The 72,089-nt window shown below is 41.8% G+C and overlaps 1 pseudogene; it reads left to right on the plus strand.

Moving 5' to 3' along the window:
* Window positions 1–8,914: 8,914 nt before the first annotated feature.
* LOC142046264 (E3 SUMO-protein ligase KIAA1586-like) lies at window positions 8,915–42,305 on the plus strand (annotated as a pseudogene).
* Window positions 42,306–72,089: the final 29,784 nt, after the last annotated feature.

Consider the following 72,089-nt stretch of genomic DNA (forward strand, 5'->3'; position numbering starts at 1 on the left):
ATTACAAAGTTCTAGCCTATCTACCATGAAATGGCCCTAATTACCATTCACATACTTTTCTAACATGACTTTAAAGGTTGGCTTTGGGTCACTTAACCTGCAACCTGCTTAACCCTTTCTGGCCATGTGTCATACTTCGTATAAGATTTGTTGCAATTATATACAGTGGTAGCAACAATGGTTTGCATGGTCATACTTTAATCAGATAACGTCACACTGTCTAAAGTTTTATAGTATACAAACTTTGTATGATTTCATGGTAAAGATGTCTTATGTAAGATGCCTTTGTGTGACTCTGATGAACAAACCAAGACCATAAAAATCTTTGTATGGTATATTAAGTAAAGATTGTTCAAACACTCTGATACTTATGTTTTGTGTCAGCTTTGTCTAGTAATTAAAAGAGGGACTAGGTTTTAGGTGGCATGAATCCTACTAATATGTTTCTGGGTGTGAGGGACAGTAAAAAAGTTCTGGTTTTCCTTATCCATAGTCTATCTCATCTGCTCTCTGACTCTTCCTCACTATCCCTTTTATGTTTGCCTTTCAATTACCCCTTCTGCTATGTTCTCTTCCCCATGTCTATACTTTTCCTCCTTTTTATATCTGGTTTCCTTCCACCTTTTACTTTCTCCTTCTTTGCATATATTTTTCAAATATTTTACATTCATTCAGTCAGAGGGGAGGAATTGCGCTTAGAGCAGGTGCTTGGGAATTTTCAGACCTCTGTTCTGGGTCTGGCTCTGCCACTAACGTGCTATGTGACCTTAGGCAAATCACTTTGCCTTTCTGTACCTTGCTTTCCCCACCTGTAAAATGGAAACAGTAATATTCACCTTTCTGTGGTGCTTGGAATTCCCAGAATGGCAGGCACTATATAAGTGCAATGCATTATTAATTACTGTTAATGAATAGATGCACAAGAAAAATGGAAAAACACATTACTAGCTTGAGAGTCTTCCTCCCCCAAACTCATTCTTCTTGAAAATGAAGAAACTGATACTAGAGCTTTTCAGAGAGAAATGTGTGGTCTGGTGGTTGTGTGGTGCTAGGACTAGAAAAAAATGAGTTCTATTCCCAGCTGTGCCATTGACCACAGGCAAGTCATTTCACTTCTTTGTCTGTTTCAGCTATTATGTCTATGGATGGGTTGTTGGCAGCAACCTTGGGACTCTGGTATTTTACAGCAGAGATTCTCAGCCAGGGGTACATATACCCCTGGGTTACACAGATATCTTCCAGGGGGTACACCAACTCATTTAGATGTTTGCCTAAGTTTACAACAGACTGCATAAAAAGCACTAGCAAAGTCAGTACAAACTAAAATTTCATATAGACAATGACTTTTATATTTCTCTATATACTATACACTGAAATGTAAATACAATATTTAAATTCCAATTGACTTATAATTGTATGGTAAAAATGGGACAGGAAGCAATTTTTCAGTAAGTATGCTGAGACCCTTTTGCCATTTTTAGGTCTGATTTTGCAAGCAGTAGTTTAAGTGAAGTGGAACTTGGGGTATACTAGACAAATCAAACTCCTGAAAGGGACAGACTCCTACTGAGTCAGGAAATGTTGAGAGCCACTGTTTTATAGCACATGCCTGTACTATGCAAGCTAAAAGACTGTTAAGCCAAGGCTGTTTCATACTTATCTTCTGTATGTGGCCTAGCCACCATTAGAGGGGGACAGAGCAACACACTGAGTGGGTGTGGGTAGCATCTGCCTTGTGTATTTTAGAGTGTAAGATTTTTATGGGGCTGGGATTCTTTCTGTGTATTTGTACAGTGCTTCATGCAATGGTCTGTCTTAGTTGAGACCTGCAAAACAGGTAATGATGTGAGCTAGGGGAAGAGTTGCTGCTACCAGATCACTGCCCTAAGGAGAGCTTAAAGTAGGTTGACCAGATGTCCTGATTTTTATAGGGACAGTCCTGATTTTGGGGTCTTTTTCTTATAGGCTATCACCCCCCACCCTCATCCTGATTTTTCACATTTGCTGTCTGGTCACCCTAGATTAAGGATACCCTCAAAGGAGATGAAGAATGAAATGGTGGCCTCAGGGGGAAGTAGTGGGCCCAGAAAGAGAGCGCATTTGAAAACTTTTCAACTATTTTTTTCAAATGAAAGACACGTTTAATTGCATTGTCTCTAATACTAAATGAAAACAATACCTTCTTCCGATTTTAGAATTGTTTTTTGTTTTGAACCCCTCTACTAGGAAACTTAAATGCTTATAAAGCTCCCCCAACCCTATCATTCCTCTTAATGTTTCATCTGAATTTTTTTCTAAAAAGTTCATGGATAGAGCTTAATTTTCACTCCTCTTCCCTCTACTCCTTTTGGCACATAACAGTGCAAATGTATTAACTTTTGGCATGCCTTATGAGGTCTGCTTCCTTCTACCTTCATGAGGAAGAGTGTGATCAGTAGGATTAGGTTGCTATGGTGTGAGACTGATAGAGATTGCATAGATAAAGTAACTAACTTTTATTCTTGCTGGAGTATTTGATTTGATCTTAGGGGAACTGATAGGTATAACTTTTTTTGCATGTGTATATTTTTAAGAAATTGGCACGGGCACCTAGAGCACTGATGAGCAATTGCTTTATTGTAGTGTCCTAAAAATCCAAATATTAGACTGAACACAAACTTGAGTGGCCACTGCCCATGCTGCTGTAGCTTCACTGCTATTGTTACTTGAGCTAGCTTTCATCTAACTAGATAAAGCCTATCTCAGGTATGTCTATGCATGCTACAATCACACCGCCTGAGTGCACTGTAGACATAGTTAGGCCACTCCTTCCTTGCACAGAAAATCTGACAGTAAACTTGCATGTGCCTGGAACTGCATCAGAGGTCATGGCAGAGCAGGTAAATGGCAATTACCAGCCCATGCCAAAATGAGACTCTTAGGCTGTCTGTTCTGCTCTCCTGTGTGGAGTACAGGGTTGTGACATGCAGTGCACATGAAAGTGCTGCACTGTAACTGCCCTGTGTAGACACCATTAGCACAAACTAAACGTTAACAATCCTGTTTGAAGAGGACTATGTTAATGCAAACAAGGTGCCATTCTGTTCATGCCTGCAGGGTCCACAGCTAGTATGTTCAAACCCCCATAGTCTGAACTGCAGGGCTGTGTACACATGCCCTTACTCTGAATTATTCCCTTAATTATCATCATCCTATATTAATGTTATTCCCAGTGCCTGATAAGGTATCTATTCAGCAACAGGTAATGTTCCTAAGAGGCCGAAATGAGCCATTATGCCCTTTTTCTTTGCCTCGGTCTACAGATCTCCGAAAGGATTCATTTAGCTTCTCTGCAATGGCCTTATCCCCCCCTTGAGTGCTCCTTTAGCACCTCAGTTATCTAGTGGCCCCACTAGTGGTTTACAGCTGACATAGCTACTGTCGCTCTTTGGGGGTGGTTTAATTATGTCGACAGGAGAGGTCTCGTTTGTTGGCATAGAGCAGCTACACAGGAGATCTTAAAGCGGTGCAGCTGCATCAGTACAGCTGTACTGCTGTAAAGTCTCTAGTATAGCCATGGCTTAGTGGAATGAAGCAAGCTTTGGAGTAGCAAACTTGATGAGATTGAGTGGCTGAAGGGCTGGTAGTGTCAGGGAACTGATATTTAGCCACCACAAGACAGATTGTCCCTCACTAGAGGTGGAGTAAGAAAAGTGACTTATAGTCCCGGACGCACCAAGAAATGTCAGTGGTGTTCCTGATTGACTGAGGAGAAAACCTTAGTAATACCTATGTCCTAAAGCACTCTTCGTGAATTCCCTCACTCCATTTGTCCTTTCCGCTTGGCACCACATCTTCTCCCTGTTGTATTTGTGTACTTTGTTACTCATTAACATGGCTCTTATCGCACAATCTTATGTAAGTTAAACATGTCCCACTGTATGACATGAATCGTAATAAGGTTAATTTTTATCTGCACCATGTGACTTTGATAACCTGCCAAAATCCTAAGAAATTGTTCTTATAAAATGTATGACGGAACAGAACTTGCCTCACAGAGACAATTGGTTAAAAAAATCAGAATACATACACGTACGCAGCACACTGCTGCTGACTGCATGTAGGGTATGTGTAGCTACGTGCCACAGTGAATGGCAGGCTCTGTCCACACTGAGATGTATAACTATTTGGAGTACTGAAAGGCTCTGGCAGGGGAGAGGCTCTGGCAGTGGGGAGCTGCCAGTTTTACCCTACTGCCTCTCCCTGCCAGAGGCTTTCCCTACTATAGGGGGAAACACTATGGGAAGTGAGGAAAGGATCCAGCAGCAGAGAGGCAGTGAGACACTACACTGCTAAAACTATCAGGGTTGATGGGAGAGGTATAGCTTGGGTGAGTAGAGAGCTGTGTAGGGTACATACTGTAAGGGTTCAGGTGTGTCTTTACTCACCTAAGCAGTACCTAACTATCTACAAGGCTATTTATACTCATGCTAGGAGGCTGTGCAGTAAATGTACTCCACATGTCGCCATAAGGAGTGTGCAGTGTAGGCCTACTCTAAGTGTTTAGGGTACTGTGACTGGAGTCCCAGGGGGGCCAACTGAGGTCTCCCGGGCGGCCAACTGAGGTCACTCAGGGTGAACGGCACATAATGGGACAGGAAATCCCCAAAGCTGGTGGATATGCCAATACAAAACAGCTTCCATAATACCTCACTGGTAACCCAGAAGTCATCAACGCAGTTCCCTTAAAGTAATCCAGCCTCAGGCCTCCACCTAGCCACCCAAGTCTAATATGATGAGGATTAGTGAAAATCTTATTCATCATATAAAAGAGGTTCTACCAGTCCCCAAGGATCAGACACGTTACCTCCTAGGTTAGTGAATATTCCAGGTCTTACCCAAATACACACTTACAGCCAATTCTTATTAACTGAACATGGTGGGCACTCACCACCGCAGCGCCTTCTGATGGTCATCCGGGAACTAGCTCCCTTCCAGACTTGGAGTGCCTTCTGCTGGCCAGTGTCTTCCTACGGGTGCCTGCTTCCTCCTGATCTCTGCCACTTATAGCACTTCAGGCCCTATATCCCTCCCAGACCCTGCTGCCCCTTACCTTGGGATGCTGCCCAACAGCAGTGCCCCCACACTCTGGGTCTCCCCTCCCCAGGGAACCCCAATCCCCTAAGCCCACCTCATCTCAGTGACCCACTGCCAGTCCTCATTTAGCCCCTTCCCTCAGGGGCAAACTGCAGTCTGAAGTGGCCACTCATCATCAGCAAGGGGGGTTGTACCTACTGCTTTTCTAGCCCCAGCTGCCTCCCTGCAGCTCTGGTACCTTTAGCAAGGCCTCAGCCTGGGGACTCCTCAGCTCTGCCTGCCCTTCCCCAGCCCTGCTCTGCCTCAGATATCCTGCTTGCTTTCCCAGGCAGCCTGGTCCTTTGTGCTCCTCAGCAAGAGTCTCTCCTCCCACTGTCTCAGCCTGCCCTTTTATCAGGGTCAGATGTGGCCTAATTGGCTGCAACCACACCTGTGGCTAACTACCAAAGCAGGCTTCCTTGGCTGCTTTTAACCACTTTCTTAAGCGGGGTGACTGCCCCGCTACATTAACTAAACTAAAGTTTATTAAAACATAAGAGAGAATTGGTTAAAAGATCAGTATACATACAGTCTTGAGTACAGTTCTTGAGTCAGATTCATAGCAGAGATGGTGAGCTTTGTAGATGCAAATAGTTCTTTCAAAAATAATTCATAGATTATAGTCCAATGTTCGTATTCAGGGTGGTCCAGTCAAAACTGGGATCTCAGTCCTTGTGGCTTAGGCTTCCCCTGCATGAAGCCTCAACCAGATCTGAGATAAAGGATCAGGACCTAAGCCATTTTTAATACCATTTCAGGCCTTCTTGTGACAGCTCAGAGTCCCTCGGCAACAATAGACACTAATTTCCTAAGCATCGCCATTAATTATTCACGCAGATCCACATAAGGCAATTGGCTGTTTTTCTACCATTTGCAGATGATTTGCTATACATTTCAAAGAGAGATGAATACAGTGATATCTTATATTTACAGTTCATTTAAATGTTAAGATGTCCTTTTGGTCTCTAAATTAACAGAATACAGCATAGACAGGGACTGTTTGATTACATTGTTGACCACTACCAATATACATGTAAATACACAAAAACAAAAAGATTATCTCCCCATATGTCTTTAAGGGTTAAATTTGAGTCATTTATCCTGTAGGATGCTTAACCCTTTCTGGTCATGCATCATAGGTACATAAACACTGCAGCTGGGAGTGAGTCCCAGCTTGGGTAGATAGACACACTCATTAGCTCTACTTGAGCTGATGGGCTAAAAATAGCAGTTTAGCCAAGTGTTGCTGGGATGGCAGCTTAGCCTCACCACTGAAGTACAAACCCACCTTGATAGCTCTACGCTGCTATTTTTAGTGTACTAACTCGAGCAGAGATAGCATGTGTCTGTCTACCCAAGCTGGGAAGCCTGCTTCCAGCTGCAATGTAGACATAACCGTAGTGTGAACTTTAGCTTGTATTTTGGAAAGAAGTTTAGGTAGGAATAGATTGAAACTGAGCTATTTTTGCACCCTTCTGTCTCATTTAAAGCTAGAATTCTGCAGGAAGTTCAGTACTTGATAGACAGCTCTGGTGAGCAGGGTGGGTGGTAAAGGTTTGAGCTCCTTGCAAACACCTGTGCAGTGAGTAGTGTGAGCTGTTGTCTTGGATTTACAAATACTTTATTCAGCTATTTCTGTTGAAACAACCTGGTCTGAAGGTAACATATAGCTAAACTAAAAGGGAGTAATAGGATTAATTATTGCTATGGCACTCAAAGATCCCAGTTGGGATTGGGGCCCCATTATGCTCAGTATTTTATAAATCCTTAGGAAGATAGACCCTTCTCTGAAGACAGTACAGCATAATGATTCTTTATTGATATTTTGCCAATCTGTTTCAGTAGCTTTGTTCCTTATTGCATGTGATGTGAGTTGCTATCAAAGAGTCTCCTTGTGCACAGCCTGTGTTCTTCAGTTAATTAAAGTAGGCAACCAGGAAAGGTAAATCCTGAAAATCTCAGTTTAATCACTGATGCATTTTTTTGCCTAGTTTTCATTCCTCAGAAGAGAAAATGAGGAATAAATTAGATAATCTACAATGGTGAGCATTGACTCTCTTGCTTATCTTACAATAACACATGTTACCAGGTGGAGTCAGCAGCACAAGGGGCTGGGTTCAATATCTAGGGGTTCCTCTTAACACTATACAGAACTGGCTCGATCCCTCACCCAGTAAAATGGAAAATTAAACGCCATCCCTGGGTGCCTCTAAGAGGCAATAATTCCCCCACTTGCAAGCACAGAGTCTGTGAATAGCAAAGAAAACTTTGAATAGAAAGGGAAAAGGAACCCAGCATTCATTTGGGAAAACACAACAACCATGATTTGAAAACATATGACCATGAGCAAACACCCACCCAGGGTACACTGTGTGATGTCCTTTGCCTCAATTTCTCACCTTCCAGTGTGAAAGTCTGACGAGTGTAGGGTGACCAAATTTTCTAAATTAAAAATGGGATGGCCAGGGCTCCCCCGACCTACATCCTCTCTGCCCACGCAGGGCTCACCAGAACAACCCCTTGAGACTCATGCTGTTCTGGGCTGAGTGCCCGCCAATGTTTCTTTGTGCCCCCTGAGGGCACACTTGGCATTTCTGGTAAACTGGGCATTTGTGCATTTGCTTTTGCCAAATGATCAGTTGGCAAGAGCAAATGGGACAAAAGCCCATTTTTATATTTTAAAAAAAAAAGTCAGGATGTCCAGGACAAGGCTTGAAAAGTGAACTGTCCCGGCCGAAACAGGATGTGTGGCACCCTAGACAACTGTTTCTTAACACATCACTCCTCTCTCAATGCACTTCACCCCAGTCACAATTACTGTCTATGGTCAGTGTTCAGAGGTGCATTCATGTGAGTTCATCTCCCATCTCATGGTGAGGGGAGAGACTGGGCACTGAGCAATACCTTAGTGGCTGCACCACTGCTGCAACTGGCTTGCAGTCACCACCGTTAACTCTGCCATCACTGGCCACTGCTGTCATCATGCTGCTGACACCGCACTCTGCTACCGCCCTATGGCTGCTGCCACATTATGGTCTGAGGTTCCACCATTTAACCCAGCTCTCAGTGGTTTCAGAAGGTAGCAGAGATTCTTCTTCGAGTGCTTGCTCATATCCATTCCAGTTAGGTGTGCGCGCGTCGCTTGCACTTTCGTCGGAAGACTTTTACCTTAGCAACACTCGGTGGGCTGGCAGGGCGCCCCCTGGAGTGGCGCCGCTATGGCGCTTGATATATGCCCCCACCGGCCCATCCATCCCTCAGTTCCTTCTTACCGCCTGTGTCGGTCGTTGGAACAGTGGAGCGCGGCTTAGCTGATCTCCACCACCCTAGTTATTCGCTCGTTTATATAGTTATTGTGTATATATTTTGATTTTCTATAGTTCTAGTTAGTTCTGTTTTAGTAGTTCTTGTAGTAGTTATTGTATATAGTTAAAGAGGATCAGGGGTTAGCCCCTTCTCCTCACCTGGTACCAGGGCCCATGCCCGGTTCACCGGGCTTCAAACCATGCATGGCCTGTCATAGGCCAATGCCCTCAGGAGACCCTCACAACTCCTGTTTAAAGTGCTTGGGCGAATCCCACCTCGCAGACAAGTGCCAAATCTGCAAGGCTTTCAAGCCTCGGACAAAAAAGGATCGGGACATTCGCCTAAAGCAACTTTTGATAGAGGCAGCTCTAACTCCTCCATCTTCAGCACCGACTGCGGCACCGGGGACAAGTGCCTCCTCCGCACCGGAGCGCACAACTGCAGTGAAGGCTCCTTGGCACCAGCCTTCACTGGCCCAAGCTCCTGCCCGGCAATGCTCTCTCTCCCCAAGGAGCAAGAGGCACAAGACTCCTGCGGCCCCTGTATCTACGCCGCAGTCAGAGCGTACAACCAAGTTGGACCACCCGGCACCGCCAGCTGCCGCGGCACCGAAGACCTCTGCACCATTGATTCTGGTCTCACAAGAGCCGTCGAGTCCGGTGCCTATCAGCTTCCCGGCACACGCCGTGGTCGAGCTTGTCATGCACTCCACGCTGGAGATCTTCTCCACAGCACGAGAGCTGATTGCCTTGACGGAGCCCGAGCTGCCTCAACCCCCGGCACCACCGGTGCGGGTTGTTCAATCATTGGGCAAGCCCGCCATGATGAGGCCATCTTCACCTGGTACCATCGAACGTCGCCGGTCATGATCCAGGTCCCGCAGGCACTCTCGGTCCCACCATCGATCCCGATCCCGACGCCGCTCTCCATCTCGGTACCGGTCATACTCGCGGCACCACTTGAGATCCCGGTCGCCGTCCCGGTACTCTTGGCACCAGTCCAGGTCCCGGCACTGCCGTACCTCTCACAGCCGATCTCGGCATGGAGATTCAAGGCACCAGTCGGCCTCCCGGCACCGCACTGGTCGCAGGTCCCGGTCCCACTCTCGGCACTGATACAACTCCCGGTACCGTTCTCCGGTACCACGTAGAGAAGGATCGAATGGATGCAGAGACCTGGTCCAGTTGGCCTCAGCTCCTCCGTGGCCGCCTTGTCATCCATCCTTCTCATCCCATGAGGACAGTGCTTCCTATGGTGATTCGGATACGCATACCCATGGCCCGAACCACGGACCTCATCAGTGGTCCTTTTGGACACCTTGGGCTTATCACCAAGCCCAAGGGGAACTGGCTGGCCCATCACGCTCCAGTCACTCAGAACACTGCATGCCAGAGGCCACTGTGAGCAGACCTCCCCTGGCTGGTACAGAGGAAACCTGTACCCACGCACCGGAACCGCACGATCTTACAGCTCCAGAGGTCCCCCAGGATCAGGAGTCAGTGCAGGACCCACTTGTCCCTGGGCTGTCTTCCTCCTCTTCTCTGGATGAGGCAGTAGTGGGGATGTTAACATCGGGCCCACCTCCGATTGACCTCAGGTCACACCAGGACCTTCTGCGGCGTGTTGCCCAGAATATCAACCTACCGGTAGAGGAAATTCCAGAGGTGGAGGACCCGGTGATAAGCATTTTGTCTGCGGAGACACCAACTAGAGTGGCTCTCCCCTTCATCCGTTCAATCCAGGCTAGAGCAGACACCATCTGGCAATCCCCGGCATCCATCCTGCCCACAGCCAGAGGGGTCGAACGGAAGTACATGGTGCCTTCCAAAGGGTATGAGTACTTCTGTGTGCACCCCCCTCCCCGTTCATTGGTTGTACAGTGTGTCAATGAATGGGAGCGCCACGGCCAACAAGCCCCTGCACCTAAATCAAGGGAGGCCAGGCGTATGGATTTGTTGGGACGAAAAATCTATTCCGCGAGAGGCCTCCAACTCAGGGTAGCGAACCAACAAGCCCTCCTGAGTAGGTACAACTACAAGACCTGGGAGGCGGTAGGGAAGTTTACAGAGCTGGTCCCGCAGGACTCCCACCAGGAATTTACAGCATTTCTGGAGGAGGGGAAGAGAGTAGCGCGGACCTCCCTACAGGCCTCTCTGGATGCTGCCAATTCGGCGGCTAGAACGGTCGCCTCTGGAATAACCATGCGACGTATATCATGGCTGCAAGTGTCAGACCTGCCACCTGAACTTCAACATACCATACAAGACTTGCCATTTGATGGACAGGGCTTGTTCTCACAAAAGACGGACCCGAGGTTGCAGAGTCTAAAGGACAACCGCGTAATTATGCGTTCGCTGGGAATGCGTACGCCACAGACTCAAACACGGTCATTCTGCTCCCAACCTCAGCGCCCTTACCCCCCGCCTAGGCCAAGGCAAGACTTTGCCAGAAGACAAGGTCGTACCAACCGCAGACATCAGTCTGGACCTCAAGGGGGTAACAATTCTGGTCCCACCAAACCAACAGCAGGACCCAAATCAAACTTTTGAGGGTGTGCCCAAGAGCAGTGTACCAACTGCCTCCCAGGATCCCTTTCACTTCTACAACCACCTTTCCCAATTCCTCCCTGCGTGGTCCCAATTAACTTCAGATCGTTGGGTCCTACGCACGGTGGAGCTTGGATACCATCTTCAGTTTGTTCACCCCCTCCCTCCCACTCCCCCTCCTTGTCCCTCTTCAGGGACCCCTCTCACGAGCAACTCCTCCTCCAGGAGGTTCGGAGACTCCTTACAATCGGAGCTATAGAGGAGGTACCAGAGGAATTAAGGGGCAAGGGGTTTTATTCCCGATATTTCCTAATCCCCAAGGCAAAAGGGGGCCTCCGGCCTATCCTAGACCTGCAAGGACTGAACAAATTCATGAAAAAGTTCAAATTCCGTATGGTATCCTTGGGAACCATCATTCTTTCCCTGGATCCCAGAGATTGGTACGCTGCTTTCGACATGAAGGACACACATTTCCACATTGCAATTTACCCCCCGCACAGAGGGTATCTACGCTTTGTGGTAAATCATCAACATTATCAGTTTACTGTCCTTCCCTTTGGCCTCTTCTCAGCCCCTCGGATCTTCACGAAGTGTATGGCGGTCATCGCAGCTTCCCTACGGCGTTGTCGAATACATATCTTTCCTTACCTCGACGACTGGCTTATTCGAGGGGCCTCCAAGGCACAAGTCATCAGTCATGTGACCATCATCAAGGACCTGTTCACGCGTCTAGGCCTGATAATCAATTTAGAAAAGTCCACTCTGGTGCCTACGCAGAGGATAGAGTTTATCCGGGCCATGCTGGACTCCAACCTTGCGATGGCCAGTTTGCCCCCACATCGTTTTCAGGCTATAGTCTCCCTTGTACAAAGACTTCAGAGCTTCCCAACAACCTCTTCCCGCACTTGCCTTGGCCTCCTCGGTCACATGGCTGCATGCACATTCATCACAAAGCACGCCAGACTGCGAATGTGTCCTCTCCAAACTTGGATCACCTCAGCCTATTGTCCGGGCAGAGACGCCATAGACATTATACTCACAATTCCACCGAGTGTTCTGGGCTCCCTCGACTGGTGGCGAATGTCATCCCTGGTGTGTGCAGGTCTGCCGTTCCATCCACGTCCCTAACAATGGACGCGTTATCTCTGGGCTGGGGTGCTCACCTAGGGCACCTTCGCACTCAAGGCCTTTGGTCGTCCTGGGAGTTGACGTTACACATCAACGTCCGAGAGCTGAGAGCTGTCTGGCTGGCATGCCAAGCATTCCAACGCCATCTACAGGGCCGTTGTGTTGCAGTGTTCATGGACAACACAACGGCCATGTATTACATAAACAGGGAGGGACATGGATCGCCTCCCGACAAAGGGGGGAGGACCAACTGTGGGACTTCTGCATAGCCCATTCCATAGATCTAGTAGCCTCCTTTCTCCCAGGAGTCTGGAACACTCTCGCAGATCAACTGAGCAGATCCTTCCTGTCGCACGACTGGTCCACCCGTCCGGACATTCTCCATTCTGTTTTCCAGAGGTGGGGCTTTCCACACACAGACCTTTTTGCTTCCAGAGTGAACAGGAAATGCCAGGTGTTCTGCTCCCTACAAGGTCGCTCCCCGGACTCCCTCTCGGACGCGTTCCTAATTCCGTGGAAAGGTCACCTATTTTATGCCTTCCCACCATTTCCTCTCGTCCACCGAGTTCTACTCAAGCTCCGCAGGGACAGAGCCCGCCTAATACTGATCGCTCCGGCATGGCCGAGACAGCACTGGTACACCCTGCTGCTTGACCTTTTTCTGACAGACACGATTCCCCTGCCGCTCTGCCCGGACCTCATCATGCAGGACTTCAGCAGGCTTCACCACCCGGACCTGCAGTCCCTTCATCTGACAGTATGGCTGCTGTCTGGTTGAGCCAATCGGAATTGTGGTGTTCCACCTCAGTGCAGCAGGTGCTGCTGGGGAGCAGAAAGCCTTCCAGGCAAACAATGTATCTCGCTAAATGGAAGCGCTTCTCTCACTGGTGCACCCAGCATGACCTTACCCCACAGACTGTATCGGTCCCCATTATCTTGGACTATTTATGGTCCCTCAAAGAGCAGGGCCTGGCAATCTCTTCTGTAAGGGTGCATCTTGCAGCTATTTCCACCTTCCATCCTGGGGAAACTGGCAGTTCCATTTTTTCTCACCCCGTAGTTTCTAGATTCCTCAAAGGCTTGGAGCGACTCTATCCTCAAGTCAAACGCCCAACCCCTACCTGGGATCTAAACCTCGTATTAGCTAGGCTCATGGGTCCCCTCTTTGAGCCTCTAGCCACATGCTCGCTGTTTTACCTGTACTGTAAGACAGCCTTCCTCGTCGCTATCACCTTGGCTAGGTGAGTCTCGGAACTTGGAGCATTGACTGTGGATCCCCCGTATACGGTATTCCACAAGGACAAGGTACAGCTGCGACTGCACCCGGCATTCCTCCCTAAGGTGGTCTCTGCCTTCCACATTAATCAGGACATCTTTCTGCCAGTCTTTTTTCCAAAGCCGCATTCATCGCATCGGGAACAACAGCTGCATACTCTGGATGTCTGCAGGGCTCTCACCTTTTACGAGAGGACCAAACCCTTCTGACGTTCACCTCAGCTATTTGTAGCCGTGGAAGAGCGCATGAAGGGTATGCTAATCTCTTCCCAATGAATTTCATCTTGGGTGACATCCTGTATTCGGGCATGCTATGACTTGGCTCACGTTCCAACTGGCCATCTCACCGCCCTCTCTACTCGGGCTCAAGCCTCATCTGCCGCATTCTTGGCCCATGTTCCCATCCAGGAAATATGCTGCACGGCTACCTGGTCATCCATCCACACCTTTGCATCGCACTACGCATTGGTCCAGCAGTCCAGAGACGATGCCGCCTTTGGCTCAGCGGTCTTACATTCCGCAACGTCTTGCTCCGACCCCTCCGCCTCGGTAAGGCTTGGGAATCACTTAAGTGGAATGGATATGAGCAAGCACTCGAAGAAGAAAAGATGGTTACTCACCTTTGTAACTGTTGTTCTTTGAGATGTGTTGCTCATATCCATTCCAAACCCGCCCTCCTTCCCCACTCTTGGAGTAGCCAGCAAGAAGGAACTGAGGGACGGATGGGTCGGCAGGGGTATATATCAAGCGCCATAGCGGCGCCACTCCAGGGGGCGCCCTGCCAGCCCTCTGAGTGTTGCTAGGGTAAAAGTCTTCCGACAAACATGCACGTGGTGCGCGCACACCTAACTGGAATGGATATGAGCAACACATCTCGAAGAACAACAGTTACAAAGGTGAGTAACTCGCATACACATGGTTGTACTGCACTCTATATGTTTTATGAAAATTGCTCATGAGTGTGAATATATGTAACTGGAATATGCTTCATTGCAAAAGGTCCTGTGTAAGGTATCATTACAAGCTTGTGCTATTGTAATTTATGCAAAGTGTGGGCACCTAGCGTGGTTTTGAATCTTGATGAGCTCCCAATACAACATGGACAATTGACTGAATGGATGGCTATGTTTACTTGCGGCCTTCCTGTTGAGTCGGTTGGGAGGAATGAAGGCTTGGAGGGTCTTCACAGGATGTGTGACATGCGCACATATGGTACTAGAATTCATCTTAAACAGGTGTTTTTCTTTAGAGGAGGGTGCGGACCCAGAGAGAACAAAAGATTTCGCCTTGTGCGTAAGCTATTATAAAGGTATGATGGGAACGAACGAGGGGGCTGCAGTCATGAGAGATTAAAATTGTTTGGGGAAAAAGCTTCTCCCTCTGCCCCTGGATCTGAAGAAACAATTATTTTCCAGCATTTTACAGGTTAAAAGTAGATGAAAACCTGGTTTATTGGAGACAGAAAGTGCTCAGATACCATGGAGAAGGTGAGGTTTTATCTGTATTCAGTTTTCTTACTGTATTAGGCATAGACTTGTGTGTTTTATTTTATTTTGATTATTAATTCACTTTGTTCTGTCTGTTACTACTTGGAACCACTTAAATCCTACTTTCTGTATTTAATAAAACACTTTTTACTTATTAATTAACCCAGAGTATGTGTTAATACCTGGAGGGGGAGGGGCAAACAGCTGTGCATATCTCTCTATCAGTGTTATAGAGGGTGAACAACTTGAGTTTACTCTGTATTAGCTTTATACAGGGTAAAATGGATTTATTTAAGGTTTGGACTCCATTGGGAGTTGGGCATCTGAGTGTTGGAGACAGGAACACTTCTTAAACTGTTTTCAGTTAAGCCTGCAGCTGTTGGGGGAGGTGGTTCAGACCTGGGTCTGGGTTTGTAACAGGCTAGCATGTCTGGCTCAAACCAGGCAGGGCAATGAAGTCCCAAGCTGCCAGGGGAAACAGGCTTGGGGTAGTCTCAGAACATCAGTTGGCAGTTCCTAAGGCATTTTCTGTGATCTAACTCATCACAATGATCCCACAACAAATCTAAGGATCAGCATATGGTTAACAGTGACTTCAGATCCAGTAGTAACTGAACAAAACAAGGACTCACAATTGAGTCTAATCAGCTCTGCCTTTAAACAGTGGAGAGGAGAAGGTCAAATGGAGTCTAGTCCTTCTTTCACTCGGTTTTGTCATTCCTACCCTCTGCTTAGCAAGTGAGGTTTAGTTTAGGAGAAACCCCTTCAATCAGGACAGGTTAAGTACAGTTCTGTTGCCCTTTACTCATATAATAAGGATAACAATATTTTATCACCCCTGCACTCAATGCTAAAGTGATCTCTTGGGCAAAGCAGCACCCTCTGCTAAATACTGAGGCAGAGTAGGTGTGTTTATGCAAATATGGTCTGTTACTGAAGTCTTTTTCCCTAGTTCATCACTAGATGTCGGGAGAGCTCATTCAGACCCTGATTACACAGATAATGCTGTAGATTTATCATTTAAGGAACTTCAATAAATGCCTCTCTGAGAAATTCCCCAGAGCCCACTGAAGATTAGAGCTCACAAAAGCCTTAATTACATTCTGCAGTTCTTCAGAGGGGGAACTTATTTCTTTATTTTCTCCAAAGCAGAAAGGTTGCAGGTGCTGGCTGGGTATATACTCATTTGTACTTTCCATGTATTTATGGAAAGGAATCAGATCTGATCATCAGAACATGACCTTCTTGAACTTGATGCCTATAATAAACGACTTACAGCCCTTCCACCTGAGGCTGAGCTCTTTGGGTAGACTTGAGGATTGTTTTTACATTGGGGCTTATATTCTATTTATAAAACTCCATGGAACAGTTGGGATGATCTTTCTTTTCCAAATTAATATTCACTCTGTATACTTTTTTTAGATGTCTTCCCCCACAAAATTAGCTTTTGATTGCTGGAATAACTAGGACTAGTGAATCACTTGTTAATGATACAACTTCAGACTTACTGCTAATGCAGAAGAAAGGCATATCTTCTATTTCCTTTTATCCTATAATTTTTTTAAAGTGTTCTTAAAGTGTACTCATTCCAGTTACAGGGCCTTGAAAGAGTGCTATGGTTTTTTTTTTTTTTTTTTGTTGCTACCTCCCTAGATCAGGAGTGGGTAACTTGTATACTTGCTGCCTTTTTTAGATGTGGCAACCATTTTTCAGGTTCCTCTTTGGGAATCAAGCCATGATTTCCTGTTACCCATGGTCACCATGGTAGACATGAGAATGGCATTGCTGCCACCAGCACATATGATCAGCCCAAGGTTGTCTGAAGTCACCAAAGCAGATGCACTTGAAGACACATGATTCTGACTATGACTGAACACTAATTCAGGTTCCCTTTCTGCAGCAACTCTTTCAACTCTCATATGAAGAGGAAGGATTTGGAAAATCTCAGTGGGAATTAAAAACTACTTCAAATAGTTTTGTGGCTAGTGACTGAGCAAATATCTTTGTGGAGACTACTTTTTGGAGTAGTGGTTGGTGGTTTTGGGGGGGTTTCCCAGGAGAGAGGAACCTAGGAAACTGTAACGAAGGGGAAATCACTGACTTGTGATTCTGCTACTCTAAAGACGTCTGATAGGTTCCTGCTTATTCTCCTTCCTCCCCTCAGTTGGGATGGAAAAGATTTTTCTAGTTACCATTGTTATGTCTCCAAGAAATCACTTCGACCATGTATGATTTTTAATAATGGGACATTTGTTTTTGCATTTCAAATAATTTTGGAATGACATCAGTTGGATCCAAAAAAACAAGAACAGTAAAGAAGCAAGAACAATTAATCAAGCTGATACTGTGAATGGACACACACAAGCTACATCTACCCTCACTCTACTTTTGGATTCAGTCTTCATCCTATATGTTTCAGCTTCTTCCAACTGTTAGATTAATTCTTTAACACACAGTGTTCAAGACCACAAATAATTGTGACAGTGTTGGGTATGTTGATCAAATTGTGAGAGCCATTTTGTTTTGTGGACTCAATGTTTTTTTTTTTTTGTCTTCCATTTTGTGTGCTAACTGCCAGATTGCATTTTATGTTGTAAAACCACCCTGATGAGGCCAGTCTATTCCAAACATGGCCCTTCTCAGAAAGAGAAGACCTCGGAGAAGATTTTTCAATGTGAGAATCATCAATGGCCATGAACTCTCTTCAACTACCATCCCATTCATAAGAACAATGAACTCTGTACAGAGCCTGGCTGGGATAAGGTGCTGTGAGTTTCTCAGGTGAGGAAAATGGCCAGAGCAGGCCTGAGACTATATTTAAGGGGGAATGCTTTCTAGAAGTGTGTGCATCAACCAGCACATGCCAGAAGACTAAGTTGGAGAGAGAGAAGGCAGGAGGTCTCTGCTTTGCCTGAAACACTGAGAGAACCTCAGAATCACAAATGGTTGAGCCTGGATTCAGCAGAGGTATGGCTCTCAGAACTATTTGTCAGTCTTTCAAAGACTTGGATTTCTTTAATGCTTTTAAGAGTAAGCACATCATGGTTAAAGTACTTTGTTAAGCCTGTGTTCCTTGCTTTGTTGCCATCATGTCTCTGAATGGGTTAATTCAGAAGCTCGGAGTGCCCACACTGAGATCAAATTCTGAGGGAGCATGTATAAGTAACTGGAGGCTCACAAAGGGCTGAGGAACTAATTCCAAGTTTTAAGATGGCTGAAGTTTAAAGGTGGGGGGTGGAGGGGCGGATCTCTGGCTCTCAATCACTACACCACGGAGGGGGAGAAAAAGTCAAAATGAAATGTTTCAATGTCAGTGTTTCATTTTGATATTTTTGGAATGGGACATTTTTTTGTTTTTGCATTTCAAAATGACTTTTCACTGTGAAATTAACCTTATTTTTTATAATATAATATACAACTTTTAAAAGTAAAAATTGAAATGAAACTTTTTATTGAAACGTAACATTTTTGATTAACTCCAAATTTCTCTCATTTTTGTTTCACAGGAAATATCAATTTTGTTTTCTTTCCAATTTTTGAAACAAAGACTAATTTCTAAATTCCAGAACTTTCCCTAATCTGGAAATTCTGATTCCTGTACAGCTCTAGTAATAACCTCTCAGCCGGTGTGGTGAAGTGTTTCTAATTTGTTTCACCTATCACTAATTAATAGTTCCAAGAAAACACTTACGTTAATCTCATTAGCTAAACACTTCTTTCTGATTATAATTAATTTTTCTAATTACATGCTGGTATTTTTCCTCTGAAAGAAACTATCAACCTTTTTTTAACTTTCCACCTATAATTGCATATATACCACACACAAATAGAACAATGCACAGACTTCTGAAGGTAGTATAAAATATATTACACTGGTATTTGCCGGATAATATTTATCTTCCTCAACATACCAACTAATTAGAAATTGAAAAGGGCTTTCCACTGTGTTAAATATTTACTGTTGAGGGAAGCTGAAATCTTTAAGGGCATCATTCAGGAAATTGCTCAGCAGATCCTGCTAGGTGCTTCAGTGGAAGAGAAGGGTACCCAGCATTTTGCATCACTTTTCATTGGAACCTGAAAATGTGACTGGTATATTGCTATGTCAGTCTGACATACCAGGATATAATCCAGACCCCTCTCTCTCTCTCTCTCCTGTGTGTGTGTGTGTTCTGTGTCATCTGTTGTCTGTCTGTCTGTAACCTGGGTGCCTTCAATGCCTTTCTGTTGTAGCTTCCCACTTGAACTGCTTGCAACTAGCCACCAACATGCAGACCATCCCAGATGTGTTTGTGTAACTGCATCCTGGCAGTCACATCCAGACTTTCACCAGCCTTGGTTATACTGCACGGTGACCCTGACTTACTCCCGGAAATGTGTGTCTTGCGCTGTCTAGCTCTCTTCCAGACACTCCAGAAATATTAAATTTGTTATTTCTTTAAGGAATACAAACCAGTTTATCATAGTGAAGTTACTCACACACTTCAATGTAAATATCCTGGATTAGATGAAACAATAAAGCAAGTTTATTTACTACAAAGAGAAATTTTAAGTGAGTACAAGTAATAAGGCATACAAGTCAGAAATGGTTACAAGAAAAATAAAGAGAAAATTATTTCTAGTGTTTAACTTAACAAATTATATTACATTCAAGCAAAATTTTTCACCACGTACAAAATTATTGTCCAAGCTTGTCAGGTCAGGACCCATTAGTCCCATGGGGCTTTGTTTTCTTGTCTCTGATTCCAGAGACAGACAGACAGGAGTGTTTGCCCTTGCTTTTTATAGGTTCAGTACCTCCTAAGATACAGAGTCTGTATGGAAGGATGATCCCTCCTGGTTTGTTTGTTTTTTTTTCCTGTTTTGAGATTTCCATTTTCCTTCCCTGCTCAATGACTGTTTCCTGCTTAAATGCAAATTAAGGCAAACATACACTCCTTTGGTCAAATAGGCCTTCTTGGAACGAGTTTGGTGCTATATGATCATGCTTTGAACATGCACTCTTAAGATCATACAGGGAAATATTAACTTCCCATACAATGTTGCCCCATACATTTTATCAAGACAATACTAACCAGCAATTTGAGTTTTCAAACGATACCTTACAAGGCATACATTGTACAAAGATTATTACGATGTGCGCAGTGTGAACACGGTGTCTTCTGTCACAGTCAAACATCTGTGAGTGAACCTTTTACATTCCGATTTTAAGATAACTCGGGGGACATTTATAGAACTATAAAAATCACTTATTTAGTAAATTTTGGAATACTGATGGTACCAAATTAATTGATAACAGAAAGGGGATCAAAAGAGGCTAGACTTTATCATCATTGCTCTCTATTTTAAACCCTATTTTGTTTTCTTTCTGTGTCTTTCATTGTTAGTCTGTTTGATAATCTAAGCAATAGTTGTACAAAATATCACTGTACAAAAGAAATTACTAGTTATTTTAAAATGCTAAAGGGGAATAAATTTAAATATACTGTAAGGAAAATTAGGAAGAAGTGTTATGTACAGCTAATCAAAACACTGCAGAAATATAGTGCTCACAAATATTAGCATGATTTCCAAAGAACTGTTCAGTTCTACCATGTGCTTGCCCCCTCTTTATTTGTTGTTCATGAACATTTAAACAAGTGAATTTTCCTTTGCGTTAATTGGGGAATTGCTGTTTTTCATGGGAGAAAGTCATCCCTGTGCAAAAAGCCAACAGTAAGCCATGCATGAGCTTCCCAAGTCTGTTTAGTTTAACAATTGATCACTAGAAGGCATGTTTTCTAATCGTTTAATCATTCTCATGGCTCTTTTCCCCATCCTCTCCAATTTATCAACAACCTTCTTGACACAATTTTTCTCCCAGGGAGTGACACTGGATGAAACATCTGTAATAAGCAGTTTAAATACTAGGTAAGAGTTTTACTCTACTCTTGAATTTTGTGCAGACTTCCCAGTGATGGTGGCTGGAGATCAGCTGTGCATAAAATTTATCACATTTATTTCAATTCATCCTGCTTTGCATTCATATTTTTCAAGGTCTGTAGTCACTTAGACATGTGTGACTGAGATTCTGAAAAGCTTAGTTATTTGTCAATGGGAACCTAACTTCCCTTAGGCTCCTTTAAGAATCTTCATCAATAGTGATACTTGAATGATATGTAGATCTTAGATTTCAGAATGATAGCTGTGTTAGTCTGTATCAGCAAAAACAACGAGGAGTTCTTGTGGCACCTTAGAGCCTAATATTTATTTGGGCATAAACTTTCGTGGGCTAGAACTCACTTCATCAGATGCATGGAGTGGAAAATACAGGAACAAGTATAAATACATGAAAAGATGTGAGTTGCCTTACCAAGTGTGAGGTCAGTCTAACAAGACAATTCAATTGACAGTAGGATACCAAAGGAGGAAAAATAACTTTTGAAGTGGTAATGAGAGTGGCCTATTTCAGACAGTGGACAAGAAGGTGTGAGTAATAGTTGGGTGAAATTAGGTTTAGGTTTTGTAATGACCTAACCACTCTCAGTCTTTATTCAGGCTTAATCTGATGGTGTCCAGTTTACAAAATAATTCCAGTTCTGCAGTTTCACATTGGAGTCTATTTTTGAAGTGTTTTTGTTGAAGAATTGCCATTTTTAGGTCTGTTATTGAGTTACCAGGGAGACTGAAGTGTTCTCCTACTGTTTTTTGATGGCCAAAGAGGACAGTCTCTACCCAAAAGAATAAATGGAGACAAATCTGACATCAGGAATCATAACATTCAAAAACCAAGTGCTAAATTTGCTTTAATGAGAATAACAATAAGCTTGTTAACTATTGGTTTTTTTTTTAAAGTTGAATTATCCTAATGGAATATGTTCAGGTGAATATTGGTATCTCTGTCAAGGATCGGGTTAATTCAATCTATTAGCAGCATCTGGATTCATTCATCAACTTTCATAGAGCTTGGCAGAATCAAAGCAGCAATTGCATAGTGAATTGTGGTCAAATGCCATAATGAAATATTTTCTGAGGCAAGGTCTACACTATAAACTTACCCCCTGAGCAACACAATTAAACCAGTGTATGAAAAATCCACTCGCACTCCCCTGAACACAGCAGTTATATCAACCTGCCGTAGACAAAAGGGCTTCTCCTGTTGACATAGCTACTGTCTCTTGTGGAGATGGATTAACTACAGTGACAGGAGAACTCCTATTGGTTTAATAGTGTCTTCACTGAAGCACTCCAGCAGTGCCGCAGCACCACCTCTGTAGACTTGCCCTGTATAAATGTCTCGATGGAAGCTGCCACTGTTGAAATTTATCTGACAAATTAGACTTTAATACTACAGACAAATCTATTGACAAATAATGACAATATTAGTCAGATAATCTATTTGACCAGTTGGACAAATAATTTTAGATAATGGTTCTTTTCCCCCTTTTTCAAAGTCTTTGTGTTCTTTGGTACATATGTAAAAGTGTCCCTTGTCTTGTGTGCAAACTCCAGCTGAGAATCTTTTTAGTGTGGCTGGTCAATTTTGGAATTGCTCACTGTGAATACTTGAATTTCTCTAATGCATAAGCTGGAACAGCATCTAGCACAATGGAATCCTACGTGCTACAGCAATACAAATTGAGTTTTCTACAGAGGTTAAGTTCTACCAGCACAGAGTACAGAATCTCTAAACCATAGAAACCTAGTTTCTGCTCCAAGTATTTTGGTTCAAAATACTTGGAGCAGAAACTACACAGAATCACCTAGAACAGTTTGTAGTCTCTAAAAAAAAAAAAAAAAAAAAAAAATTAGCTTTAGTTCAAAGAGATTACAAAGTCTGCAGCACTTTCAGCCTTGCGTTTCAATACAAGAAGTTAGATCCTTGCTCTGATTTTGTTTGTTTATTTATTTTTTTTTCTATTGAGAACTTAGGCTGTGCCCATTCTCAATCAGCCTCTACAAGACTCCAAATGTAGGAAGCCACAAAGGTCACAGTCTGTTTTGATGGGAGCATGAAAATGCTATGGAATATTTAACTTTTAGCCAGTCCCACTTCCCACTGGTGGAGTCACAGGCTCTGTATGGCAAATAGATTAATCAGGGAGCTGTTCCCATCCCTGATGTCCTTCAACCAGGAAGGACTTTTTTAAAGAGGCCCTGAAATCCAACACTGATATTAACCTGATTTAGAGCTCGATTGTGGAAGTCAATGGAGTCCATCATGTTAAAGATTTGCTACCATTGTCTCATCAAGAATATAAATTCAGGGGACCAAAATGATAATTGGTGACCCCAGAAGATGGTTGTGATGCCCAAACTGCTTGCAGGCTCTCACTGAAATGTTACTTTTAAAAAAAATCTATATGGAGAACATGGTGGGAAGATGTGTCATGATGATCAGGGCTTCTTTTTGGCAAAAGAATTTTGCTAAAGCAACTAAAAAAATCAAGCAAATAGCCTGATAGACAAAACCACAAAGAGATCAGAGGGGAAAACTGGCTATTTAGGGAAATTATTGTGCCACTTTTGAAAGAAACAGTTTCCAGTCCACCCTAGTTCTATATTGAATTAAACAGATAAAATGTCCTTAGGACATAGGAGCAGGATCTCAGATCTCGTTTTGTTTTGTTTCAGTGTCCTGCAAAGTGCAAGGCTGAAACTGATACAATTTTCTCTAGGTATCTTTTGTATATTTCATGAAGGCTATTCTAGTTGTCCTTCATTCACTTCTCCTTCACCCTACCATGGCCACCCATTGATGTGTGCCCCATGTCCCCTTTTATGTGCCTGGAAGGGAGATTAAACAATTCTTGATCTGTTAACTTGCTAGGAAATAGGGAGGGTCTAAGGGCAGACATGGTGCAGTGCAGCCCCTTGCCCCCAACCCCCTGGCTGGCTGGCTGTGGTTTTGCCTCGGTTACTTATTCTTTGGTGGACCCAGCCCACTGCCAGGTGCAGCAGCACCCACTGGCTCTCTGCAAGCAGCAGCCTGCAAGGGCTGGTTGCTGGGGTCATTGCTGTTTGGTGACAAGCTACAGCTGCATTGTTTGTGACACATTTATACACATATATGCAGTATTACTGACATTTACTGTCCTTGTGCAAGCAAGCAGCCACCCATTCCAGCAGCTGGGGACATTCTCCAGGCACGCAGCCTGAGGGCGCCAGCCCCCCTTTGAAGGGTGAGGGGATGGGGAGACAGTGTTTCTGAGGCTAACACCTTGGAAACTTCTGCAACAGTAAAGGTCTGGATGGGCACCCAGCTTTTGGGTGGCTGGGTGTTGCTTAATGGTGTCCTGCCTCCGGAGGGCTGTTGGTCCTACAGTGAAAAGCTCTGTTATGAGAGATGTATCCATACTGTACATATATATTTAGAACATACATGGATCAGCGAGAGAGGTCTAGATCTGTAAAGCAAGACAAGAAGATTTTGTTTTCACAGGAAGACGTTAATGTGGTTGTTCCAAACATTCGCTTTTGAGTGCTATACTACCACGTGGGGGCTTGCTTCTTATTGGTCAAGTCTTGTCAGGCATGCAATTAACAGTAGGAAGACAGTAAGTGTGTGTGGGGGGAGGTGTGGAAATGCTGCCTAAAAAGATACGTGTTCAACAGACTCTAATGGGTATGTTTAAATGTAAAAGTGAGGAAATGGAGGATTGTCAGTCAAAAAACAGCAACAAATGAAGAAGCTGAAACTAGTCATCCACAGGGAAAAGCACTGACACTTTTACACCTTTGTCATGTGGTGAGCCACAGGCACCACAAACAGAGGAGACAAACGAAACTGCTGAATTGCCAGGTAAAAAACCTGATACTCTACCACCATACCCTGCTGTGTGGTCAAAAATGCAGTTTGAGGAGTTAAAAAGAAAAACTATTGACTTTTTGCTCCGGCCAGTAAACTTGGGTGCACATCATGACATTTCAGATTTGAAGCTGCATTCTGCAAGGGGGGTTAACATCTCTCCAAACTGGGCCTCTTGTGAAATATCCTCGTATGGAAAGAATAAAGAGACAGAGCTGTTCTCCTTTTGCCAAAAAAAAAAATGAACCTAAGAAATCTGCAGATCCTATGGAGCCTGAAAAAATTCAAGCCATGGCTAAAAAAGAAACTCTTCTTAATCTGAATGCTAAAAGTGAAGAAGCAGCATTTGAAACTACTGCTCATGTATTCCGAACAACCTACTACATTGCCAAAACAAATCGACCACCCTGTGACCATGAGAGCCTCATTGACCTATAAGAAATCAAAGGAATTGAAATGGGGTGTTTGTCTCCACAAACTGTTCTACTATGCAACAATCAATCATATAGCTACTGAAATGAAAAAGAATTGTCAACAAAACTGAAAATAAGTAAAAGAAAAAAATATTACAGTACTTGTCGATGAATCGACTACTCGCTGGAAACTCGACTCTCATCATTTTTTGAAATCCAGTACAGATGGAATTATGAGGCCACTTACGTTTCCTCTGGACTTGATTGCGCTGCAAAGCACAACAGCAGCAGCCATTAAAGGGGAAACTTTAAAATGCTTGCCATGTTGTGGGTTCACTAAAGAACTGTTATTGGAAGTGTTGATCATCTTTTATAGTGATGGCGAAAATGTGATGTTAGGAGTTAGAAAAGTCCATTTGTTTTAGTTTTCCAACATGATATTATGGCATTGTCTCAATTATAAACTGGAACTTGCTGTTGATGAAACTTTAGAAGTCACTGGAGGTACAAATTATTGTAACGCTTTTTTGGATGCATTATATTCCTTGTACAGTCAATCACCAAAAAGTTCTTGTGAACTAAATGCTCATGCCAATGAATTGCTGATTTTTTTAAAGTACAATATGTAAAGTGTTGAATTTAAGTGGGTGGCGTCAACTTGGAGAACAGTCAGTGCCGTGTGGCAAACATATAATGCTTTGGTAAAACATTTCTAGGCGGCCTCACAGGATGGATCAAGAGTCAGAAGCAAATGTATTAAATTTCCAGGACTACAGTCAAAGCTGTGTTCTGTAAATGTCATTAGAAACCTTTCCTTAATGCTGGATGTGCTGGCAGAACTGAAGAACTTGTCTGAGATGTTACAAGAACGAGACATGATCATTCCAAAAGCAGACAACCTAATGAAAATATACATCAAGAGAATCAAAAGTCTAAAAACAGACCCAGGAGTTCACTCTGAAGAAGCTCAGAAGGCTGAACAATCAATGATGCACAAAAAGTGCAAATTAAATGGTGCTGAAAAATGCCCCAGGATCAACTCATCTCAATTCATTCAAGGAGTCGTTGACAATACCAGGACAAAACTATTCACAACTGCCACAAACAAAAACGATCAAAGCACACGCAAAGAAAGGGCTCCAATTGTAAGAACTTAACAATTTGTCAGTTTTGAATCCTGAAAAATGGCAAGAGAATCCCTACTTTGGAGAAAAGGAAATAAAAGCATTGGCTGATCAACTGAGAATCAGTCAACAGGAAACACAACTGGGATTTGTGAAATTCAAGGCTTCTGGAGAAAAAAGCATTCCTGAAAAATTTAAACTCGTCCTTGCAGTGGACACCCTTGCTGCAAGCCACACTGACTGCAAAAGGGGATTCAGTGTGGTGAACATCTTCACTGTAAAACGGACTATACTTACCACTCATCATGTGGCGGACTTGCTATGCATTTCAGGTGTGGGATCTCCTTTTACTCAGTGGAATCCCATGCTATATGTTAAAAGGCTGACGTGCAGCACATTCATCTCAAAGCATGGCAGGGATGAGCAAGGCATGGCAGGGAAAGCAGCAAGATCAGCTGTACGGCCCAGTGTGAGAGTTTCTATAAAAATGCTTTGCTCCATCCAGTCCCTCCCATGGATGCCCCTTTCTTGCCCACTTACACCTTCCACATGCCAGTACTGAGCCGGGGACTGGGGCGGCTTTGCTGTGAGTAGTGATTCCTGCTTGGAGCTGCAGCCTCCACCTGCCACCCCTCCCCCATTGCTGTGTATGTTGCTGATGTGTGCCCCCCAGACCTCCATTTCCTCCCCTGCCTCCCGGGCAGTTCCTGTGCATGGCTCCCTCCCTCAACCTGGCAGAGTAGCAGCTGCTGAGGCTGTAAGTTTTCCTGGGGACACCATTAATGCGCTGGTGGTGCCCAGCTAGACTTTGCCTCTTGCAGAAGTTTCTAAGTGTGTTAGCCCCAGAAACACACTCTCCCCGTCCCCCAACCTCTCAAAAAGGTGCTGGTGCCCTCCCCATGGGCTGCACACTTGGAGAATGCTCCCGGCTGCTGGAGTGGGTGGCTGCTTGCTTGCATAAGGACAGTAATACATACTGTATGTGTCAAACAATGCAGCTGCAATCTGTTGTTGACCAGCAGTGACCCCAGCAACTGATCCTTGCAGGCTGCTGTCCACAGAGAGCCAGCAGGTGCTGCTGCACCTGGTGGTGGGTGAAGTCCACCAAGAAGTAAATAACCTTGGCAAAAACCACAGCCAGCCAGCCAGGAGGTGGGGGCCAAGGGACTTACTGGCCGCAACTTCCAGCAGCCCCCATTGGCCTGCAGTGGTGAACTGTGGACAGTGGTAGCCGCGATTGGCTGGACCTGCAGACGGGGCAGGTAAACAAACCGTCCCGGCCTGCCAGGGGCTTTTCCTACACAAGCAGCGACCCCAGTTTGAGAAACACTGCCCTAGACCCTCCCTATTTCCTAGCAAGTTAACAGATCAAGGGTTGTTTAATCTCTCTTCCAGGCACATAAAAGGCCACAGGGGGCACATCAATGGGTGGCTATATTAGGGTGAAGGAGAAGTGCATGAAGGACAACTAGAATAACCTTCATGAAATATACAAGATACCTAGAGCAAATTTTGTCAGTTTCAGATTTGCACATTGCAGGACACTGAAACAAAACAAAAAGAGATCTGAGATTGCGCTAGGATGACCAGAGAGCAAATGTGAAAAATTGAGGGGGATAGGGGGTAATAGGAGCCTATATAAGAGGGAGACCCAAAAATTGGGTCCCTATAAAATTGGGACATCTGGTCACCCTAGATCCCACCCCTATGTCCTAAGGACATTTCAGGTGTTTAATTCAATATAGAATTAGGGTGGAGTGGAAACTATTTTTTCTTCCAATGTAGCCCAATAATTTCCCTGAATATCCAGTTTTCCCCTCCGATATCTTTGTGGTTTTGTCTATCAGGCTATTTGCTTTCCCTGTGATTCTTTAGTTGCATTAGTAAAATTCCTTTGGCAAAAATAAGCCCCAATCATCATGACACATTTTTCCCACCACGTTCTCCATTTTTTTAAAGTAACATTCAATGAGGGTCTGCAAGCAGTTTGGGCATCACAATAGGGTGCCCAGACAGCAAGTGTGAAAAATCGGGATGGGGGTGGGGGGTAATAAGAGCCTATATAAGAAAAAGACCAAAAAATCAGAACTGTCCCTATAAAATCGGGGCATCTGGTCACCCTATATCATAACCATCCTCTGATGGGGAAGGAAAGGATAGATTTGAACTCGGAAATGGTCCCTTATTCTGATTATATTTGTGTATTATACTATTGGATCCCCTCATCCAGGGCAAAAAAGAACAGCCCCTTGGTCACACCACACCTGCGAAATAAACAAGGATGCCAGAAATGGCCTCTGATGCTGCGGGTTGAACTGCAGAGGGAGCAACTGAGTTTCAGGTGTTATGCAGGCCTCCTGGTCAAGCTTCTCTCTCAGCCATTCCCCCTCCTCCCTGCCTCAAGCGGGAGAGGAGCCGCTGCTGCCGCTGGCTGCTGCTGAATGTGAGACTGGGATGAAGCACGGAGCCTAGCTGCATTCTGCAGCCTGGCCGGAGGAGGAGGGAGGGGAGAAATAAATGTGACAGTGAGTTTTCACTTTCCAGGCTTTTATTAGCTCTGATTTTAAGCTGTTATGCAGCCAAAAGAGGTGAAAGTAAGCTGGCACTGAATGCTTCGGCTACTTTTTTACTGGTACGGCGTTGCACTTTTTTTTTTTTTTACCGGTACGCCGTAATGGCTCGTACCAGCTTACTTTCACTCCATCTGTGTCTAGGGACTGATCATTGTCAATGGTGGCAAAACATGTTTCCTGTGTTGCAAATGTTTTTACATAGTTGGCTGTTTACACGTAAATTGTGTTTTCTGTAGTTCACAGTAGGTCTTCTTTCACCAGTCTGAACTGAATGCAAACAAAGCATTGTGACTTGAGAGCAGGAGAGAGAGAAAAGTAAGCAGTTTGTTGCAATATATTTGGTGGTCAAAGATAACACCCTGGCATCCTTCACCTACAACATAAGAACGGCTGTACTGGGTCAGACCAATGGTCCTTCTAGCCCAGTATCTGTCTACTGACAGTGGCCAATGCCAGGTGTCCCAGAGGGAGTGGAACTAACAGGCAATGATCAAATGATATCTCTCCTGCCATCCATCTCCATCCTCTGACAAATAGAGGCTAGGGACACCATTCCTTACCCATTCTGGCTAATAGCCATTAATGGACTTAACCACCATGAATTTATCCAGTTCTCTTTTAAATGCTGTTATAGTCCCAGCCTTCACAACATCCTCAGGCAAGGTGTTCCACAAGTTGACTGTGCGCTGTGTGAGATGTTTTTATTGTTTATGTGCCTATTAATTTCATTTTGGTGACCCTAGTTCTTGTATTATGAGAATAGTTATACTTTTCCTTATCCACTTTCTCAACATCACTCATGATGTTATATACGCTTATTCCCCCTTAGTTTCCTCTTTTCCAAGCTGAGAGTCCTAGCCTCTTAATCCCTCTCATATGGGATCGTTCAAACCCTAATATTTAGTAGCCCTTTTCTGAACTTTCTAGTGCAGTATATTCTTTTTTGAGATGAGGAGAACATCTGTATGCAGTATCGAGATGTGGGCGTACATAGATTTGTATAGGCAATAGTATTCTCAGCTTTCTCTATCCCTTTTAATGATTCTAACATCTTTGCTTTTGATGCCTCTGCACTGCGGTGGACATTTCAGAGAACTATCCCGATGATCAATCTTTTCCTGACTAGTTGTAGCTAATTAGCCTCATATTGTATGTGTGTTGGGTTTTTATCAATGTGAATTACTTACTTTATCCACTTAATTATCATTTGACTTTTGTTGCCCAATTATTTAGGGGAGATCTTTTTGAAGTTCTCAGGTTGCTTGTCTTAACTATCTGAGCAGTTTAGTATCATCTGCGATTGCACCTCATGTTAGCCTCTTCCCAGATCATTTGAATGGTTGAATAGGATTGGTCGAGGACTGAACCCTTGGAACCCACTAGTTACCCTCTTCCATTGAGAATGTACCATTAATTCCTATCTTTTTGTTCCCTGTCTTTTAACCAGTTTATCAATCCATGAAGGACTCCTTTTATCCATAAAGCTTAATTTACATAAGAAGCCTTGGTGAGGCCTTGCTGAAAGGTTCTCTGAGAATCTAGATGTCTAGATGTCCACTGCATCCCCTGTCCACATGTTTCTTGACCTTCAAAGACCATAGATTAGTAATACGATTTCCTCTACAGAACCATGTTGACTATTGCCCAACACTTTGTTTTCTAATGTTCTGACATTTATTTCTTACTATTGTTCGACTATTGCCCAGTACCTGACATTAGACTACTGTCTGTATTTCCGGGATCACTCTAAGCCTTTTTAAATATGGTGTTACATTAGCTACTTCAGCACTTGGTATCGAAGCGGATTTAGACCGTTACAACCTTAGTTATAAGTTCGCCAATTTAAGCTTTTGGTTCTTCACACTCTTGGGTGATGCCATGTTCCGGTGATTTTAATGTTAAGTTTATCAATTAATTCCAAAACCTCCTCTAGTTACACTTTAATCTGTGACAGTTCCTCAGATTTGTCATCTACAAAAGCCAGCTCAGGTTTAGGAATCTCTCTAACATCCTCAGCCATGAAGGCTGAAGCAAAGAATCCATTTAGTTTCTCCACAATGACTTTATCGTCTTTAAGTGCTCCTTTTGTATCTCGATCATCAAGGGGCCCCACCAGTTGTTTAGCAGGCTTCCTGCTTTTGATGTACCTAAATATTTTGTTATTACCTTTGGAGTTTTTGGCTAGCTGTTCTTCAAACTCCTCTTTGGCTTTTCTTATTACATTCTTGCACTTAATTTGGCAGTGTTTGTGCAAGGAAATAGACAGCAAGTTTACTTAATGAAAAACAGATCTCCGCTAGGCTTGACTGAGCATGCTGGAGAGAGGTTTGGGTGAAATAAACTTCTTTAGACAGAAGGATAAATTGTTAAATTTAGTGTCTACAAAGCATGTTATGATTGAGTTTTATTTTACCTTTTGTTTCCATATTCTTATTCACTATCACTGGGAACTCTGTTTTGATAACCTTATTCTTGTTTTCACTATAAGTATATCTGAGTGGTGTGCTGCTAAGCAAAAATTGAGTTGAATCTTACAAGCTGGTGTGTACTGTTTGCTTTGGGAATCACAGGTCTCTAATTCTGAGTGTTCAGTGGATAAAGGCCTGGACACTACCAGGAATGCTTGGTGTGTTCAGGGAGTGGTGTTCAGGGAGTGGTGTGTGCCTATCCTTCCTGTGGATGCGTGGAAGTTAGTGCTTGTGCTGCCAGAGGCTAGTAGCTTCTGCCACAGAGCCAGCTGCAGCAAGTCAGTCTACTGACACTACATTGCACATTGCTGATCCAGGGAAGAATTGCCTTATTGACTCTACTTCTGATTGGTGGAGGGGCAGAACTAAGCCACTATTTGACCTAGCAGTAGCCAGAGTTTGCTGGCTACTCAACATGTCCACCCTATATCTGCACTTAGGCCTACTTCCTGGTCCCATCCAGCCCATGTTTTCTCCTACTCCAGCCCAGCCTACTCCTGTGTCCAGTCCAGTTTCTGCCCTTCTCCATCCTTCACACCCCTGGCTCTGGCCTCCAACTCTGCTTCCTTACCAGGTCTCTGGCTCACCCCTGGCTCTGACATTCAGCTCCTGATTCCTGGTTCTGACCTTCATCTCTGCTCATGATCATGCCCCACGGGTGTCTCCTGGCCCCGATCCTGACTCTGATTTGACTCTGTTCTAATCTCTAGCTAGGTCACTCCCATGCCTCTGACCATTAGGCATGACCACCCTCCTCCCAGTCTTGATCCTAACAGTTTCAGGGAACTGATCCACAGCAGGCACAGACGAAAATTTCTCCCACTAATGGTAGGTGGTGGTGAGTTGCCTCACAATCCATGGTAATTCTGGGAAATGTCGGACCTACATAACTACTCTCTGGTAAGAAGGAAGGAGGGCCCCAGCAGTTTTTTCTGTTTCACATCCTGTTGATTCAGTGCTGATTCAGATATGTGTCACCTATTTAATCACCAAAAACTTTTGCTATTGCACCTGATACTAGATAGGAGAAAATAATATTTTTTCCCTGAAGCAGTCCAACCAATGATATGTTAGAGCACAGCTTGCGGTGGTCTGACAGCAGACCTTTACTTTTCAGGATGAATCATTCTCAGATAGAAAACTAGCCGTATCCTTTTTTTCCTTTCAGTGAATTTTGCTACCTACGTTCTCAGAATCTTGAGATTATTTTGCTATTAGCTGAAAGGCCATGCTGTCAGAACTACTTGGCCCAACTGGCTCAGTCTGTGCAATCTCCTGCTACAACAATGAAGCGGTTGTATGTGAATTCACTGCAGAGTAAAGGTGATGGTTGGCTGGGTTACCTCTGAGACCAACGGTGGTCTAGGACTCTTGGCATAGATATGTGCCTTACTGTGGCTAAAAGCCCATGCTGTCACACACGGGTAATTCATAAATGACTGACAGATTAAAAATTAGATAGCAATAGATCATGAATTCTAGTGACGATTCAACCTGAGAAGAGAATCTGAACAAGAAGAGATCTCAGCCATGCTTGTAGCTGTTCCCATCACTCACATTGACTCTCTTCAGAGTGATACATACAGTAACAATCCTGGAATCTTACTATTATATAGACTATTGCACAGTAAAACTAACAGGGCAAAACTTAGCACACGAGGTTTCTTCTTACATACATTTCTAACACAGTAGTTTCAGCAATAAGGTTACATTTTGTCTAGTTTTAATTGGTTACAATGAATTTAGCTTTAAACAAATTCTGAAAGGCAAGTCAGTAGAAAAAGTGAGCTCTTTTACCTCATTAAATGAGGCTTTTCTTTCTCACTGGTAGGTAATTGACTTTAAACGAACTGCCCAGTCCCAGCAATTCATCAGCCTACCATACTTTCTCCACAAAACAGATGTCTAACAGTAATCAAGAAGTCATTATTAAATAAGAAATGTGCACATATTTCTTCAAGAGTTTACTTACTCTAGAGCTCTTTACCCTAAATGGTTCATTTGTCACGAGCTTCACATTCTTTTGCTGTTAACAAAGGAAATGTGTTGATCTCTCATGTTCTTGGGTAGACTGTACCATACTGCAACTCACACAATGATCTAAATTTCCCTGCCATGGCAGAGTATGCTATGGTTAATGCACTTGACTAGAACGCAGAAAATCAGGTTTGATTCCCAACTCTGACAAAGACTTCCTGTGTGACCTTGGATAAGCCACTTAATCATCCATGACTCAAGTATTGTCAAGAAGTCTAATACTTCCACTTTCCCACCCTTTATCTATCTTGGCTATTTAGATTGTTAGCTTTTTGGAGCAGTGACTGTATGCACTGCATCTAACATCATAGGGCACTGGTCTCAGTCAGGGCATCTAGCTCATCTATCATACTACCTGAATCCTGGCAGATAGGGAGGCCTGAAGAATGCCACAATTACTTGTGTTCTCTAGCATGCCTCCAGGTAAGAGAAATGAAGTGTGAACTCAATCCATGCTTCCACATCAGTGGAAATGGTAAGAAAATGAGGGGAGAAATTTATTCCATCTCTTTCTGTGAAATAGGAAGCACAACATCTATGCCACAGCAAGTTTGTCTCAACTTCCACTGGAATCTACTTCTCACTTACTTGTGCCAACGTCCCAGGATTCTGAAACTCTCTCTCCTTGGAAGGTTTGTATATAATTCTGCCTTCAGTATGGAATTTGACCATGGAATTTTTTTGTTTAAATTTACAACAAATATTATCAGCTCTCTGAAAAACTGTAAATATGAAATACCACATACGTGAAGGCGACAAAATATCTGAGCAGTTCTGCTCTTCATATTTTCTGGAGCTATTAAATGTCTGAAAACAAAATTCTCCCCATAACATATAGCTTTGCATTTTTAGCTTTCTAGATTCATAACACCCTCAACCCACCTGCAGGCATTCTTATTCTCTCTAAATATTTCATTCACCTTTTCATTCTGGGGATAGGCTCCTTTTGTCTGCCAACTGAAAGCATGCTAAATATTATGCAGTTTAAAATCCGCTGCTTCTCCTTTTTGATGTACCTTAATTATAGAGTTAAGTACAATTCTTCTTCAAGTTTATAGAACAAAAGTGCATACTGACTGACAACTCTATTCCCACTCAACCTGTGAAGAAGGCCAAATTGCATTTTTAATTATGCTCGGTGGAGGAGAGCTACAACATGAAAATGTACTTTAATAAAGAAAACGTAACTCTACTACAGAGGAAAATTATCTTCTGATTCTGCAGTGAGAATTAGTGGTTAACCAATCTCCTTTTTTGAGATAAGGCTCAGCAGGGATACCAGTGCATTCCAATCAATGCTAAATGGTTAGCTACAAACATAAGAGAAAGTAGTTAGCTACTAGCTATATACAAAATCAAGCTCCTTATAAAATAGACTACCAGCCAGAGCACAAATAAAAGGTCAAGTGTGAACAAACAACTCTGGTAGGAAAGGATTAATGCCAGTCTCCAACCCAGAAGCATAGGGAGAACATAATGAAAAAAACATAAAAGTGGAGGCTTAATTCCAATGTTTGCACAAAAGAGTATATTAGAAGCTCAGGACATTTAACATAGGGCCAATTTTATAAATTAGGGAACGGGAGGTTATGGTAGCATCACTGCTTGACTTTTCCAGGGATTTTAGTATGAGGGAGTCAAACTTTGAACAAGGGTAAGCTTTTAAAAAGCTGTTTAGTGATCTAAGACCCTAGGTCCCTTTCAAAGTCAGATGGGAATTAGAATCCTAGGGGCCATATCTTAAAATTGGGCAAAGCAGAATTCAATGTTAATTTTGACATATCTGTTTTTACATAATTGCACAAAAATATAAGTTTTAAGCATTTATTTTCTATTCTGTAGAGTTGTGGAAAATTTTTGTGAGGTCTGACAATTTAATGATAGTAGGTATTGTGATTTTAATAAATAACTTATTACCATTCAGAGACAAATTGTCAATATTGCGTCAAAACATACAAAGTAAATATCCTCTAATTAAACTTTTAAGTTCTCAAACAGCACTTTTCTTTCTTTGCCTCTCTGTACATTTCAGTTATTATTGATGGAAATATTTGTGTGTGGATGGACAAATCGAATCCTTCCAAACCTATTTAAAAAACAATTGTTTACAACAGTGCCTAACTCCCACTGAAATCAAAGGAAGTTAGGCCTCCAGGTACCCATCTGCATCTTTAGGCATCTAATACCTTTAAAAATATGGCCCTTAGCAGACATGTGATTTTTGAAAATTTTACCCTATTGCTCCATAAAAGTCCTTGTATGAGATGGCTTTGTGAGCTGCTGAATCAGCACATTTCCCGCGTGCCCTTTGGAAAAATCTAGTTCCAGATACAGCCACCTGGAAACGTGAGTGTGCACACACACACTCTTTCTTTCTCTCTATTAGCATGGCAGATCCCTCCACAATTCACCACCAAATCTGTAATGCCCATACGCTGAAAGTGCTCAGTCTTCCTGCCTTAGAACCAGTTTTAGCTCATAACACCTCTAATAAAACTATACAAAGCACAAGATCCCTTTGCTATGGAATATCACTGCACCAGCCTTAAGTTATAAGTTAATTACATACCTAAGAGTATTGAACATATGTGATAAATGAAGTGAGTGGGTAGCTCCCTATTTTCGACACCTAGCCAGCCAGTTAGCTATAAAATCTTCTTAGTAGCTGTTCTCTACTTGCTTTACCTGTAAAGGGTTAAAAAATCTCACTGCTATGCATGGGTAAAAGGAAGTGAGTGGGCATCTGACCAAGAGAGCCAATGGGAAAGTAGAACTTCTTAAAATTGAGAAAAAAACTTCCCCTTTGTCTGTCTGTGGTTGTTCTGTTGGGGAGAGGGGGACAGAGCAGCGATGTTATAAGAAGCTTTGGGACAGGTATGAAAAATTATCTGTATCATACCTAGAAACTAATAATTTGAAACCCCAGATATGTAAGTAGATCAGGAATTGTCTAAGAAGACACAATTAGGTTTATCTCTTTATGGCTTGTGGATTCTTCTGTGCTAACACTAGGTGCTTTTGTTTTGCTTGTAACCTTTAAGCTGGACCTCAAGAAAGCTATTCTTGATGCTTAATTCTTGTATTTGCTCTTTTTAAATTTAGCAATAGCCTGAGATTTCAGATATTTTTTTCTTTCTTTCTTTAATAAAATTTACCTTTTTTAAAGAACAGGATTGGAGTTCTGTGTCTTGAGAGGTTTGTGCACATGGTTGTTTTTTTATTAGCTGGTGGCAACAGCTGATTTCCTTTGTCTTTCTCAGCTTGTGTGTGTGTGTGAGAGAGAGAGAGAGGACTTGAGGGTACCCCACAGGAAGAAATTCCCAAGTGGTGCCTTTCTGGGTTCTCAAAGGGGTTTTGCACTTGGGTGGTGGCAGCATCTACCCATCCAAGGTCAGAGAGAAGCTGTAACCTTGTGAGTTTAATACAACCCTGGAGTGACCAGTATTTATTTTTAAAATCCTCGTGGGACCCCACCCTCTGCACTCGAAGTACCAGAGTGGGGACAACATATATTAAATAATTTTCACAACACATCTTGTAGATGTGAAGTTCTATTTAAAGCCTAAATGTTAATATACTATCTTTGCATTGTCTTTTTGCATTGTCACCAAATTCTGAATCCATTGAAATCAGTGGTAAACTCCCATTAACTTTAGTAGGACTAGAATTTAGTGCATATAGTATTGGGTGTTAACTTCCATAGGGAAAAAAGGAATCTTACTAGCTAATCAGTTGAGGGGGGAGAGGTTGTGGGATTTATGAAAGCATGAAATTTGCCAGAGACACAAGGCATGATCTAACAAAGATTTTCAGATATGGGCCCTTTGCCAACTTATGCCATATTGGCTATGGCAGCCATTGAAAATTCTGAACAATGTTTTTCTATTGATTCTGGTATTAAACCATCCCAGTGTTGTATTTTTTGTACATTTATTCCTGTTGTCTTAGGTGTCCTAAAAATTAACGCTGTGAATTGTGATGGCTTGACAGCATACAAAAATATTAAGAATTGATATGCTCTGTAGTGTCACCAGGGAATATTTACTTAAAATGTTAATGATAGGAAAATGACACCATAAGTTATATCAAGTTATATTTTTATTTCCTAACAATATTTCATATGTCTCTATGCATAACAGGATATTGCTGTGTCTCAAAGAATGAAAAGGCAGCTTACATAAACATGCAGCCTAAAATGAGTTAAATATGAAAGTTTTTCTGTGTTCAGTAACAAGTGAAAAATAAACATACTTCTGATAGTATATTAATTTTCACTGTAGAAGACCTCCATGAAGCTTCAGCCATCAATACTGATAGTTAAATCTGCAAATGTGCACTTCAGCCACAAGGCCTGGGTTTGCTCAAAAAACTAAGTGCAGGGGATTGTAGCAGGGTGCTGGTGCAAAAACACCTAATTAGCCCCTGCCCAGTCAGCTCCAATCAGGGGAAGCAGATTGGGGCTGATGGAAAAGGTCTGATGCTGGCATGAGGATTAGCAACATCTGCTGGCCTGACAAGTCAAGGACTATAAAGGCTGGGAGGGAGCCAGAAGGCAGGGGGCAGTCAAGGAGGAGTCAGTCGGAGATGGAACTGGAGACACCCTAGTTGAAGGCTGACTCTACCTGTAAAGGAGGAGCTTAATCCTGTAAAGCTGTACATAAATGGACTCTGGTGTTGGGAAGAAGTGAAGTAAATAAAGACATGGGTGTTGCACAACCCTGAAGCCTCTCTGAGCCTTATTGGGGGCAGCAAGTGGGCCCCAGGAAGAGGGGCATGTCGTGAACCCTGTTACACGATTTAGTAGCCAAAGAGGCCAAGTATCATACAAGATGTTTAATGCCTCTTTGCAACAAAGTCAGTGATAAGAAAACCAAGGAAAAACAACACAGAGATGATGATAACATGGGATTGCCTTAGCTGAACTGGTAGCATACATTGAAGAAACGAGACTGAAGATGTGGTTCCGTTCTTTAAATTGGAAAATGTCTATACAGCTGGGGTTGACAATGGCTAGATGCATTCCCAACCTTGAACTAGAATCGCTTTTCATACTTTTCAGATCTCCAAGCACACACAGAATGACACACATTGACCAGGATATTGGACATGACCTCCAAGAGGCATGTGAGGAAAACTATGAGGAAGAAGCACCTCATCTGTTCGAAACAGCAAAAATGGGACATGTTTCAAATAAGAACAGCTTAAAGAATCTATGTTTGAGTCACTGTTGGCACTGATGTCCATGATATTGGAGGGTCTAAACATTAAAACCCAGTTTCTATTAATCCAGCTGGCTTAATTTTGGTCATAACTATTGTAGTACATCAGCAACATCTCTCATCATGAAGGACCAGAAAGTTTGTACCACAACAAAGCTAGAGAAGTACCTTGACCAATCTATGTTGGTTTGGCACTTCATGCACAGACATGAAAAAATGAGCCAGTATGTACAGTAACGCCTCATTTAACATTGTAATTATGTTCCTAAAAAATGCTACTTAAGTGTAAGCAGAGTCAGGATGAGCGCTACCCTGATATCTGGTGGTGAATTGTAGAGAGTGTGGAAAGAATTTTAGGAATTTGAATTGGCATCCACCCCCACTTAGCATAACTCCACAGCGGCTTGGGATGGTGATTTTAACAGCTCTGGGATCCCCAATTTCTTTGTTATTGGGGCAGGAGGAAAAAAATTTTGTCACCCTGATTTGTGTGAATGGGAGCTGTGGGACGCTTTGTGACAGAAATGAACTCAACTCAGTTGGTGGTACTTGCTAGAACATGGGACAATGGGTTCAATAGACCCCATGAATTGAGAGAGGTTGGGGACTGGTGTGTAGGTATTTGATGGAATTGGGCCCCTTAATGAGGGCCTTAAACACACCAAATTGCAGATCCTTCTCTCTCCGAGCTGTTTAAAGAGTAGGCTAATTTTGATTCATAGGAGATCCATCTAGAGACTGCTGAGTCTGAATTCATGTTGGACCAAATGTGCACCAGCACCAGGGCTCCCCGTACTGAGAGCTGAAATCACTGAAAGAAGCTGAACTTAGATGCACTGAGTGCTGTGTTAAACTAGTGGGGGAGTCCTGAAGACCTGATCGTTAAAATGGCTGGCAGAGCGGAGCAGTTGCGAGTGTTGGAAGCAACCCATGGAACACAGTGAGCTGGACGTTGAAGCGGTTTGCAGGGGTGGCTGGAGGAGCAGCACAGCTGGTGTGGTGGATCTGGTCGTAGTGAAGGCTGCAGCAGAACTTCATGGAGAGGCAGAGCAGTTGGCCCTGGCCCACGTCAGGTGCCCCTTAACACCCTGTGTGGACTTCCCCCCCATTTCCACCCAGGCTTGGGAGATAAAACTCTACAGATAAACTCTTGAATTCTGGGGTGGCACTGACCAGAGACTTTTGGGTTGTTGGACTTTGGGGTGATTGGACTTAAGAGCCTAAGGGGAAAAGGACATTGCCAAACATACTTGGAGGTGGGTTTTTTGTTTATGGTTTGTATTATAACCCTGTTTGTGGTGTTTCTCCAATAGGATGCCGCATTGATTCCTTCCTTTATTAAAAAGATTTTGCTACACTCAGACTCCGTGCTTGCGAGAGGGGAAGCATTGCCTCCTAGAGGCGCCCAGAGGGGTGTGGTATGTAAGTGTCCCAGGTCACTGTGTGGGGGCTCGAGACGGTTATGCATTGTGTTACTGGATACTGAACCCGGCCCTTGTTGCTGCCAACTCAGAGGGGCAGAAGGGTTACATAAGCAAAATGTTGTAAAGCAAATCCAATTTCCCCATAAGAATTAATGTAAATTGGGAGGGTTAAGTTCCAGAGATATTTTTTGTATGTACAGTACACATTTTAAATGAGTTAATACTGTACAAAGCAATTGTTGTGAAGCTTGGTTGAGGTGGTGGAGTAAGAGGGTGGGATATTTCCCAAGGAATGCCTTGCTGCTAAATGATGAACTAGCACTTAGTTGAGCTCTCAAGGGTTAATGTAGCCTCACACTCAACAAGGCAGCATGAATGGAGAGAGGAGACACAATAGGCACATGGTAGTGGCTGCAAACATTCCTTGAGGAAACTGAACATGATGATGAACTTATGCTATCCTCCTGGAGTGCACCACTCCCTCCACTTTCCAAAGTGCCAGGGGCGTAAGTGTGTGTGAGACAGACACACACTGTGTGTGTGTGTGTGTGTGTGTGAGAGAGAGAGAGACGTGCATTGCCCCTTTAAGTATGCTGACCCCACTCTAAGTACAATGCCTTTTTAAGTAGATCAGCAAGTTGAGACAGCAGCTGCTGCCAGCAACCTCCCTCCATCCTGAGTCCTGTTGTCACCCCTCCACCCACCCTGCTCTGTGGAGATGGTATACAGGAGGGGGACACCCTGACATCAAGCACAGCAACCAGGAGGCTACTGAGAGCAGCTCCAAGGCAGAGGGCAGGAACAGTGCATGGCAGTGGCGGGGAGGGACACCTGAACTTAGGGGAGCTGCTGGGCGGGGGGGGGGTGGGGGGCTGACAGTCCACCCTGGTTCCAAGCTCCACCAGCTAGCTGCAACAGGCTGCTCTTCCTGCAACAGTGGACAAATCAAGCCGCTGCCAAACAATGCTTTAAGGGAGCATTATGTAACTTTAAACAAGCACGTTCTCTAATAGATCAGTGATGTAACAATGAAACAACATTAACGGGATGATATTAAGTGAGGAGTTACTGTACCTTCTTTAAAGCTGGGTTGTCCATCTCTACCATCATGGCAAACAGTTCATGCCAATGCTTTTGAGGATGAGATGTACTTTTTACTTTTAAAACTAGAAGACAGTGAATGGATGGAAGCCCCTGTTCAGGTCCAAATAGCTTCCCAAGGAGCAGTTGATTCCTTCCAAGTGTCCCACGTCACATGTACTAGGCATGCCCAGCAAATAACAGCCAGCAGTCTGTACTTTTTTCTCCAAAATGCATAAACAATGTATGTTTAAGATCTCATGGAAGATGAGGCCCTGATGGGGGATGATAAATGATGTAAGAACTAGAAAACCCAATGATCCACTTCTTCAAATGAAATGTCATGACACCAAGTAAACTTTGCTTTCTATGTTGCATACCTTGGAAAGCTGTCACCCTGTTTGTTTGCATTAGGTCATACTAATTATGCTTTTTGGGAGCCTGTTCACTTCTGGGATATGGTAAGTCTTCAGATAGTGCATCCAGATACAGCTAGAGAGCCCCTACTGGGAAACTTCACAGTTGGCAAGATACTGTGTTTTCTTTGTAATTGCACTTGACCAAGATCATGAGCAAAATAATGCCATAATCAAATGGGATGATGGAGCTGTTTGTTTAACTTGAAGTCCAGAGGCTCTTCAGGGTTGGGTGATAGTGGGACCAGAAGTGTCCCAGTTGATAGGAGAATTTGAAGCCACAGCAGACAAAGGAAGCACCCAAAAAGGGGCTAACACAAAGCACCATGAGCAGACTTCTACTCATAGTGAAAAGGGTCCCTGCTTCTTTTGCACTACATGTCAAGGCACTTGTTGAGGTCAGATGTGGACTACATCCTCTTGGAAGAGAATGTTGACTTAGTTAAAAGGGACTTCAAAGACATTATAAACCCTGCTGTGATTGTTGGTTTAAGGAGATTGAGAAGATTGAGCAGCAGCAATACACCACATTTGTAACAGACTGCAAGACAAAAGCAAGGCATTAACAGAGCCTATCAAGCATAGTAAACTCTCATTGTTCAGCAAACCACCTGTAAGAGAGAGCTCCAAGACCAGCTTGCAGCTCCCTCTTCTCAAAGCTTACTAAACACGGGATGGCTACTTTTTCTTTCAACATGAGAATCAGGCATGCCCTCCTTCATTGTTCTAGATTGGAAAACTACACCTAGCCAAGAAATCCGTCCTTACGGCTATTCTGGATGGCTATGTTCAACTGAAAGATAGAGCTCCAGCAATTGATGCCATAACTTTTGATGGGGCAGTTCTTATAAACATGTTGAAATCTGTTGCTAGAGATGCACTTGACTATGCCGTTGAAAGTTTTTAAATTTTATAGCTCAAGACCCAGCTGCAGTGTTGTAGAAGGATAGATGTAGTATGGGATGTTTACATTGCTAGGAGTTTCAAGCCCAGACTAGAAGCAACAGAAGACAGGGAGTCAAGAGGAGCTCCAAGGCTTATATCCCTCTATCACTAAACTAGGGCAGGGGTGGGCATGCAGGCTCCGGGCGGTGCTTACCTTAGGCGGCTCCTGGAAGCAGTGCCATGTTTCCCCTCCAGCTCCTACACAGAGGCATGGGCAGGCAGCTCTGTTTGCTGCCCTGTCCACTGTCCGGCCAATGGGAGCTTCGGGGGTGACACTTGGTGTGGGGGCAGCATGTAGAGCCCCCTGCATAGGAGCCAGAGGGGGGACATGCCAGCTGCTTCCCAGTAGTCGCACAGTGTAGCGTCCAGCATGGATCCTACCATCCCTGCTGTGTGGTGCCACCGACCGGAGCCATCATGATCCTTTTTTAACTGGGTGTTCGGGTAGGGTGACCAGGTGTCTGGTTTTCTAACTTGATATATACCTTCTCATGAAATAGCTTCTTCACTTGGCCTAAGCAAATCAAAGGCTTCACCAGTGTTTCATGCCTCCTACTGGTTGCAGCACTGTCTGCCTTTGCGGAAAGAGGAAATAAGTCCTCATGAGAGAGGTGGAAGGCATTTTGCAGAAGTGACCTGCTTTCATGGATTTATCTGCTGCACCAGAAGCCATTGTTCAGTCATCTATTCTCTGTTGGGGTGTTTTGTTATGGTACTGTATGGCAGGAAAAGTAGCACAAACAGTGCTGATGAGCCCTGCAAGCAGCTCTTCACACAGGAGGGCAGAGCTATGGAATTCTTCTGTAACAGAGTGCTTAGTGAGGGAACCTGACCACACCCAGTTATCTACACTGGGTGGTCGCAACCCAGACCCCACTTCCTCACTATTTGTGAGGGTGAGGAGGATGGAATATGCCCTTTGTGGGCCTCCTTAAGTTTCTTTGACTGGGGGATCAAATGAAAGTCAGATCCCTACCTCATCTAAGATGGGCCCAGCAAAAGTATGTGTGTGGGGAGGGTGAGTCTATAATGCTGCCAACAACTCAGACCCAGTACAATGGGCTTGGAGAAATCCCTCTGGCTGGGTCTCTCAGACAGGCTCAGCCTGGCTGTCTTACCCGGGAGACTGCTGTGCTCTCATCAGGGTCAGATGAAGATTTCATGACTAGGAATTTCCTCCACATCTTCTAGAATCACTCCTCCACTCTGCTGCTTAGGGCAATCCTGCTTCTTCACCTTCCCCCTCCCACCCCCACCCCAGCTGGCTGCAGCCTCTTGCCTATCATATATGATTGACAGGGCTGCAAAGGTGGGGCTAGCCATGCCGCCGGGGCCTCACTGGCCCCTTCTTTGTCCATTGGGGACTATACACCCTCCCACTGACCAAAGTTGATCTGGTTTAACACAGGTGAGCTGCATATGAACCAGGACACTGCTGATGTCAGGCCTGGGATGGATAGTGGACAACCTTCCTGAAAGGAAGTGATTTGTGTGAACTGCTAAGAAGTGGCTGCGAATCGAGGTGCCAGGCAATCACAAGTGTGTCAAGAAAGGACTGAGTTGTACTGCTCGATACCATTGGGGTGGGAAATGTGATGTTTCAATATATGGACTCTGAAAGACTTCTTTGTTTCTTAATTTGTTTTAGGCTGTATGTTTATGAAAGCTGCCTTTTCAATCTTTTTCAGACACCACAATATCCTGTTACGCATAGATCAACCTGAAATATTGTGGTTAGCAAAAAGAAATGTTCATGAACAGAAACCTGTAAACTTACTGTGATGGTCATCTATATAACGAATATTTTAGTAAATATTGCCTGGTGATGCATGACAGAAACCATTAATTCCTAATTTTTTTGTATAATTTCGAGCCATCACAATCCATTGCTTTAGTTTTTAGGACATCAATGACAATAGGAATATAACGTACAAAAATACCCCCCTCCTCCCAGGATGGTTTAATACCATAAACAATTAGTATCAGGAAAACGTGAGTAGAAAAATTCATTTTAGAATATAAATGGCTGCCACAGACAACATGGCATGAGTTGACACTGGCCCTATATCTGAATCTTTATTAATGTCTTGCCTTGAGACTCTGGGAAATGATATGCTTTCATCATAAAACCCACAATTCATTCACAAATCTGATTAGCTATTCAGAGTGTTGCTTGCTTGTTTTACAGATATAAACTGAAGCTTGGATCACAACAAAGAAACAATTAATCATACTAATATCTTTACCTGCAAGAGAGGAGCTTGGTAGAGATAAATCAATCATAGAGCAAACATGAATTAAAAAAAAAAAACCAACCCTGGAACTGTGAGCTAGTAAAACTCTCTAAAAAGATTAATCTCTCTCTCACTTCCCACAGCCAATGTTGTGGCAAGAACAATAACAGTAAATATCAGGCAGTGAGTTATGAGATGCTCTGCAACTCTAATTATGTATATCCCATTCTTTGCATTGCTCTCTTTTCTATCCTGCTGTTTAAATCAGCCTGTTCTGAATCCTTCATTAACGTCATGTTAGAGCCCAGTGGATCATTTAGCAAACATTAAACCGTATTTTCTTCAAAAACAGACTTGTTCAGCAGTTGCACTGGACTAGGGTATTTCATTTAACTGTTTAACAAAGTAATTGAGAATGCTGAGTTAACTGGAGCTGGAAAAGTTCATGGACATTCTGACTGCCCTAAAACATTTTCAGCCTCTCTCCTTCCCCGCCCCCTAAAAGCTATTGCTAGCCTTGGGCTTCAGGAGGAAACTGATATGAAGCTACAATTTAGGCCAGGTAAGTGTTTGACAGCATAGTTTATGTCAGTTGGCGAGCACAATAAGCTATACTGGCAAGAGTACTTTTATGCAGGGTATAACTGCATTTACACCAGGGAGCTTCTGCCCATACACAAACATTGCAAACAGACAGACAACAAAATCACCACCTAAACTGACATTTGTTAACCTGGCAAAAGTTTCTAGGGTAGACCTGACCATAAGAAAGGTCTCTATTGGGGCATTTTCCCATAGACACTATTTTGGGGGATGCTACTGGAAATAGTAGTGCTGAAATACAGCAGAGAAATCTCAGGGAGGCAAGTCAAGCACGTATTCCTAATGTTTCTGTCGGTCCCATAACTGAATAGCTCCTCATCGTATACAACTGCATCCCTCCACTGCAGCATGGTAGCTCTCTTGCTCTGACTGAAGCCGTCTGTGACTTTTCTAAAGTGAGCTTCGTATAGCATTTGTGGCTCTTAATCGTTGAGCAGAAAAAGCTTCAGTCCAAGTTCACATGCTTGTCATGTTTAAGTCAGGAACTTTTATTGTTGAAGAAACCTGGCCTGGTCTTGCAAGATGCTGAGTGCCCTCAACATCTACGAGCACAATGGGAGTTGAGGGCACTCAGTACATAGAAATAGAAATAATAGCAATGTAGGGGCAAAAGGAACCTCAAGAAGTCATCTAGCTCATCCACACCACATTGAGGCAGGTTTAAGTAGACCTAGATCAGCCGTGAAAGGTGCTTGCCTAACCTGTTCCTAGAAACCTCCAGTGACAGGGATTCCACAACGTCCCCACGTTACCTATTCCAGATCTTAAAGTTTTCCCCCTTGTATCTAATTTCAATCACTCTAGCTGCAGATTAAGTGCATTTCTTACAGGAATCTCTGCTTCTCACAAGAGAAGGCTTATAAAACATGAAACGAGACAGTTAAGAATGGCAATGTATGTTTCTCCTAGAGGTAATTTTTTCTCCTTTCCCTACCCCTCCTCCCCCCGCATAAAGAGAAGTACATGAGTCCTAATCTTTGGGATTTGGATGTGGGATTTACCACATTTGCAGGAAGGGCTTTTGCCATTCTTTTTGCCTGCTCAGACTTCTGTATGGTTGGTGTGTGTGTAAGAGCCACAACCCCCCTCATGTTGCTGGGAGCTGCAGGTGCTCAATATGTCTGAAAGTCTGGTCTAAAGTGTCTCAGATTGGGGACCTAAAAACTGAATCACCCACAATCACAATCCAGATTTTTCAACAAAGTGGCCAAAGTTAATGACACATAACAACAAGGTAGGTATTACAATTAGAACAGCTTAAAACATTGACACCATATTTTTCTGTTTCTGTTTCTGTTATCCTCCTCTTACAGATGAAGAAATGACAGAGGTTAGATAGCTTACCCTAGGCAACAAAGTGAGTCAGTAGCAAAGCCAGGATAAGCATACAGGGATTCTTGGCTCATGTTGAATACTGGTACAATTACACTACCTCTTTCTTTACATTGTTAACATTTATAGTTCCTAGAGCAGGACTTGAAATTGGAAGATAGGTTTTTTGTTTTTTTTTTTTGTTACTTTTCCCCTTTATTAAAGTATATTGATTCTTTAAGAGGGAACCATGATGGGGAAAACTTCCTTTGACTATAATCCCAGTCAATCCTAAAGCCTTCATTCTGGTGCAGACTGTTGACATAAACAGATTTACAGGATAAATTACCCTATCAGCCATCTGTTCTGGTAACTTCCAGGTGCAGGTCAGTAGACTGGCTACTGTTATTACATGCTAGAATCCATAGGAGACAATAGTACCGAAGAGAGTTCCTGATTGTTTAATTTTTGTTTTATTTGGTTTACTGTTTTCCACCTAACTTCTGTGAAACCTCCTGTGCGTTAATCAGCTGCTTGTACTTGACAACTTGAAATCTTTGAGTCACTTGGGTTTAGTCATTGTCAGGGAATTGACAAAAGTTGCAATGATAGCGGTAGTGACATTGATGTCCATAATGATTTATTTGTTACTGTTTACTAGTATTGGAATTGGATGGATTTGTTAGAGCCCAATGCCAAAGTTTTGGAGTTAGAAAGTGATGGCGGACTGAGTTTTTCAAGCATATACACTTTATTTTGCTGGTTGGGTGATTGGTTGGGCGGGGGAGGGTACTATGGTAGTGCCTTGGACCACCAATCATGAACATGGTTCCCACTGTGCCAGGCACTATAAAACAAAACAAAAGGAAGGTCCCTACCTTGAGGAACTTGTAGCCTAAGAGACAGCAGATGGATACTACAAACAGACGAGGGCAGCATATGATGGTAACAAATGAAACAAAACTGGTCAGCACAGAAACTGTTGAGAGTTTTCTAGTCTTTGTGTTAAAGGAGAATTTTAAGGAGGGATTTGAAGGCAGACAACGAGGGGGCTTTGGGGACGTTTATAGAGAGCTCCTCCTCTGTTCAAGGGGCAGCCTGGGAGAAAGCACAAAAGTGGTTGTTTGGAAAAGTAACAAGTGCCCCATGAAGGGTTGACATCATTGGGAAAGCTGAGGATATACCACTTCAGTTTCTGTTTTTTGTGCTATTTATTATAACATAAATCTAAGTTTGTTCTTTATATATAATGTGAGAAAGGGTGGAGAGTCCAATAACCTTTAGACTATGTGGATAAACTTGTGACTGCCTGTCTAAACCAAATCTTCTGAAGTTCTGTCTTCAATAGAAAGAATACAAACATGGATAATACAGCAAAGGAATGGGAGTATTGGGAAAGAGGGGCTGAAAAAATATATGGAGATGACACGATATGAAGGGTCACTTTTCAGTGCATGTTGTTTAAATGGGCTTATCTGCCAGACACTTAGTACAAGCTAAATTACACTGAGTTCCTGCCACTACCTGTCCTCAACCATTTCTCTCTCCCCCCTCCCACTCAGTCTAAGTGGCTGGGAGTGAGATGAACTATGTCTGTTTTGTTTTTTTTTAATTATTATTTTCTCTTTTTTTTCCTGATTGGGCCAATGTCCCAGTGGCAGCTCTATCTCTCTAACACCTATCTGCTAAAAATCCTAGTTACTGCTGGAATATGAAAAACCCTCTGTGAGTATCATTTGTGTACCACTCATTAAACTTTGAGATAACTTATATATAGAAATCAATTTGGCACATATAGAAATGTAATTTTAGAGTATCATTGTGCTAATAGGATTAGTCTGAATGGGGGACTCCGTCAGCCTTGCACAGTTCACTAGCCATAAATATTTACAAAAGCAACAAAGTCTATTAGAGTAATTTTAAATTAAAAATCTCAACAGGGAACGCATTCCTCTTTGTACTAGTGATGAGAATTTGTGATGCGAGAATGAACTTTGAGATACGACCAATAATTTATTACTCTGCCATTTAAGATAAGGCATTTCTTGCCTGTTCCATTAGGAACAGGCAGTCAGCAGAAATTAGCATTTAGTAATCTTTTAAATTGTTGCTCTCACCTGGAGGACAACTTTCCCTAACTGAAAAACTTGTTTATAAATGCTCTGCCAATTTAAAAAAAAAACCAAAACCCCAAACCTCTACAGTTTTAATTTTATAGAACATTTTGGTTTCTCATTCCGTTACTTCATGATTGAGAGCTGGGTTTAGGAGGGCAACTATTGGAGAAAAAAATCAGGCTGAGGGGATCCCTGCTCTTTGGGGACTCTATTACACAATAGAGAACTCTTCTGCCGTCTACCTACATATTCCAATGTTCTAGCAAGGGACAAGGTGTTCTTCCCCTGAATCAGAGCTGCTTTGGGAAGGGACTGGTACTATTTTAAGCCATGGGAAGCTGTGTGTGTGTTTAAAAGAAATAAAATATATGAAAAAAACACGTTTGCTAGGGCCTAATGCTAATTACTTCCATGTAGGCCCTAGGACAGGGAGGCTTGTAGAGTAGGGCTTTAAGAGCCACTGCTAACAAAACACTATTCTCTGCTTGCTTCAGCACACTTTATGTCAAGTGCATTTCTGATATATTAATTCAGCTGGGGCAATGCTATCTTTATCATAGCAGGAGCACTCTGAGGATAATTTCTAATATCACTGCCAATGAAAGAGTTCTTTCATAAATTAACTCAATAGAAGCATCTCAGCTAGTGCAGGACTTACTTCCCAAATAATTATTTGGGGAAATGTGTGGGGGTGGTATTAAAGCATGGAGAGCTTATATTTAACATTTTATTTTTTATCTAAATGTTATACAAGTCTAACCCAGCACCAACCACAGCCTGTAGCCCCGGGTCCTGCCTTCCAAAATGGAGGATGACTTTTGATCCTTGCATAATTATAGCTGCCCTGTACAATACATAAGAGGGAATTGTTACCTCTGCATGCTATCAAATGCTAGATTAATGAGGTATTGAACTGTAGCTGCTATTTGATTTCTAAGGTCTGGTCTAGGAGGCTTTTTCACTTGAAACTTCCCACCATTTCTGCCTGGTGTTGAGCACCAGTAGTGGCAAAGGGTGGCAGCAATAACATAAACAAATGGAATCTGCTTTTAAGAAGTAAGTCTATGTATCATATTTTGAAGTATGCCTTTGCACACAGTTTTGTAGCTTCCATCTCTCCAGTGACCAAAGGATCATTTTTTAGTCAGTTTTAGCATCTTAAACCTTTTGGGTAACTCTAATTTTAGGTTTTATTACTTCAGGTTTTCCTCAAACTTTATGTATTAAGGGCCAGATCCCCAGCTGGTATGAACTATTGTAGCTCTAGTAATTTTAGTGGAACTATGCTGATTGACACTAGCTGAGGATCTGGTCTTTAAGAGCTCATTGTTATGAACCTACTTGTAAAAAGAAGAAAACCAGAGATGATAAAAATCACTGAATGCTTACTGGATACCGAGGAAAGAAGCTGGTTACTTTTAATTTGGATGCTGCTCTAGCAACATGGTCAATACTGCATTGAAAGAGAGCTCTAATAAGTTGTCCCCCCACACACACACAGTTAGACGCTGGCTAACCATCATAAAGCAATATTTTTTCTGTAACCTGTTGAGAAAAATAGCCTACTTCTTGTTTACTATCCTAGGAGTTAAAATTGTTTTGGAGAAGCTAAAGGAAGCAAAACAAATTATATTTTGATATAAGGCAACTGAAACCAAGTGTCAATGTACTCCCCAGAGAGATGAAACTTAGGATGTGGTTTAAAAGGATGAGCGTATATCTTCACGTTAGCTATCTGAATCAGATTTCAGAGAAAGAATGAGATTGAAAAATGCCAGGAGATAATATTGTAAAAACTTGCATCCATGGTTACATCAATTTTGCACAAAAAGACAGATTTTTGGTAATTATTTTAAAATATTTTCATTTATATGGTGCTTTATGGCCCTGGGGATAGCTCTGTGAGTTGCTTATGTATTGGTGATTTTATTTTTTCAGTGATCCTAGTTGTTTGGTGGAGCAACTTGAAGATAGACTGAAGACTAGTAGTGATGAAAATATTAGTTTGTTTTCCCAGCTGAGAAAAGAGAATGACTGTAATTCTAGTATATTGGTAACTAAAGTGCAATCACAAATTCAGTGAAAGATGTCTACTATTTAGTATGGTGGACATTTATTTTTGTTTTCAACTCTTGCTATTTGTTGAACAAATATTTTACTCCGGCTTGAAATTCTCTCTGAAATGTGGCCACAGAATCAACATTAGAAGTATAAAGGAGTCAAAATGCTGGATGGGAGAGAGTGGTGGGAAATGGAATACAATTTGAACAGATTAGGGAGGACTGTTTCTGTTAAAAAATTCAAATTAAAAAGTAGATAGTGGAAACTCAGATTACCATAAAACTATGGTTTCTGGAGAGATTTCATCCAGAATGTCTCCAGTAACGCTACTTCACTGCCATAAACAGAATCCTAATACAAAGCAAATTGCATGTTGCTTCTGTACTCCATCAACCCCATCCTCTCCAGGAGCAGAGTTAGGCAAGTAGGTTACTACTCACACATGCATTTTCTCAATCTGACCCCAGATTAACATTTTGGTTACAAATACTTAAGGTGTAAAAATTTTCAACAAATGACTGATGAAAAACCAATATATTTTCAAAGAAACATCCTCAGTTCTACAAAACAAGAAGGAACAATATTTTTATTCAATACAATAACTACAGCCACAAGAAAATGCATCATTTTACTATTGCTCAAAAGAAAAGAAAAGAAAATGTGGATTTTAGCCCACTCCCCATCCCCCACCAGATAGAGACCAGAATAACTGATTAGATACGCCTAAAATCATTTTAGGAGTATGCTGGACTGTAGCTAATGAGCTACCTGTAAAACTTAAGATGCTATATGTACACAAACATGTTTTATGTGCATATAAGTATAAATATGAAAAATGTCACTCTCCCATCTAAATTGAATCAGTAACAAATGCATAATAATCCTACATCAAATACCCATATACATACCTATATATAAATATTCTACAATTTCTTGCAGACTTCAGTATTACACAATGTATTGTTGTATCAAATATCCAAAAACTCCTGTTGACTTCAGTAGGATTTAGATCAGACCCAATGATCTAACCTACATAGAGTACCACACATAAAGCATACATGTATATTTACCTATGTTCTGATTTATAGATATCCTTAGAAAAATGAAAATAAACTACCAATCTTCCCTTTAAAAATAAACATTTTAAATTGAAATGGATACATGTCAAGAAAAAATAGAGTTGAGATTACAGCAAATTCACTAACGAGTTTTAAAAGTACATGAGAGAATATCCAAATTACCACATTTAAATAGCTTAATAACCATGAAAACAAGAGAGAAATACACAGAAAATATTTTAAGTAATCCTTTTATATGCATTGACTTTCTCAATCAGCTTTTGTAGTACAACTATACATTTTTCCTTGAAAATCCAGATATAATATATGTCTACAACTCTACTGTGATGATTTAGTAGAACTCGAACAAAATTGTAAGGCACGACTTTTTCTTTGGCTTGCTATCCATGCTGAATGTTTGCCTGCTAATTTTTACATTGTAAATATTTGGAAATCTTGTCACATCTCATGCTTGCCAATCTCTTCACCACAACTGGATTCAGTTTAATAGATCTGTAGTTATCTATCAAGTCCTTTATCCCATCTTTAAATTTTCAGCCAACTATCTTTTTTTCTTTTTTCTTCTTTTGGCACTGCATCTAGTGTTCACATGTTAAAACTACTTGTTGAAGGCTTTACTTCAGTCCCTTAAACTTTTAATAGTTATTGCCTTATTTACTGCCGTGTGCCAGAACTGTGAATGTGCGAGGAGGAAGGCTCACTTTTGCCTTCCACGTGGGACATACGCAATCTGGTCTTATCTAGGGGTGCTCCCTCGGTCTTCAATATTTCATAACAGGAGCTGCGTAGGAAGGCTGGTGTTTGGAAAACAACTTCTGAGAAGTAATCGGCCAATGAGTGTAAGTACGTATTTCAGATTGCTGAAACAGTACAATATTTCATTCTAAATTGTTGGGGAAAAGATGGTACATAGTCCCTGCTGAATATTAAATGTTTGCGTTCAGCACTGACATGCTTGTAACATCACCTCCATGTAATAAATTCTACAGCAGTTCCTTTCTGATACAAGGGGATAACTGTGTGTATGTATGTATACAAATATACACAATTTATTTTCTTTGAGAGCCAGAACAGGCTATCACACTAGTCAAGATAATACATATATTGCAAGTGGCTGTTTATACTTTCTTATCTGCATTGGTTATAAGGCATTCAGAGCAAAGAGTCCCTGATGATTAAGTGTGTGTATATACCACCTAATAATGCATTCTGGATACTGACTGGGGCCTCTAGGAGCTATTATAATACAGAAATTCATAATGTTTTGTAAAAAATAACAGAATTGTGTGAATTACTTGGATACTTGGAGCCTGATTACCTGACAAAGGAAGAACAAGATCCAATGGCTATAAATTTAATCTAGAATAATTTAGATTGGAAATATGGTGCAAATTTTTATGGTAATGGTAATTAACCATTTAAACAATTTACCAAGGGTTGTGGTAGATTCTCTATCACTAGTTATTTTAAAATCAAGATCGGATTTTTTTTCTAGAGAGATCCTCTAGATCAACAAGAATTCATTCAGGGAAGTTCTATGGTCTGTGTTATAAAGGAGGTCAGACTAGATGACCACAATGGTCCCTCCTGACCTTAGAATCTATGAATATATTGTGCAGTTAAAGGTAAGGGAGTGATGTGGAGGTACCCTGCCCCAGAGGAAGCTCAAGGAGGCATTCGACTTTACAGATGGGCCTTGCCTCCATGTGCATTCAATCCTTGGCAGGTCTCCTAATTCTGCCAATCATGGTGCCAATTGCAATTCTGAAGTTTTGTTGAACAAGGAGCACAATGTGAACTAAGAGCTATTCTGAGAATATAAACTTATTCCAGGTTTGAAAGAGAATGTAAGTGCTGGAAAAAATCACAACTCTATCAAATTACTATCTGTAGTTTGTGTTTTTCAGTTGTTCTTTGCTGCCTGCTGTTTTCCAGTGGATGGCAAAGGCATTACCACTTTTCAATTTGTTTAGAGTCACTGATGGAAATTTTTTTCCCCTGTTCTGTCTTGTCACTTTTGATTAAGAGGGTTGCTTGATTTTTTTCTTTTTTTAGTGATTGTCAGTGTTTAGTTTTTGTTGTTTTTTTTTTTTAAAAAAACAACTTGAAGATAGACCAAAGGCTAAATGATGAAAATGTTTCCAGTTTCAACCCTAAGATGTTTGAGATCAAGTCAGAACAACTTTGCCCAGCTCGAGAGCTGGATTGCAGCTGGCCACAGTGTGGGTGAACAAGGGCAGGGAAAGCTCAAGGAGCGTCACTCTGTGGACCCTGGCACCTCAAGGCCAATCAGAAGTGCAAAGGCTATGCAGGGCCAGTGCTCACAAACATGAAGAAGGGTGGGCAGAAAGTAGTTCCCAAGAGTCTGGGATGGGAGTATTGAGAGGAAACATGTACAGCTATGGCCAGTGCTGTAGCTGTGGATAACTGCAAGACTGCCTGCTTCAAGGCTGTCAGACAATCACCTCTCTCAAGCACTAAACAGACTCAACAAAAAAATGTTGCACATTTTGTCAGTTTCCATAAATGGCTACGTTTGCTGGAGATTGCCTGAGGAAAGCGCAATATTAAAAATAAAAGACTAAGGGCTTTTGAGGGGAGAAAAGGGAATTGTTGCCACAGTAGAATTGTTAATGTGTAAGAACCATAGTAATCCAATGTGCTGGATACATCATTTATTGCTTGCAGGTGTTAGTGCCACAGACCCTTAAAAGAACACCAAGCTCCTCCAGAGACGCAAATTAGTAGAACAGTCACATAAAGAAGAAACAAGCCCTCAAGCTGGGAACAGCCAGTTTGTTTTGGACAAATTGTCAAATAATAAGCTTTACTGATTTTTTGTGTGTGCGCCTCTCTCTTTCCCTTGGAGATGTAACTTCATTAGTTAGCATGTTGAAATATAAGTTTTATGCCTGCAGTCTGTCCCTATGTCACATCTTATAATCATTTATTGAGGGGAGAGATTGGAACCATAAAAATTGGGCAATTGACCATATGAGACAGGTAGTATTGGTGAGAAACTGAGGATGCAGCAGGCAGATACCTCACCATTTTGGAAGACAAGAGAATTTTTGAAGAGAAAAGGAAAATTAAATTATTGAAAGGAAAAAATGTGAGCTGCAGATGACTCAGGAAACGAGATGCTGGGACTTTCAGTTCTGTGACTGATTTTAACCTCGATCACTGCAATGTTGATTGCAAGTAATTACCCTCTGACAGCTCTTTGGGGGCTTGTTGCCATAAATTGGTCATCTCAGTCCAACATCTAATGGAAAGGGGTCCACGTCATAAAACATAAATGCAATGAATGAAAATAAAAAGCTGAGAATACTTTAGAAAATCTGAAGAATCAATTATTCTCAGTGACTAAGAAAAATGCTCAATAAACATGTGTTTACCAGTCCTTTTAGGAGAGTATGTATTTCCTCAGTAAGTGAAATATCTAATTCCGTAGATCTGAAGTAGTCTCAGCCTTTTTTTTTTATGGTGTGCTTAGGTCTGTGTCACAGACCCCTGTCCACAGGATTTGGCTGAGACCACTAAAGTATAGTAGAGGAACTAACAAACAACTTTTGGGGGCTGACAGTTTCTTTCAGTATAGTTGTGCGTTGGATTAGAAGCAGCAGGTTGGAGGTGAAAATCCCAGTAACTCTTTATCAGTTGTTGTTTTTTTTCAGCCACCTAGCCCCACCTTTCTACTAAAGATTAATTACCATTTGCTCATCAAAAATTTCCTTATCTGAAAAGCCAGCAGTCTTTAAAACATCTGCCATTGCCCACCTCTTTGACAGCTTGTCACTATGATAAATATGACTGACTAGTTTTAGCATTAGTGCAATGGCTCTTTGCAATGCCTGTATTTCCTATTAACTTGTGGCCAATTCATTTTTTTCTGGGGCACTTTTACTGCACATTTAGTCTCTGTGGACTACCCTAGCATTTTACCCTAATACCCTAGCATTTTAGGGAGGAATTCACCTGGGATGCTACTGGTTTCTGCTTGTCCTTGGGGTTTCCAACAGGGGAGAGCAGCTGTAATCTCTGCCAAATAGCCATAAAAGACCTGCTAATTGAGGCTGCTGAGGGGACTTGCTGAATCAGGGTATCTCCTTAGCCACTCTCCCTCCTTGGATTTAGCTGTTAATATAATCTATTTTAGAGTGGATGTGGGCACCCTGCAGGTCCCCTTGTTCGAAAAGAGGGAACTTAGCTCCACTGAAGCATGTCTTTCCTGCTATTCTTGTCAGGCTTTCTCCCAGGAGTGGCCTTCCCACTAGGATCTGTGACAAATTCTACAAGTGCAGCTCCTGGAGTAAATTTGGCCTTGTGACTTCATTTACACTCTGCCTGACAGTGTATTTATATGATTCTTGGGTGACCTGAGCAAATGAATAACATGATACACCAGGTTGACCTAGACCAATTAACAGTCCATTTCAAACTTTTAGACCAGGGGTTGGCAACCTTACAGAAGCGTGTGCAGAGTCTTCATTTATTCACTCTAATTTAAGGTTTTGCGTGCCAGTAATACATTTTAACGTTTTTAGAAGATCCTTTTCTATAAGTCTCTAATATATAACTAAACTATTGTTGGCTGTAAAGTAACTAGGTTTTTAAAATGTTTAAGAAACTTCATTTACAACTAAATTAAAATGCAGAGCCCCCCTAGACCTATTGCCAGGACCCGAGCAGTGTAAGTGCCACTGAAAATCAGCTCATGTGCCACCTTCGGCACGCATGCCATAGGTTGCCTACCCCTGTTTTAGACAATTTTGTGTTCTGGATACCAGTTGGTAAATGCTCCTGGCCATTTTTACAAAACAAGCAGGAGAGGGAAATAAGACGTGTGTTTGGAAATGACACCAGAGAAGCTGATATCCTTTGTGCGATTGGGTAATAAACACCTTCATATCTGAAAGAAAGAAGGCAACAAAGGGATGATATAATCGACACCTACTCTGAACATATTATTTCAAAGATGGGATTATAAAAAGTGACTTAGGCTGGACACTCACACTTCTCTAATGAGATGGGTACATGCCTTCCTCTTTGAATAGGGAAAGATGAACACAACTCTGGCTAACGAAGCCACAAGATAAAGTGATTGATTCTGTAGCTTAAATTTAGAGTTGTGATGGATAAAGGTTTTAATTTAAGAAGAGGGCAAAGCAGTTCTCAGGTAACTCAGCTAAATTACCTTGTACTTCCTAGTTCTGGACTTGCGTTGCAATTTGAAAGAATAAGCCAAATCTATGTACTCTTATAGGTTTCACTAAAAAGAATATGCAAGCATATATTAAGGTTAAATAAATGTTACTAACGCTAAAATTACAATTCAATTTCAGTTGTAACCATCAGATCTTAATTTAATGAAGATGATAGATTAGTGGGTTGATGACAGTGTTGCCTTTGATTATAAATTTATCAAATCATGCAATTAATACAAGAGATAATCAAGGCATCAGGTAGACCACCCCCCCAAAAAAGAATTGCTTTTTATTTATGCTGCAACAAGATACTGAAGGAGGTGGTTATTTTCGCTTTAATCAAAACCCACTCAACCATCTCAACAGTGAAAACAGCTTATCTGACATGTCCATTTTATTTTTAGCCCTGATAGAGATCACCTGGAGTGCTGAACTCCACTTAGCTAGTCTTAAGGAAGAACAGAAACCAAATGGATTTTTTAACTCACAACCTCAGTGCTACTCCACACTTCCTCCTCACTGTTGTTATTGTAGCTAATAGTCTCCTCTTCTTCTTCCCCCACACCCTGAGCATAAGAGGTTTACCAAGTGATTTCAGAACAAAAGTAGTTATTGAACAATTCTTAATGCTAACATTATAACCTTTCCAAATAACAATCTTCCTTAATTGAAGAGGCACTAGCCAGGTCTGCCTGAGACCTTTCTGGTCTACTGCAGTCACGCTTCTGGTGGTCTGGTGAACAAATAGGGGCATACAATTTCTAGCTTGTGGTTCAGCAGTTAGACTAGGTGCTTTATTTCAGATCTCAAATCCATAGGTTTGCTTCTCTGACCTCTTTTCCAAGTCATGCAGCCTGTATAACATTCACTCTCACTTTCCATCTCCCACTTTGGGTCTGAGGGTCTTACTGGCTTAGGCTTTTACCACTTGCCCTCCCCACTTCCTGGAGGCAAGCCTGCCTTCCCACATTTGCTCAGTATTCCCAGATCCCAGGGCACACAAGCTACCTGGCAACTTATTGGAGCCTTTCTTTCAGCCTTTCATGGCAGAACTTCTGGTCAACCATGCTTTCTGAAGTTTGGTTGCTTCCAGTAAGGCCTTTGGTCTGGATACTTGTCACTTCCAGGAGAGAATGCAAATCCACCACATCCTTTCATATGGTGTCTTGGGCATGTCACCCTTATGAAATATAACTTTGTGAATGTTAGCTACAGAGCTAGGCATTTCTGGATAATGTGTAACCAATTCACAACACAACCTCTTGAAATCTTTGCTCATTTCAAAGGAAAGCAAGTCAAGCAGCTTCTAGGATTGTATGTCATTTCAGACTTGAAAAACTTCACTATAGCTGCTTCTGATCCATTTCTAACAAATATTAGATACTTTTTAACTGCAGTGATATATTCATTAACTCACGGGAGTCAAATTGCTCAGTTTGCCCAGCCCTTCTATAAGAACCCACTCACATCTGGGTTCTCAACCTCAATCCCCCCTTTGGGAAAATTAGTCACATTCATTACATAAATCTCTGGGGTATCCCAAAATCCTGGTGCAACACAAGCACCTGAAATTCTTTATCCTGCCTTTAATTCACATAATTGATCCTCTGTCTCCTTACACTTTGTGTCTTCTCTACCCAACCTCTCACATGTCACATCTAAGGCTTGACTTGAATTTCAGTAGAGCATACATGTCAGACCTATCTTTACACCACCCCTGGTGCCACATACAATACACAATGAGATCCCTAGTCCAAGTTAGGGAACTTTATGTTCTGCTGAACAATTTGAATGAGTTTCCTGTAACAGATCAGAGTCCCAATCTTTCTGCTCTGAGGGATCAGACTCCAGTACCTCACTGCTCAAATACTCCAGTGACAACCTATGGCAAGAACATAGCTGGTTGACCCCTAAGTGAGATGAATTTGGTGTGGTGTATCAAATATATGTGGATTTATATCTCACTAGGTGGAATGGTAATTCAAAGAAAATCAATACTTACAGTTCACGCTGTCTCAGCATGGGCTCAATCAATCCTTGGGCAATTTCGGTGTCTCAGCTTCTCATGAGAGGTAAAGGGAAGCAGTTTGCTTTTTCTCAGGAGCAATGATTTCTTAAGGGTTTGTCTACAATATGGGAACAGCAGGGTAGCTATGGTGCCACAGTTATGCCTCTGTAACCCCATCATGCAGAGGCAGGTTATAGCTTTGGAAGGGTTTTTTTTTTCCATCCCTGTCTGAACTCCATGTTCCCATGTGGTGGTAGCCAGCTTAATGGAAGTGTTCTTCCATTGACCTAACAACAGGGATTAAGACACCTTAACTATGGCACTCAGGAGGGTGAATTTTTCAGATCCACTGGATGACATAACTGTATATGACTAAATTTTTAATGCAGATCAGGCCCCATGTTGTGCCACAGACAAAAACATAGCAGTGTGAAATAATTGAAGTTTATACCAAAATTATCATTAGGAATACTTCATTCATAGAATATACACTTTTTTTAAAATAAAGATGTCCCACAGTGAGCAGATAAATGTGAGAGGAGAAGGAAAGAATGAAACAAGGAAAATATATATCCCAAGCAAAGCCTATTTTGGAAGTAGAGCAGAAGATGCTCAAATTTCACTAGACTTCTAAGTGGGATGTTCTTAGGCCAGGTCTACACTACGCGCGAAAATCGATTTTAGATACGCAATTTCAGCTACGAGAATAGCGTAGCTGAAATCGAATATCTAAAATCGATTTACTCACCTGTCTTCACCGCGCGGGATCGATGTCCGCGGCTCGCCATGTCGATTCCGGAACTCCGTTGGTTTTGGTGGAGTTCCAGAATCGATATAAGCGCGCTCAGGGATTGATATATCCCGTCTAGATCAGACGCAATATATCGATCCCCAAGCAATCGATTTTAACGTGCCGATACAGCGCGTAGTCTAGACGTGGCCTTACATGCTGGTGTTTAAAATAGAAACCGTGTAGACACTGGAGTAGCTGGAAAACCCTTTCAAGAAGATGGTCTACAGACTGAGCCAGGGCTGGGAATGCCAGGTCTTCTATGATTCACAGCCCACCAGGCAGACTTCCTCAGTCTGGGATTCCAGAGCATCTAATTGGACCAAACCAAATTTCAAAATATAAAAATTCTCCATGGTATTTAATTACCTTTGTTTTCATCCAGCTCTAGGTTCACCAAACAAAGTTTGGAATCTCTAGCACATCATTGTATTAGTGATTGAGAACCCAGAGAGTGAACTTGATACACGTAGCTACATTATCCTAGCTTAATGGGACAAAATCAAAAGGCCAAGATTATCTTCATTCAAGAATATTAAAGGAATTGGCACATGAAATTGCAAGCCCATTAGCAAGAATTTTTAATGAATCAGTAAACTCAGAGGTTGTACTGTACGACTGGAGAATTGCTGACATAGTTCCTATTTTTAAGAAAGGGAAAAAATGTGATCCGAGTAACTATAGGTCTGTTAGTTTGACATCTGTAGTATGTAAGGTCTTGGAAAAAATTTTGAAGGAGAAAGGTCAGTGGTAATTGGTACAAAATATAACATGGTTTTATAAAAGGTAGATCGTGCCAAACTGACCTGATCTCTTTCTTTGAGAAGGTAACAGATTTTTTAGACAAAGGAAATGCAGTGGATCTAATTTACCTCGATTTCAGTAAGGCATTTGATAGGGTTCTACATGGGGAATTATTAGCTAAATTGGAAGAGATGGGGATCAATAAGGATAAGGAACTGGTTAAAGGGGGGACTACAATGGGTCATACTGAAAGGTGAACTGTCAGGCTGGAAGGAGGTTACTAGTGGAGTTCCTCAGGGATCAGTTTTGGGACCAATCTTATTTAATCCTTTTATTACGGACCTTGGCACAAAAAGCGGGAATGTGCTAATAAAATTTGCGGATGACACAAAGCTGGGAGGTATTGCTAACACAGAGAAGGACCGGGATATCTTACAGGAAGATCTGGATGACCTTGTAAACTGGAGTAATAGTAATAGGATGAAATTTAATAATGAAAAGTGCAAGGTCATGCATTTAGGAATTAATAACAAGAATTGTAGTTATAAATTAGCGACACATCAGAGGAGGAGAAGGACCTTGGAGTCATGCGTTTGAATCACAGGTGACTATGAGCCATCAATGTGATATGGCCATTAAAAAGCTAATGTCATTTTTAGGATGCATCAGGCGAGTATTTTCCAGAAAGGTAAGGAGGGTTAGTACCGTTACAAGGCACTGGGTAGGACCTCATCTGGAATACTGTGTGCATTCTGGTCTCCCCATGGTTAAGAAGATGAATTCAAACTGGCAAACAGTTCAAGAGATGGGCTACTAGGATGATCCGAGGAATGGAAAACCTGTCTATATAAAAGAGACTCAAGAGTTGGCTTTGTTAACCTAACCAAAAAGAAGTTGAGAGGGATATGGATTGGCTCTTTTATAAAATATCAGAGGGATATAATATTAGGAGAGAAAGGAATTATTTTAAGCTGAGTACCAATGGTGGACATCACAAATGGATATAAACTGGACACGTAGGAAGTTTAGACTTTGAAATTAGATGAAATTTCTAACCATTAAGAGGAGTGAAGTTCTGGATAACCTTCAAGGGGAGTAAGTGGGGGCCAAAAAGACATATCTGCTTTAAGACTAATTTGATAAGTTATGGGAGAGGATGGTATGATGGGTTTGCCTTAATTTTTGGCCAATTAATTGGCAATTGATCTTTAGATTATCAGCAGGTAAGTATGCCAGTTGATCTGTGATGGGATAGCATGGGACAGGATCTAGTTACTACAGAGAATTCTTTTCTGGGTGTCTGGCTGGTGAGTCTTGCTGACGATGCTCAGGGTTTAACTGATTGCCATATTTGGGGTCGGGAAGGAATTTTCCTCCAGGGCAGATTGGCAGAGGCCCTGGAGGTTTTTCGCCTTCCTCTGCAGCGTGGGGCACGGGTCCTTGCTGGAGGATTCTCTGCAACTTGAGGTCTTCAAACCATGACTTGAGGATTTCAGTACCTCAGACATAGGTTAGGGGTTTGTTATAGAAGTGGATAGGTGAGATTCTGTGGCCTGCATTGTGCAAGAGGTCGGACTGGATGATCATAGTGGTCCCTTCTGACCTTAAAGTCTATGATTCTATGAGCTAAATTCTAAAAATAACTAAATTGATGTTAAAAGGAAAATCAGACTTTAAAAATCCTTTCATCTTGAATAATCTCAGGATTATTAGTGAACCAAATAGAGATTTGTTTTAAATATAATTCTGTGTGAAGTCTGTGTCCCTACCTCCAGACTATCCATGTTTATTTGGTCACAGTGTACACCAATATATAAACAAAGCTTCAGTGATTATGTGATACCTATTATGACATGTTGCCAGAGTTTTTATCATGTTCTGACTTTTTCCTGATTAGTTATTGTATTTAGTGAAATAAATTCAGACACATGGTCTGAATCTTCAGTAATTCAGTTAGGAGCTATTCAACTCCATCAAGGCCAATAAAACCATCTATAAGTATTCTTTAACTTTTGATATTTTGTCCCCTTTTATGTCATATTTGAAAATAGCCCAGTTCAAAAAAGAAATATGGTTACGAGGTCTTGACAATGTGAAGAGTGAATTCCACGTTTCCCGCATCACCACCACCACACACATACTCTTACATAACACAATGTAACTGAATGGAATTTGTTCTAGTTTTTTTTTTCTTTTTTTTTCCCTCTAGGAAAAAATTCACCCACAGGCCCAGATACCAAAAGCAAGGTATTTCAGAAAGTTAGTGGCCTTTTGTCTATGACAATGGACAAAATCTCTGCTTCATCTTATAGTAGACCATACTGTGTCACTAGGTTTGAAGCTAGAAATCAGTGATGACGACATCTGCCTAAAAACAGATGGCAAGTGCTCCCCTGTGTGTAGGTTTTGCCATAGTGTATTTTGTTTTATCTTAAGTCTGAGATATGGCAGTATGTCAAAGGCATGTCATTCGGGTTTTCTACATCCCTCTCAATGGCATGAGGTAGACCCTCACTCAAAATCAAAAGACTGGGTTGTGACTAACCATTACAAAATAAGTCCTGGTTAAAGATAAGATTTTGTCATTGAAGTCAGAGATTCCATGACTTTCAGAGACCTCTCTGACATTTTCCACTTCAGCTTCAGCCCCGAAGCTCAGTAGTGGCAGGGCCCTGGAGCTGTCAGTCCCCCCTCAGCAGTCAGTCCTACTCCCCCCCACATTATTTTTAGTAAAAAATTAAACAGGTCACAGGCTTCTGTGAATTTTTGTTTATTGCCTGTGACCTGTCAATGACTTTTACTAAAAATAACTGTGAAAAATCTTAACCTTAGTCATAGTTTATCTAACCTGTGTGTACCGAAATGTGACCCAGAGTGTCCTAAATCATGACTGACTGCAGCCCTCTGGACAGTTATCCATATCTTGGGTATGCAATTATACTAGCTTATTAGTGATCTCAACTGCTAACAGGCCAGACCTTCTCTATGTCTGGGTTGGTCCTGGGAATGTCTTGAGTGTCTAGTGGTCTAATTAGGATGTTTTATTAAAAAAAAGATGCATTATAAACTAAGTATTTGTTTCTACTCCTCTGATTAGAACTTTTCAGATAAGATTGAATAATTGATGTGATAGACTGTACACTTATGTTCACCACTTTTACAAAACTGTGATAAATTTTCTACAAAGTATGTCTTGAGAGGTATATGAAAATTCATAATTTGCTGATCATTATTTTCATAGTTAATGTGTTGCAACATAGTATGTAAAGTTATAAGATACTACTGTATGATGATAGTAGGACATCTTCCAAATCTGGGGAAGCAGTCTAAACCAGTTTCTCAGATACAAAAAGCAAATGGATGCCTCAGCCAGGTGTTAACAAAATCAATTTGATAATCACCTGGGTATGTGGCTATTGTTTGGCAGAAAGAGGGGTCTGAGCGAGAATTTTACATCTTGGCAAACAGACTTGCTGTTGCTTGAACCTTAGCTAGAGATGATTCTCGAAGGATCAGGAGAAGTAAGACAGGAGAACAGAGGACATGTATCATCATCTCTGTCCCATCATCTCTACTCATCGGATCAACAGTGTTTGAAAGACAAAAGAAGCATCACTGAACTAGGGGAGTGGTCCTGGCTAAAGGATCCAGCCAGACTGCTTTAAGCACAGGGTGAGAGAAATCTTTGGTTTTAATTCACTTAGGTTGATAAGTTAGGTATTAGTTTGCATTTTACCTTTTTTTCTCTTTTTTTTAATAAATCTGACCTATACCTTGTAATCACTTAAAATCTATCTTTCTGTAGTTAATAAACTTGTTTTGTTGTTTTATCTAAACCAGTGTGTGTTTGGATTGAAGTGTTCAGGAAATTTCATTTGATATAACAAGGTTTGTGCACCTGGGCAGGGGTACAAGAGGCCAGGAGAGGCTAATCCTTCCCAAACAGTCAGTCTGCTAACTTTGGAGTGCACCACCACTGAACGGGCACCCTGGCCGTGGCCCAACCCATGCTCTGCCCTGAGGCCACTCATCCTCTTTCTCAAGTCCCTGCCCTCCCTCCCCTTCTTTGTGTCCCTGCTCCACCCACATGGAGGCCTCATGGGAGGAGATGAAGAGGTGCACATGAGCAGTAAGCAGATGGCTGGCTGGCCGGGGGGTGGATGGAGGAGGGAATGAAGAGATGTGAGTGGCTGGCTGGCCAGCAGGCGTGGCCTGGGGGAGGGGGTGAAGAGGCAAAATGGTGAGTGGCTGGCTGGTGGGTATGGGGGGTTTGGGGGTGAAGATGCGCGGCTGGCTGGCAGATGATGGGGGGTAAGGGAGGGAACCTTGGGGGAAGAGGCTGAACGGGGTGGGGGAAGGGGCAGGTGGAGGGGTGGGCCTTGGGGCGGGGCCACGGTCGGGGCATACCCAGCTTCCCCAAATGGAGAAGTCACATGCTGCCCATGTTTGTGCATATCATTTTCTGTTAATGAAATGATAGACTTTCTATGTACTGTCCATAAGGATACTGGGCAGTACAAGATGCACATTGCTGGGTGGAAGTCTGAAACTGGGAATTTGCTGGTATCACTCTGTAATATAATTCAGCAGTGGCTATTACAATAAAGCTGGGAGCAATTTACGTGCTGAAGGCTGTGTGAGTGCAGATCAGGAGTGGTTGCTCTCAAAGCAAAGCAGAGTAAAAGATACCCCAGGCTGGAGAATTGAGGGGACACAGCTGTCCAACAGTCCAGATTATACCCTGGGGAATGTCACAATTGATTCAAGGAAAATGCCAAAAACTAATCAGATAATTTGCTTGCAATGAATAATTCGACTGCGTCTGGATACTCATTCTTCCCCTTGGGCTTCGATAGTCTTTAATTATTCCATTGAATTCATCCACTTTAACAGAGGATGGGCTTTCTAGGGGGTTGTCAGCTCTCTGCAAATGTTAGCAAGAAACAAGAATAAAATAGCACATTTAAAGACATGCCACTTTGTCAGGTAAAGGGGTGAATAAAAAGTTAATATTCCCTTAAGACTCCTCTATATAGTTACAAGCCTGTGCTATCAGATGAGGGATAACTTACTGGAAAGAATTTAAACCCTTTGCAGGAATCATTAGTTGCTCTATAGAGGCAGGCAAGTTCTCTTTTCCCCATTAGGAGGCACAAAATCTTTTTTCACCACTTAGATAATATAGGTAGTGGGAGTAACACACAAAGGATGCTACAATAAGAAGGAAATTGCTTAGTCTCTCTCTTTTCATAAGATGCTCTTGATGCATAAAGGCTGATTACATGAAAAGTTAATTTAAATTATCAAGATATGAGTGGGGAGGAAGGGAAATAGTGGTCTCACAAACTAATTAGTATGGAGGGTATACTTAGTTCAATTATTGAATGAACAGTTTTTGAGACTGGTTTTGAAAATAAAACCTGGTCAACCCAAAGGAAAATCAAGCCAAAAGGATTAATGGCTGGTTTACTGTGGAAAATGGATAGTGGCTACCTCTCCATGAGACCAGATCACAAACTGAAATATTGCTGTTGTTTCAGTTAGCAGAAGGTGTCCTACTGGGATTGCTGTTCTCTGTACTCTAATGCTTGACGCAAGGAACAAAACAGATTAACCACTATCTCCACAGGACTGATACATCTCTTATGTCTTAGAGCTTTGCCTCCCATCTCCATTACTAGGTTTCTGGCAACTTTTGTTTACTACATTCCCTGCCATCATCAACTTCAAGCTGGTATGCAAGTTTTCCTCTCCAGAAATAGAGGAGTTTTTGGTTTCCTGTTTAAAATAGTCTGTTAGAAGGCTCTAATATACGAAAGACACTTTTTTGAACACCAACATATATTGCTTTGGGCTAAACATTCAGGCATTATGTAACATGGAAAAAAGGCCACTGTTTAAAAGTGATTAAATAACATCAGGGAACTAGGTGGGCAACCACAAAAGTTTGGGATCAGACCGGGTCTCCTGAGCTTCCCCCCACACACACACCAAAAAAGAAGTTTGCCCTCAGGTTGTCATGCAACTCAAATACTGTTTGGTTAATGGGCTACTATCATATTTTCATTAACCCAAGGAATCCATAAGTCTCTTCAGTTACGATTCAAAGCTAAAATGATTAGAATTTTCCTTTTTTGTCAAGAGTATTAATTTCATTCTCTCTTCTTGGAAAACAACAAGACAACTATGTGTGAGGTTATCTTGCCATCAACATGGACAAAACAACTCATTTGGGTGTGGCCAAATGGTGTTTAAATAGGTAAAAATACCAGGCTTAAATTTTAGAATTTTCAAATTTTAGAAATTTAATTTTAATTTTTGGGTGCCCAGCTTGAGATCCTTAAAGGGAGCTGGTTTTTCAAAGGATGCATGCTCTACACTTCTGAAAGTCAGGCTTCTTTCAAATGTATCAAGTTGGGCACCCAAAAATGAAGTCAACCAAAATCATTAGTTACTTTTGAAAGTGTTGGTCACTTGTTATTAGCGCGAATCTCTCCAAAATATGCCTGTCCAGTTCTCACCACTGTACATTATGTAGTCAACTACACTTCTCCAAAGTAGATGTAAAATGCTATTGTTTACAACAATACACTTGGTTCCTACAAACAATTAATTTTTTAGTTCAAATTGCACAAAAACTGCATCAGCAAAGGTGGTTTCCAAACAGTCAAAGAATGACAGACAAGTTCATTCCCTCTTCCATTTGTGCTGTTCAGTATCATGTTGTTCTTACTCAGGGACTATTCTAGACTGGCCAAATAAGAAAACAAAGGCATCTATTACAACAATAGCTCAGTATGTATCTGTTATAGAAACTGTGGTTTGTATACAACAAGTGCAGTCAAGAACTCTTTAACTGGAGAGAAATTAGTTTGCACTTGGGCTAAATGTTAAAGCATTTTTTAAACCTGAATCTAATATTTGACATAAAGACCTATACATGAAGAGAGGAGCTGTAGAATGCTGTTCTGGCAAAGGAAATTAAAGGAGCTATGGACTCAGCATTAAACCCTGATCCTGAGATGGTATATGTGCAAGTGAGCTTTTATGCCTATATAGATTCTCACTGAAGTGCCAGGGATTCCACATGTGCTTAAGGGATCCTTTATGTAGATCCTGTTGCAGGTATGTGTCTTTAGTGCTCATGTTCTCAGTTCTTACAAGCTTCATAACTTTGAACCTCAGTGATCTGGTGGAACTTGAATGAAGGGAATTTCAATAAATATTGGACTGTGGGGGGAAAAAAACAAACTTTGAAAAAGTACAAAATAAATTAAAACTGGCTAGAACTCAAGGTTTGAGAAATCCACTGTGGGAAAGAGAGAAGTAATTAAGATGTAGCTGATGAGGCTACAAACCAAAATGCCTTCCAGCAAAATAAATGGGCAAAAGAAATCAATGTGGTTAAAATAGAAGGTTAAAAACTAAAATAAGAGGCCAACTGCAGTCTCTGAAATGGTGTTCAGGAACATGCTAGCAAAGACTCCTAAAGGCTTAGTTCCCTGCATATGGAATTACCTCAACTTTCAGCACAAAGGACACATTGTCTTTCAGTGCAGTGTTGTTCATTATTTGTATTACAGTAGCATTTGTCATTCAAATTGAGATTGGGGTCTCATTGTTCCAGGCACTGTACGTACATCTATTAAGAGAGAGTTTCTGCCCCAAAACATTTGTAATCAAAATAGACTAAAAGTAGGAAAATAAGTATTAATATCCTCATTTAAGTAAGGGAAACTGAAGCGTGGAGAGAGTAACTGATTTGTCTAAGGTCACAGATGAAGTCTATCATAGCTAGGAACTGAACCGAGACCCAGTGTAGTGGCAAAACCATAAACACGTCCTCTTCAATCTTTGCTATTAGGTTATTTTTTCCATCTTCCTGTCAGTAATACTTGACTATAGGATTTGCCATACTGGATAAATTTTACTTATATTTTTCAGCTTACTGTTTGAAATCACTCCATCTGTTATCACAGGCCACATGGTTCTGTTTCCTGATTGGCTAAATGTAACTCTTACAATGAGGTTTCTGGTCCAAATACTCATGGAAAATCAGTTTAAAATTTGCTTTCTGTGAGTGGAAGCATTCATGATTGCAGTGCTCAATTCCACAAATCTGGAAGGAGAAAGTGAATATAAACGGAACACTGACACTATTCAACCAAATTTGTTTAAAAATTCAAATGATTTTCCTATCCTAGTTATTTGCACGACAATATTAAAAACAAAAACAAAAATTAAAACAAACACCTGCTCGTATGTTTAAGAAACAACCAGATGGATAATAGGAAAAAAATAGCCAAGAGCATTAGGGAAGAGGATAACTACGCACAAGACTAAGGATGTACTGCCAGTGGTAATGGTGGTGAATATAATCAGTAGAGCCCCCTAGTATTAGGGATGAACGTTTGCCAAAACACAAGTTATCCACTTGTCCCAAATCTTCTTCTTATCCTTTAGGGCAGTGGTTCTTATTGGGGGTATGTAGAAATCTTCCGGAGGATATGTCAACTCATCTAGATATTTGCCTAGTTTTACAACAGACTGCATAAAAACACTAGCGAAGTCAGTACAAACTAAAATTTCATACAGATAATGCTTGTTTATACTCCTCTATATACTGTACATGGAAATGTCAGTACAATATTTATATTCTAATTGGGTTATTTTATAATTGTATGGTAAAAATGAGAAAAGAAGCAATGTTTCAGTAATAATGTGCTTGTGACACTTTTGTATTTTTATGTCAAATTTTGTAAGCAAGTATTTTTACAGTGAGATGAAACTAGGGGCATGCAAGACAAATCAGACTCCTTCAAGGGGTACAATAGTCTGGAAAGGTTGAGAGTCACTGCTTTAGGGTATGTCTACACTGCATTTGGACACCCATGGGTTTTTAATGGCACTGTAGACTTACTCTTACGTACCTGCATTTATGCAGACTTGTGCACCAGTTAAACTGAAATTAGCATCTTAGTATGGCTAGAGGAGACCCTTGAGCTAATCACAGGTTTTAAATGGACATGTGAAACAATTTGGCTGTCATGTCCATCCCACTATTAGTTCAGTGTTGTTTCCTGAGTTCATTCCCGGGTATTTTTGTCCAGTCAATTTTTTAACTGACTTATTTGATGGGGCTGCCACCATTTTCCTATGGGAGTATTATCACAGAAACTAATAAACATGCTTGGAGCTGCCTTCAGAATTCCCTTATATACTTATATAAGGCTGTAGACTGAGCACACCAGTTCTTCAAGCCAGCCTTAGGAACATGAGACTGATTTAATGGGCTAAACTTGGCTCTCTAGCATTCTGCTACATCACTGCAAAGCCAAAAACGTAACGCCAGCATGAGGTAGCTTAAACAGACGACATCGTTGGGCATGCTCCAAAACTATTGAGTTTCCCAGACTTTGAATCAAACCCTGAAGTTGCAGGTCTCAAGATAGCTCAGACCCATTAGAATTCAAAACAACTATTAATACTATAAAAGCAGCAAAGAATCCTGTGGCACCTTATAGACTAACAAACGTTTTGGAGCATTTAATATTACTATGTATTCCCACATTTTTGACTCGCTAAACTATCAGATTTTCTTATGTGCTTAATTATGTCAAATGTAATTAAGATCTCTAGGTTACATAAGATTAATCCCAGAGACTATGTTCTGAAGCTATATTGGTATAAATGATTAATGATTCACATTTAATAAAAAAACACATACATACACTGAGAAGTTTTCCCCTGTAATCAGTGAGTTCATTGCTGAGAGACTCATTACTTATAATGAATAGACAGTTATACATTAAAATGGAATAATTCATACACTGACTATTAAACGTGTAATGAAGCTTTCAAAAGTCTTTGCCTAACTAAATATGATTGTAAGAACACAATAGATAGAAGCTTATTGTAGAAGATGAAAGGCTATGGCATGTTACAAAGCAAAATGATGCTTCTAATCATCTTTGAGTAATGATAATACATTTCAATACACACAGTTGGGTAATTAAGGCAACATCTCATGCTCTGTGAAATCTTCTGATTGACCTGCTGTTGGTTTTGTAAATGCCACATAATCTCCAAATGTCAATCATCCTTTTAGAATAAGGCCTATTATCTCATCCAGTTTTTCCGTCTATGATTTAACTTTCATCTACCTGCTGTGGAAAATATTTTACCTTCCTTTAGAATCTATTCTTTTCTCTCTCTCTTGCCTTTCTTCTTTATTCATTGATTGGAAGGGACATTTTTCTTTAAAATATTCATCTCTTCTGTGCATTGGGCAGGGGGAGGGAGAGAATAGTAAATTTAAAATTGCTTGAGAAAACATACCTATAGATTTAAAGATTCAGCTTTCTTTGAAAGACATATAGTTTAATTTAATCTGAACATCTCTCTCTGCTGGACATGGTGGGATCTGGTTTTGGTATATTTATTGGTTTTTAGTTTTGTAGTTTTGGTTTCAAACTTTTATCTGCAATGGAAAGTTAGATTGTGTGTTTGTAACAAATGTCAACCCCCATGTAACACACAGTGGACAAGGAGGGTGGTGTTTAAAATCCTATCAGCTGTTTGTATTAGATCCTAAGATTAACTGTGAATAGTTGACTTGATTATATACATGACAGTCCTACCTATGCTGAGTACTAGATCAAACCTAACCTTATGCTAGTTAACCACAGTGCAAGCATTCAGTTCTTTGCAAAATTTTACATAACAACAAATGACAGAAATATCCAATACTAATCAGGTACATTAATCTACCTCATCTCAGTTTTACCCCAAAATCCAACCAATCAGCTCACTTGCAATGCAAATACCTATTTGCATGGAGGAAACAAATACAAATATTAAAATATATTGTAAAGGATGCCACAAAAATTTTTTCCCACCTAAGAAAGTCATCCAATGACATAAGAAACTAACCTTTGGCAGCTCGATATGTAAAAGGCCCTGCTACCCCAATTGTTGCATAATTATCATTTGCACTCTGAGGGCATGGAATACTGATGGATTTGCACATCCATTCTGCTGTTGATTAGTTACAACAAAATTAAAACTTTGCAAATGGGACTTCTAAAAATCCCTTACTGAGTAGAAGCAAAAGCGGGAGAGGAGCCTCTCCTGCCTATAGGCAAGTAGGCTGACCACACCCCTACGCAGCTACCACAACTGCCAATCATGGAGGCAGGCACCCTCAGCTGCAAGCAATAAAGGAAGCAAAGCCTACTATAAAAGGGGAGACTTCAGAGAATGAAGGAAAGTAGAAAGGCCTGGAATAGTGACAGGGAAACACACTGCATCAGGCTGTGTCCAGAAACACGGCCCAAGGGGACTAAAGCAGACCACTAGGCCTAATGAGAGAGCAGGACTAAGAACTGCTCTGACCTGGGGCAAACAAAAGAAAGCCAGTCAGGGGGCAGTAGAGACACTCTGAAAGACCACATCAAGGACTACTGACAAAGGCATTGCATGATAATAAAAAGAAAAGGCTTGAAAATACTTATTGCATTGGCTTTGGGATGAAAGGTAGCAATGGAGAAAAAAGGATTCTTTAACTGTGCAAAGAACCCAGGAGCCTTTGAG

This window comes from Chelonoidis abingdonii, chromosome 2, assembly GCF_003597395.2.
Source record: "Chelonoidis abingdonii isolate Lonesome George chromosome 2, CheloAbing_2.0, whole genome shotgun sequence".
Lineage (NCBI taxonomy): Eukaryota > Metazoa > Chordata > Testudines > Testudinidae > Chelonoidis > Chelonoidis abingdonii.